Source organism: Podarcis vaucheri, assembly GCF_965113315.1.
Source record: "Podarcis vaucheri genome assembly, chromosome: 9".
Taxonomy (NCBI): Eukaryota; Metazoa; Chordata; class Lepidosauria; order Squamata; family Lacertidae; genus Podarcis; species Podarcis vaucheri.
In genome coordinates, this window is record NC_138767.1 from 54,789,401 (window position 1) to 54,850,348 (window position 60,948).

General features: G+C 42.9%; 2 protein-coding genes across 8 annotated transcripts in view; both read left to right on the plus strand.

Annotated features, from left to right (window-relative positions):
- FRG1 (FSHD region gene 1) overlaps positions 1-7,217 on the plus strand; it is a 9,339-nt gene extending 2,122 nt beyond the window's left edge. The window contains exons 3-9 of one of the 2 annotated variants that reach the window (XM_082238294.1): positions 696-818; positions 1,433-1,487; positions 2,483-2,597; positions 3,078-3,182; positions 3,906-3,997; positions 5,128-5,238; positions 7,075-7,217. In XM_082238294.1, the coding sequence (XP_082094420.1) occupies positions 696-818; positions 1,433-1,487; positions 2,483-2,597; positions 3,078-3,182; positions 3,906-3,997; positions 5,128-5,238; positions 7,075-7,111 (638 nt within the window). In that variant the 3' untranslated portion in view covers positions 7,112-7,217. Of the gene's footprint in view, positions 1-695; positions 819-1,432; positions 1,488-2,482; positions 2,598-3,077; positions 3,183-3,905; positions 3,998-5,127; positions 5,312-7,074 lie in introns of those variants that run through there. The other variant, XM_082238293.1, reaches the window with a different exon arrangement.
- A 3,103-nt stretch (positions 7,218-10,320) lies between these two features.
- SPATA18 (spermatogenesis associated 18) lies at positions 10,321-36,478 on the plus strand. Of its 6 annotated transcripts, XM_082238214.1 has the most exons (14): positions 10,321-10,438; positions 10,976-11,068; positions 13,383-13,488; positions 13,616-13,716; positions 14,690-14,808; positions 17,587-17,682; positions 20,711-20,845; positions 21,692-21,929; positions 23,180-23,338; positions 24,271-24,446; positions 26,139-26,262; positions 28,120-28,218; positions 31,416-31,461; positions 32,378-36,478. In XM_082238214.1, the coding sequence occupies exons 2-14, from the start codon at positions 10,982-10,984 to the stop codon at positions 32,383-32,385; spliced, it is 1,494 nt and encodes a 497-aa protein (XP_082094340.1). In that variant the 5' UTR covers positions 10,321-10,438; positions 10,976-10,981; the 3' UTR covers positions 32,386-36,478. The 6 variants fall into 6 exon arrangements, with proteins under 6 accessions (XP_082094340.1, XP_082094344.1, XP_082094339.1 ...); XM_082238218.1 differs by lacking the exon at positions 28,120-28,218; XM_082238213.1 differs by lacking the exon at positions 32,378-36,478 and having other exon boundaries at positions 31,416-31,539.
- Positions 36,479-60,948: the final 24,470 nt, after the last annotated feature.

Sequence of the window (60,948 nt, forward strand, 5' to 3'; positions counted from 1 at the left end):
TAGGTCCATGGTGTCATATATAGTTCTTTTATCCTCACAGCAACATTGTAAGGAAGGTTGGCTGAGAGACAGTGCCTGGCCCAAAGTTCATAACAGGCTTCATGGCTGAGTGGGGATTTGAACCCGGGTGTCTCCAATCCGGGTCAAAGTCTCTAGCCACTGCATCATGCTTTCATAATGACTCTCAGTTGTTCCCTTATAAAAATTGAAAGACATGGACTATTCATTACAAGATATGCTCTAAGCAGCCTCTGATCTTCAGAGGAGCATGAAGGAAGTAGATGGAAGCATCCAGAATGTCATATTTGTACTTATTTGAATTGCCATATCTGTATTGTATTCAACATTCCTAGTGTGATTTTGATGTCCAAACTATGAGGGCTTGCATTATGATCAAATAAGGAGTCATGCAGCTTTCTTGTATGCCTAGCCAGAAGTATTTGTTCTTAGTAGCTTTCAAGACTGCAGAACTTGTTTCATCCCAAACCAAAGATTATAAAAAGATCTTTTCAGCTATTTAATGGTTTCTTGTCACTAACAGTTTTTAAGTTTATTAAGTAAACTGTCATTGTGCATTATGCTTGGTTAAGATGGAAAAGTTGCTTTGTTGCTTGGTCTCTTCAAAACATTCCCAGCAAGCAATTGTGAAGAAAACAAATGTGTTCTTGTTTCTTTTTTGTTTCCTCTCTTATTAGAAGGGTGGTGGACTGTTTCAAATTTTGGTGAAATCACAGGAACCGTAGCGATAGAGATGGGTCTTGGAACCTATATCAGTGCTCTTGACAATGGCCTTTTTACCCTTGGAGCACCACATAAAGGTTGGTATGGGCAAAAGTGGAGGGAAATTTTCTCCCTCCCTATCTCATTTTTGGCATGGATAAGTAAGCCTCACTTATTTTAATGATTCTGTATTGCCCTGTGGCACCAACTGTACTATGACCCAGCTTTCCAAATAAGTCCAAAAGAGTTTCCAGACTGTGCACCTTCCCACACATATCTAAGTTATTTATTTATAGTAATGAACTTTTGGTAAATTATGCTGACCACATTATTTAGCTGCCAGTTTTTGAAAATGGACCAGTGTAGCCTTTATCCTGTACAAATTTGCCTCTTGTGCTCTAGTAGCTGAGTGCAAAATGTTTATCAGAAAACCAACCTATTGCTATATAAGTGGATTGTTATTTATTTCAGTATGGAAAACAGAGAAGTGTGTGCATTGAGAATGGGAAAACAAAATAACTTGCAGTAGAACCATTAATATTTTTGCCCTTAAATTAGTCACATGCAGTCATTTAAATGGGTCTGTTCTGAGTATGGCTAAAATTGGATACAACACAACATCCCCAGCGCCTTTGGTATCTTCTCTTGCATAAGCAGTTCATAACAGGATTCTCTGGCCTGTGTGTGTCTAATTTCTTTTTAATGCTTCCAGATGAAGGGCCATACCCTCCTGAACAATTTACTGCTGTCAAGCTTTCAGATTCAAGGTAGGTACTCACCTTGGCTTTATATTAACCATTAAGTTAACCAGGCTTTCTTAGGTTACTGGACACAAGAGTGTTTGAAACTGCCTTTCCTTAGATTTACTTTCTAATCCTAGCTTAGAAACAGTGTTTTGCCCCTTTGATAAACTAGATGTGAGACCTAAATAAAGGAATGTGGTAGAGTACATCTTGTGCATGTCCATGGATGCATGGATTAAAAATTTCTGACTCAGAGTTGGGTCGTGACACCCCTGCAGTTGCTAAAGCATGCATTTGTGATCTATAGATTATTAGGCAGAATTGTTCTCTGCAGAGGAAAATAAAGTTGTTCCAAGGTTGCTCTAATTCTCTAACTTGCCTAAAGTAAGCTTATTTGTGTTGTTTGTTCTTATTTTGGGTAATTAGTTCTGTTTCTGGTAGAGTTGAGGGTGGGGACAATAGACCTATGTGGCTATCTGAAATCTTATTCAATACTCCTGGCTTCTGAGATTTCAGTAAGCGCTGCTCTTATGATTACAAGCTTTCACCATTCAAGGAGGTGTGTCAAACAAAATTAATGGACTATGCTGAAATGGCAAAACTTAATGGAAGAATAAACCAAGAAGAATAAACTTTTAATAAAGAAAGGGCAAAATACGTGGACTATCTGAAAAACTATTGTAAACAATTGAATTCATTAGCAGGATTAACTCAACAAGCAGATAAGCATATTTGTCAAAGAAATATTAGGGATTAAATAATAATTGGAATTAATTTGAAGATGCAGCAAGCAAACTATAATATAAGAAACCACAGAAAGGAGAGAGTCAAATGGTGTATTTTATTGGAAAGTTTGTTAATTTTCATGATTGTTATAAAACTGAAATTTGGAAAATGAAAGTTATTAAAACAAACAAACTTTCAAAAGATCCTGGAACATAATTTGAAAACCATAGCCCTTGATAATGAACTAATCAATTTCCAGTGTCATAACTTGCTTATTTGTTTCTTTTTCTAAGAATTGCATTGAAATCTGGCTATGGTAAATACCTTGGCATTAACTCAGATGGGCTGGTTATTGGACGTTCTGATGCAATAGGTTCGAGGGAGCAGTGGGAGCCAGTGTTTCAAGAGGCAAGTGTCAGCAGTCATTCTTAATACATAATGTCTTAATACATAATCCAATGGTTTTAGATTATAGCTGCTTTTATTGATATCAGATGCCAGTGATGCAACATTAACTAAGAGGCCATATCAAAATTTTAGAAGTGGCTGTTTCATTCTATCATACTGAAATAGTTTTATGGCCTTGAAAATAATGTTTAGCTTGGCAAATGCAGCATTGAAACTGATCCACAAATACCAAGTTTGAATTCTAAATTGCATTCTCAAATGCCAATGTTGTAATTGTCATAAAATGACAAGAAGGCTAATTATGAGTTTTAAAATCAACATGCGAAATGAGTTTAAGTTTTAAATTGAAATGAATGGGTTTTGAATGAAGTGGATTGTTACAGTGCTATTGAAGTAATATCGGATAAAATTGTGAGACGTTCTTGTAGAAATATAATAAGAGTCTTCCTAATTTGTTTTGATTTTATTTTTTCCCTTCAGGGGAAAATGGCGCTGTTAGCAGCAAACAGCTGCTTTATCAGCTGTAATGAAGAAGGCGATATTGTAGCCAAAAGTAAAACTGCAGATAACGAGGAAATGATTAAGGTAATTCAAATGGCCTGTATGTGCAGTTCTTATATTTGTCTGTGTGACTGCTTAAAGGAAAAATGCAGAAACGGGCAGAACATTTCAGTGTGGAACTTCTTCAGTGGCTGTCACAGGCAAAATAATTGTTTAACCCAAGCGTATGTTGCCTGGTCAGATGACTTGGAGCATCCATTTTAACTGGAATGCATCTCTGTTCTGAACTTTTTCTCTCTCTTTTTATTTTACTGGAAGGGAGGAGTCTCACTGATTTTAGCTGAAAGAGCTGGTGAGGAGTCAAACTGGGTTTTGGACTGCATTGCTTCAGAAGGTAGATAGGGCTTCAATTTGCATAGCAGAGTGCTCTACCCTGCCCAGGGGAAACTAGACATGTGCTCTAACCTAGCTGCATACTCGATTAATTCCTGCTCCCCCAGTAGTCCTTGCAGTATGCACACCCTGTCTCCCCATATTGACCACTGTTGCTAATGTGATATGTCAATATGATATTTCTTCAGTTTGCATATATGTGTAAATGCATTTGCAGAGGCATTACAAGAAGATTTTGTCAGAGAAGCTCCTTTGCATACTGGTGTGTGACTGTTGCATTCAGTGTCCAGTGAAACTGGAAAGCTAATCAGGAAAGAATAATATCAAGAGAGAGGAGAGGATATTTTGGGCTTTGAACTTTTTCAGTTAAACCAACTGTAAAATAGCACTGTCTCTCCCCATGCTTCTTTTTAGATCAGGACGTGTGCTGAAAAGGAAGCCAAGCAAAAGGATGACATTCCGGAAGAAGACCAAGGAAATGTTAAGCAATGTGAAATCAATTACGTGTACGTAACAAGGGTTTCTTGGCTAAAAATAAAACAAAAGCAAGTTGTATTGGAATGCAAATAACCCCTAGTTTCCTTGATCGAAAACCTTTGGGTCCCGAGCCTTGTGTAAACATGTTAAAAGCTGAAGAAAGTTTATCATCATGAGGATCTGGTGGGTTTTGTTCTAAGGACCAACTTTATTTCACAAGACAAGGAGATGTGCTTTTGTTTTCAGATGCAAGCCTGATACATTGCACCACTTGTCTTTCTGTTTATCCCTAGTATAATCCATAAATGGAACTTTATTACTTTTATGAATTTTTTGGATATTTGTTTTATAACAAATGCAACGCCCTTTCTTCCCCAACCCACAATACCTCTTTAATTCCTTAGTGGGGCTTTTAAATGCATGGTATAAGCTTATTGGGACGCGGGTGGCACTGTGGGTTAAACCACAGAGCCTAGGACTTGCCGATCAGAAGGTCGGCGGTTTGAATCCCCGCAATGGGGTGAGCTCCCGTTGTTCGGTCCCAGCTCCTGCCCACCTAGCAGTTCAAAAACACGTCAAAGTGCAAGTAGATAACTGGGTACCACTCCAGCGGGAAGGTAAATGGCATTTCCGTGTGCTGCTCTGATTCACCAGAAGTGGCTTACTCATGCTGGCCACATGACCCGGAAGCTGTATGCTGGCTCCCTCAGGCAATAAAGCGAGATGAGCCCTGCAATCCCAGAGTCGGCCGTGACTGGACCTAATGGTCAGGTTGTCCCTTTACCTTACTATAGGCTTATTAATGTTTGCAAGTGTGATTTGCAACAACCTGCTGAAGGTTATCCTCACCCCTAACAGGAATGTGTCGTCCTCCAAGTGGAAGGATCTCAAAGCAGACCAATTCACTGCCCTACCCCACCACACCCAACAGTTTTCCAGCTGGCATTCCACATTATGTGGTTCTTGGAAGCAACTGGGCATGCTCAGTCCCCAAGGCTCTCTCCATTACTTTGTATACCTCTTAGATCCCTTGGAGTTCACTGATACCCTGCATTTTTTTATTTCTCCGTGGGCTTGTTTTGGCTGCAGTCCTATCGACACTCGGCCACTGTATTTCGTACAGGCTGAAGATATTTACCTTCTGCATTTTTCTTTCCAGGAAGAAGTTTCAGAGTTTTCAAGACCGTAAACTAAAAGTAAGCCAAGAAGACAGTAAAGCTCTGAAAAAAGCTAGGAAAGAAGGCACCTTTCACGAGGCACTGTTGGACAGGTACTCTTTCTGTTGCAATGGGATGGCAGTTGTCAGACGTGCTGAGCAGCTGTGCTAGCAAACACAACAAACATGCAAACACAGTATTATAAGAGCTGTTTTGCAAAAATGCCCTGTACACCAAAAATGAGCTTATCAGGAAGTATGGCTTGCCCTCTCTGTTTCGTGCTACTTTTCTACATGTTGTTGTTGTTGTTTAGTCATTTAGTCATGTCCGACTCTTCGTGACCCCATGGACCAGAGCATGCCAGGCACTCCTGTCTTCCACTGCCTCCCGCAGTTTGGTCAAACTCATGCTGGTAGCTTTGACAACACTGTCCAACCATCTCGTCCTCTGTCGTCCCCTTCTCCTTGTGCCCTCCATCTTTCCCAACATCAGGGTCTTTTCCAGGGAGTCTTTTCTTCTCATGAGGGGGCCAAAGTATTGGAGCCTCAGCTTCAGGATCTGTCCTTCCAGTGAGCACTCAGGGCTGATTTCCTTAAGAATGGATAGGTTTGATCTTCTTGCAGTCCATGGGACTCTCAAGAGTCTCCTCCAGCACCATAACTCAAAAGCATCAATTCTTTGGCGATCAGCCCTCTTTATGGTCCAGCTCTCACTTCCATACATCGCTACTGGGAAAACCATAGCTTTAACTATATGGACTTTGTTGTCAAGGTGATGTCTCTGCTTTTTAGGATGCTGTCTAGGTTTGTCATTGCTTTTCTCCCAAGAAGCAGGCGTCTTTTAATTTCGCGGCTGCTGTCACCATCTGCAGTGATCATGGAGCCCAAGAAAGTAAAATCTCTCACTGCCTCCATTTCTTCCCCTTCTATTTGCCAGGAGGTGATGGGACCAGTGGCCATGATCTTCTTTTTTTTGATGTTGAGCTTCAAACCATATTTTGCACTCTCCTCTTTCTACATGAGGTGTTCCTAATTTCCCATAGGGGAGTGTTCATGTGTGCAGCTGATGCTGCTTTCACTGTGAAGCAATGCAACAGTTCAACCATTTAACTGGATGTTGTGTAGACAAGGGCTCAGCTGAATGTAAAGCGTTGATATTGGATGGTGGCCTCCAGTGATGGAAAAGCTCTAGATTGTTTTGAGCTCTGGCTGCTTCACATGTGCGCATCCATCCCTTGACGTTGCAGTTGTCAGATGGTGGGCATGTGGATATGAACTTGTCCTTAGTCTGCCGTATTCTACAAAATGTGCTAATGTATACTGGCAGATTTCATGCAGCTATACTTACATGCAGCTGCTACTCAAAGCTCTTCCAAGAGGGATTTTAAAAAACATTTTGTTGAGTGCCTTTGAGCATTACAACCCATGGCTGATTGCCTTCTTAAAAGTAAATTCTTATCATGAGTGGTGCCTGTGTATGATGAACTTCAATACTGAAATGTACATACTCATCGCTGTTTTTATTCTTTGTCCATATCTGGTGCAATCTCGATAATGGCGTTATCAGACTTCAGGTGACTGTTAACAGAGCTGTTTAGCACTGTAGAAAGAATGTGCTTCAGTCTTTGATTAACTTTAATCATGCTTTCCATGATGGTAAGCTAACTGGACTGTAGCTTTGTATAAGTTCTGTGCGAAGGTGTGAGTTGGCCACATCCACTTTTGGCATCACGTACTGATGGCATGCAGCCCCTGGAGAATTGGCCAAGGGGGAATATGGTCCTTGAGCCAAAATAAATTTGTCACTCCTGCCCTAAATAGAAATTAATAATGAACCACCTCTGGCTTTTAAAAGTGTGCCAGTACTAATTCTACTTTATTGACAGTTGTATTACTTTGATATACCAATTATTTTACCTTGCCTTTCCCCTACCCCACTTTGTCTTGCAGGAGATCAAAATTGAAAGCTGACAGATACTGCAAATAGTCAGAACAGAAGCTGGTCTTCCGTATATTTTCACTTCCTTTATTCAGTGTGTTAATTCTTTTCTTTTTAATAAAACTTTTGCTGTTGTTGTTAAAGTAGATTTTAATTACACTGACTTTGTCTCTTCTTTTGGAAGTAAAGTGTTCATGTTAAAATGGAGACTAGATCATGCTTTTATATGGTGCCATATTGTCAGCGGGCTAGGGACAAAGGTGAGAGCTGTTTCCTAGTTCTGCTGGATCTCTCAGCGGCCTTTGACACCATCGACCATAACATCCTTCTGGACCGTCTAGAGGGACTGGGAGCTGGGGGCACTGTCATGCAGTGGTTCCTCTCCTTCCTCCTGGGCCGTGTCCAGAAAGTGGTGGGGGGGATGAGTGTTCAGACCCCTGGGCCCTCACTTGTGGGGTGCCTCAGGGTTCTGTCCTCTCCCCCATGTTTTTTAATATCTATATGAAGTCGCTGGGAGAGATCATCAGGGGGTTTGGGCTGGGTGTTCAGCAGTATGCAGATGACACCTAGCTCTACCTCTGTTTTAAAGCAGAACCAGTGAAGGCGGTGAATGTCCTGTGTGAGTGCCTGGAGGCAGTTGGAGGAAGGATGGCGGCTAACAGATTGAGGGTGAATCCTGACAAGACAGAAGTACTGTTTTGGGGGGACCGGGCGGGCAGGTATGGGGGACTCCCTGGTCCTGAATGGGGTAACTGCCTCTGAAGGACCAGGTGCGCAGCCTGGGAGTCATTTTGGACTGACAGCTGTCCATGGAGGCGCAGGTTAATTCTGTGTCCAGGGCAGCTGTCTACCAGCTCTATCTGGTACGCAGGCTGAGACCCTACCTGCCCACGGGCTGTCTTGCCAGAGTGGTGCATTCTCTAGTTATCTCCCGCTTGGACTACTGCAATGCACTCTACATGGGGCTAGCTTTGAAGGTGACCCGGAAACTGCAATAAATCCAGAATGTGGCAGCTAGACTGGTGACTGGGAGTGGCTGCCAGGACCACATAACACCGGTCCTGAGAGATCTGCATTGGCTCCCAGTACATTTCCGAGCACAGTTCAAAGTGTTGGTGCTGACCTTTAAAGCCCTAAACGGCCTCAGTCCTGTATACCTGAAGGAGCGTCTCCACCCCCATCGTTCAGCCCGGACACTGAGATCCAGCGCCGAGGGCATTCTGGCAGTTCCCTCATTGCGAGAAGTGAGGTTACAGGGAACCAGACAGAGGGCCTTCTCGGTAGTGGCGCCCGCCCTGTGGAACGCCCTCCCATCAAATGTGAAGGAAATAAACAACTATCCTATTTTTAAAAGACATATGAAGGCAGCCCTGTTTAGGGAAGTTTTTAATATTTAATGCTATATTGTTTTTAACACTCAATTGCCCAGAGTGGCTGGGGAAACTCAGCCAGATGGGTGGGATATAAATAAATTATTACTATTATTATTATTATTATTATTATTATTATTATTATTATTACATGCAAATCTTTACTCAGAAGTTGGGAGTGACGTCACACATTTTGGTCCCGTGCAAGTAACCTACAATCAACAAAAAATTACATTGGGTGGAACATGTGAAATAAACAAGTAAAAGACATATTTTCCCCTCAATATGAAATTCTTTCTTACAAATTGTAGTGGCCAAAGCTGAGAGTGGGAGCCTGGCATTCAAACTCCCCCCCCCCAAAAAAAAAATACGTTCTAAAACCCTTTAAGGAAATCTCGGGGAGGGGTGTTTTCACAAAAGACATTTGTCATGCGCGTGAAGGGAAATTTATGGCAGCGTGGGGGAATGTATGAATACTTGTCTATAACAGGTTTTACTCAGAAATTAATATATCTCGTATTGCCTTGTGCCTAATGTATCTGTTGGCTCAATAATGTATATTTAAAATAAATACAGTATCTGAAGATCAAGTGGGCACATACTGCATTGTGCCACCAAAGGGCCCCATTCTCTTTAGACTGAGTCAGTCAACATAGGGGGAAAGGTGGGAAAAGCTGGTATATACTGTAATACACTGCTGAAACTGGCTGCTGGAAGTTGCATCATTTTTTAAAAAAACTCCATGTCTTTGAAACTCCCTGAAAATGGAAAACCAGCATAGCAGAGCTAAGAAACTTCTGCCTGTTGGTGGAAGCTTTCTGTTTGTGGAGAGGTTTTTAAATCAGCATTCAAAAGAGCTTAAACTCATAACACAAGCACAAAGTCTAAAGTGGGGCAGCCCCCCTGTCACTTAAAGTTCTCTCTTTAGATAGAAGTCCCCTTCGAGACTGAAACTTAGCAGTGTTGTGTAACTGGTTACACAAAGTTCCACCACCCCTCCACAAGTTGTGCAAAAGTCTCTTTATTCTGCCAAACCAGTTTCAAACGAACATTTAAAACAAAAATGTTTTTCTTGAGCAGTAGCGCATTGTGGCACATGGCCAAGTATTTGTGGCGTCAAGGAAATCCAATCTTCCAAGTCAGCCACATGGAAAGCCTTATTATTCCATTTCACGGGGATTTGGATTGGGAAAAGGCTTAAACCCACCCCGTCCCCACCCCAAAAATTGGGGCGTGAGTGTAGACCTACCCAAGGTTGCATTTTGCTAGTGAAGTGACTGGCTTTTGTTTTTAAAAGTTAGCATATTGATACAGTTGACACTGGATTTTTTCATGAGTATACCACACGAACTGTGCTCTACTTTCCCGTCTCTGTTGAGGTTCAGCAGCAAAACTACGCTTTGCCTCATCTGAATGTAACCGCAAGCTATATTTTGCTGCTAAATCTGACGTGGGAGGTGAAATCGAGAGTGGAGAAGATGAAGGAGCGCATGAGCAACTAGGTTTGGTTCATTTAGTGCCTAAATGTGACCTAGCATTATTTTTTAACTACTCCATGTGCGACCCATCGAGGGAGGGCAAAGCGGCTACCAAGCTCTTCACTCTTCACGACCTGCTTTCTTGCACGCGTGGAGATTCCCAAGAGACGGGACAGTCCTTGGAGGGAGGGGTCGTGGGCGTGGTCTCTTTCCCAGTGGCGGAGTTATACTGGTCTTTTAAATGCCCATTACGCAAAGCCATAGCTGTCAACGTTTCCCTTTTTTAAGGGAAATTCCCTTATTCCGAATAGGATTCCTCGCAAGAAAAGGGGAAAGTTGACAGCTATGCGCAAAGCCCTCGCGGGGTTGATTTCTTCCCCCATTATTATGGGGAGCGTAATAAAGGCCGTTTTGTGGCCTCGCTGTGCCTCACACGCGAGTTGCAAGCTTGGCGAGAGGTGGCCGGCAAGCCAGGAAGAGAAGAGGCGGCCGCGGAGACGAAGACCATGTGGGGGGTCTCCTGATGCGTAAGGAAACCCCCCTCGAACTCGGGCCATTTGATTTCGCGGAGGGAGACCCACACAAACACGCGCGCTCCTTTTCCTAGGATTTCCCCTCTTGGCTTCCAGCAGAGACCCAGCGGGATCATTTCCCTCGGCTCCTCGAGTTCAGACCCGGAGGACCGGGAGGGCAGGGCCGAGGAGGGAGGTGGGGTTCTCGGCGTTGCTACAACCAAAAGGCTCGCTTCGCGCAGCCGCCGCGTCCCTGGCACCCGAGCAAAGCAAACGTCAGTTTGTTTAACAATCGCCGAGTATAAAATGCTCCAATCATAGAGGAGACTCGCGGAGGGGGGAAATAAGGCTGAGGTCAGCGCAAAGCCAACAAGCAGCAGCAGATCTCCCTTCGCCGATCTTCCCACCTTTGATACTCTAGGGCAGCTAAAAAGAAAATACCCGGGAAGCAGGCACGTCGATGCTAGCTGTTTTGTAGGAAGGGAAGCCTCTTTCCCCCAAAGCTTCTAGATCCATCCTCCATTCATCCCTGATCTCTCTCACCTTTGAAAGGGAGCCATGGCTGATAGCCTGAGAAGACTGATCAACAACGAGACCTGCAGGATTTTACAGGAGAAGTTGGAGAACTGGTATAAAGATTATCACGTGAGTGTGCGCGAACGCGTGTTTTGGAAATCGGCGCGCTGACTAATAACGATGGGGAGGCAGCTAGATGCATCTGCGATGTTGTCCCCTTTGAATCTGTACCTGGCAAAATATTAACTCATCTTCCCACCCACCCACCCCGCCCTTGCTAAAACCGGAGCTGGCGAGGTGAAAACTGCAGGAAACGGCGAGGTCGTTTCAGAAACTAACCTTAACTACAATGATATGAACATCTTTAGGAAAGATGGAGACGATTAGCATTGCAACCAAACGCAGCTTTGTGAGTTTGAGCTTGTTGCGCGCGGAGAGGTCACTTTATCGCGGGAGATTAGGGCAGAGCTGGTGGTGTGTTGGAAACCTCCAGCCATTTCCCGGGAAAGTAGTAACTAAGGACGCCGGTTTTCAGCGCCAAGCAGACACTGTTGTGGTTGCCATGGTTATAGAACGCCACGATACTCTACCCGGGAAACGTAGTAAGAACAGCAATGATTTGCAACGAGGGATTGCTCAAGTCTCTTTCCCTCCTCCTCCTCCTCCTCCTCTGCTGAGCTGTGATTGAGTCTTTTGATTCGGTTACATTTAATCACAGCTCCCCCTCGCCCGAACACGTTATTTTTCCTTTACACATTTAACACCCTTAACTGTTTGTTTTAAGATTGGAACTACGGTACTTCTCTACATTTAATTTTTAATCCTCCTATTACTTCCAAGCAGCTCAGGCCAGCGTAAATGGTGATTCCCATTTTATCCTGACAACAACCCTGTGAGATAGGTCAAACTGAGGAACAGCAACTTCCCACGGTCACCCAGTGGATTTAATAGCTGAGGTTTGAACCCTGATCTTTCCAGGCAAAGGCTGGAACTAAAATGATAGTGGTCCACATGCAGCCCTTGCCAAAAACAGCAGCCCAGTACTGGTTCTCCCTGTAACTTCAATTTACATCACCATGGTGCATTTCCCTGCTTTCTCACCAGTAGAAACCAATGATTATTACCAGCACCTTCAAGCCTACATTCCTCTACTGGCTTTTTCTCCTCCAACTTCTGTGTCCACATTTTGTGTTCCAGAGTAGTGGCTTTTGGACTCATGATGTGTCCAGCACAGTGTTTGACTTTATATGTGTTGGATCTAACAGGAGTTTCTGAGATGGTTTGCCTGTGCATGTATGCCACCTGATTACCATGGATGGCAGACAGCAGAATATGTGAACTGGTTCAAGGGAAAAAAGCATTGTGCTATATGATGTGATATTTCAGTTCTGTTTCTGGTGGTGTACCCATGGCGGTCTGTTTACATATGCAGATTATCACCTGATGCCATAAGTCATGAAGGAACTAGCATGTGTGTGTGAATAAAGGCTGGCATAAGATTGTATAGATCACATGCTTTCCAAAAGCTATCTATCAATGCAAAATGCTGCACCTGGTAAGATTTTCAACCAAAACACAAACATGCCTGGCAGTAGGACTTTTTCTATTGTACTACACAGGAATTAGAAAAATTAAATGTAAGCATATAAAATAAGGTTTAAACTATGAACAGCTTCCTCTGCTAAGGATCTGTGTGGCATATTAAGTAAGTGTACATTCAGACCAGTTTTTCCCCCTTCCACTGTGGTCACTTCAAACCGTAACCCCTGAGCTGTGGTGGCTAATGCTATTATTCCTTGAGTTCTCATGCAAGACATGGTAGTTCAGTAAAGGAGTCAAAAACCATCCCATGATTTGTCTGGACAGAAGTGTGTTTAGAGTTTCTTTCCAAAAAAAAATATTGGCTGCAACAAGACAGCTCTGAACCTGATTTTATTCTTGAGAGAAGTCACACTAGAAGTAAAGTGAGCATGAGTGTCCACATAATGAATGTCCACGTTAGGCATGGACATTTGCCGGGGTAAAGCATGTTAGTATAGATCTGTAGGCACATAGCAAAGGTGCTAAGAATTCTCTGTTACAGAAAAAGGTTTCTGTGCTGTCCTGAGTGCCACATCCAGATCTAAACCGAATGTGATCTTCACTGTGATTGACAATCAAACAGGAATAGTACGTAGAAATACTGGGGTTGTGGTGGGGAGCATAGCTGTCAACTTTTCCCTTTTTTAAAGGGAAATCCCCTTTACTTTCTGCTGTGGGATTTAATATTCCATGACATTTTGGCCTCTGATCTATTGGTTAGTATGCAATATTATTATCTTGTTGATCACAGGGAATGCGATGCATTATAGCTTTTATTGAACTGAGTTCCGTTGGTGGAAGGAATAATGAAGGTGTGATATATTGGCAGAATTGGAGTAACCAAAGTAATTCTAATTTTCAGATTAACTCATGTGATCAGAATCTGACCCGATGCTGTGAAATCATGGAACTGAACTCCATGATTCAGGGGCAGCTCTTCACAATCCTGAATAAAACAAGCCAAGAAGGTGAGGTTGTTCCAAGCTCTGCATGTATGGTTTATGTGCATATATTTATTACAGGTGATGGTTAGCTTGTGCCCAGATATTTATCAATATTTATTGCCCTTCCTTTCTCTTTCGCTCACTGACCCAGGTGGACATTATGCCGGTGTGGATACAATAAAGTCTCGTCTGTTGCCATGGCTGGGGACTTGTTTTTCTAGCCACACTTGTGGAAGCTCTTCTCACTTGCAGGTACAATAAACTTGTAATTCCCCCCCTTTTTTTCTAGAATGGGTAAACCATAAGATAGAAAGGCTTTGATTCCAGTCTTGCGCTTATCTCTTTCTTTCCCTTGAGAAGAGGGGCTGAGTTGATGTTCATGCTTCAAATGAAGGATTATGTTTTAGAGATATACTGCATATCCAGATTTATTGTGATAAAAGCCACATTCAAGGCAGATAAGACGTTGTGTTACAATAGGTTGGATGCAGATATGCACCCATAGGAAGGTGGAAGGTGACTTTCCTCTAATGCATTATTGTTACTTTTCTAATCTATAGCTGCGTTGTGGAAGTCTTCCATAGTTGAGAACTGTGGCTGTTTTATATTTTTGTATAATGGAAATATTAGCCTAATAATATTTATACCCCACTCATCTGGCTGGGTTTCCCCAGCCACTCTGGGTGGCTCCCAACCGAATAAAAAAGTGATAAAACATGAAACATTAAAAACTTCCCTAAACAGGGCTGCCTTCAAGTGTCTTGCAAAAGTCAAGTAGTTGTTGATTTCCTTGACATCTGATGGGAGGGCATTCCACAGGGCAGGTGCCACTACTGAGAAGGCCCTCTGCCTGCTTCGCTGCAACTTTACTTCTCGCAGTGAAGGAACCACCAGAAGGCCCTCGGAGCTGGACCTCAGTGTCTGGACTGAACGATGGGGGTGGAGATCAGGCATGCTTCGGAGGTGAAATTTCTTATTGGTGAGGGGCTTGTCTCCACATTCAAGTAGACTTTGCTGTGTAACAAACATTGTTGATAGAAGTTAATTTCTCCCGAGGCTTGTGTTTCCTTTTACTGAATAAAATGCAAGGACTTTATTTAAAATCAGTTTAAGATACATGGAAGATATATCACAATATTTCTGAAACATTAACAGAACTCCCTGCCCGCCCCCAGACATACATTCATTTCTAGCTTTTACACACTGTATTTCTACTTCACTGTAGGAATCACGTGAAAAAGACAGATGGATGAAGGAATTGGCCTGCACCCGGGACCAGGAAATCCATCAGCTGGAGAAAGAGCTGAACAGCACTCGTTTACAGCTCAGTTTTGTACAACAAGAGTAGGACAATTAACTATTTTCCATTCATACATTTTTCGTGCACTAAGGTGTGAAACTATAAGGATAAGTAGAATTGCAGATTTGTGGCTGTAGTGAAAGCCTTTTAAGCCACCACATGGTGGTGAAAAGCTGCTGCTAATAATAATAATAATAATAATAATAATAATAATAATAATATCCACAATGACATTTTCAACCCACCTTTTCCTAACTGGACTTTGTTAATTGCATCTTTATCTAAGTACAGTAGTACCTTGGTTCACGAACGCCTTGCGACTTGAATGTTTTGGCTCCCGAATACCACAAACCCAGAAGTGAGCGTTCCAGTTTGCAAACGTTCTTTGAAACCCGAACATCTGATGGAGTTTCTGTGGCTTCCGATTGGCTGCAGGAGCTTCCTGCAGCCAATCAGAAGTCGCGCCTTGGTTTCCAAACATTGGTTTCCGGAGAGCGCTATCCTTTTTCCTTTGAAATTTCAGCTTCTAAATTACAACCCATGAGTAAGATTGCCTAAAATTGGGAGATCAAAGGTATGGCTTGCCTTTGACCGACGTAACAAACTGAATTTGACTCTGAAGCGGGAAGATGTAAAAAGGAAGTCCGTCTTCCGGTTTTGTAGATAAGATTAAAGCAAAGACTTTTGAAGCTAGAGCTGGAGAAGTAGAATAAGAGGACTTTAAATTTCACTGTCAGACACAAGAACCCCCTCTTAAAGTGAGGGGGAGAAAGGAATTTTTTTGGACTTGAGGAAGAAGTGAGGAAAAGACCACTGCCTAATCCCTGCTATTGGTCTGCCAGAGACAATAAGAAAGTGTTGCACCGTTTATGGATACTTATAACTGTTTGTGAATACTCTGCATGTGAGCTGGAAACTGTTGCCTTATGTTGAACTGTTGCCTTTACACGAAAAGTGAAAGCTAAAAAGGCAGGACTGTTTTTGGAAAAGTTGCTTGGAAAGTACCATTGTTGCTAAGGTGCTCCCCTAGAGGAGGCCTGGGATATTGCTGGGGTTTTTCCATTACAGCTGGTTTGAAAGTTTTGGAAGTTGAATGGACTTCCGGAACGGATTCTGTTCGACTTCTGAGGTACCACTGTAATGGCTGTGATGATTCCACAGATGTAGAATAGAAGCATGCCTGTAAACTGCTTATGTGGGTGGACCACATGAACTTATAAAGCATACTGGACCCCCCAACAGTTCACATTTATAGGGTAATTCAACCGGTCCAGTCCCCTTCTGTCAATGCAGCTCAGAAGGTTGTTTCTGGGTCCAGGATCAGTTGGTGCTATGTGGACAGGTTCCTGTTTTTGGCGCAGAAGTTTCCCAGAGGAAAGGGTACTTCTTTATTTTTTGTACTTCCAGTTACAAGCTATAATGTTGACTCAAGAGCTTGAATAGTATTGTGTGAGCATGCCTTAGATCAAAAGGCATACGACCAAGTCTTTTACTTCATAATATACCAGTAATGTGCTCTTCAGTGACATTTTAGCTAATCTCAGGTGAATAACACAATATATCTGTTATACATTTATAGCATTCTTTTTTAAAAGCTGAATGGAATTCGCTTCTTTCACAACACTGGAAATGAGTCCCCTAAAGCTTATTTTCACTGTTGCAGCCAGTCAGTTTCTGAAAGTTCATCTATATAGACAGCTTTTCAGTTTAATCTATTGACACACATTCAGAATGAACTTCAATATAGGGAGTGAAATTGCAGTTGCTTTTAGATGTGCAATCTGTTTCTTGATAGTGTGACGTGTTCAGATCAATTATTTCAACAACCTTTGTTGTATCTCTGTCCTTTCACCTTTGTTCTAATAATCATGCACAGTGCTTTTTTTTCTTAAAAAAATGTTTAGGGGTACTCTCGTTTTCCTGCTCATATTGAAATACTGCCCCTCCATGAGGTCAAACTTAGATTCAGAAAATGTTTAGGAGTATGCATCCCCCTGGGAAAAAGCACTGATCACACACAAAACAACAACAATGGTTTATCACGGCTGTGTGAAAGAATTGGTTCCCTTTCTCTGTACAGCCTGTGTATGAAAGAAGACATGAGGAATTGATACAGAGATAATCTATTGAATTGGGTTTTGAGGAGGGAGTGTGTATATGATTGTTTTTGTGTGTGTGTGTGGACAGCAGAATGAATAAGCAGTGTTGTTAGATGGTGTTTGCCAATCTGTGAGAAGATTTAATGATCAATTCATATCCTAGGATGAATCCAGAGCCTATGCTTTGTTCTGTATAGATGGTCAAATGTTCACTTTCCAGCCATCTCCAGTTAAAGGATCTCGGGGATCAAACCTGGGGAAGATTGCTCCTGGAGTCAATGGGCCAATGGCGTAAGACAGGTTTAAATGCTGTTTTTTGAGAGAAGTGACCTGAAATACATGCTTGCAGCAGGTGTACAAATTTTGCTTTTGTAAGCAAAATTCGTGTAAGTAGGCCTATAAAGGATTTGGCTTTCGCAGTTTGTGTTTGGCTGCCCCATCTGTCTATGCCATTCATAAATGCTTGTATATATTTTGAACTTTGAAATAGGGTACTGGGCATAAAAAATTGCCCTGAGTTTGGAATTGGTGTTTGTTGATGTTTAATGCTGCAGTTGTTATAGCTGATGTGCTTTTATGTTGAAGGACTGGCTCTGCAGTGTACTTGTTTTTCCAAATGCAAATACCCTTCTAAGATTTTATTTCCTGTTTTGTTGAATGTGTTAGCAGAATTTGTGCCATTTGTATTAAAGGCATATCTCTGGGTGTTGATTTCTCTTGCAGTTTAGCAGAAGCCCAGGTGGCTCTTGAAGACACAAAGGCCAAATCCGCCACCACTCTTTTGGCAGCAGAGGATGAAATTGTTCAGCTAAAAGCAGAGTAAGGAAAACACGGTGGTTGGCAAAGTTGGTTTTGGATTATGTTTGTGTGGTTGGTCATAGTGGTTGCATTTGTAACATCACAGCAATGGATTGCTGTGAAATGAACATGGCTTGTTGTTGCATCTGAACAAGGAATAAGGCACAGTTTATTTAAACAAGCCGGCTTCATAACCCAAGATTTGAAGTTGGCTTGTTTTGAAACTTACTGTAGTTAGGAATAAACAGCAACCCTGAGTTTGGATGAAGTCATAAGCCAAATTCAATGGAAACTGAAAGAGTGGGGGGGAAAGGCTTCCAAATTCTTCCTCCTGGCTGTGCAGGAGAAAGAAGAGTTTGGAAGAAGAGTTTGGATTTGATATCCCGCCTTTCACTCCCCTTCAGGAGTCTCAAAGCGGCTAACAATCTCCTTTCCCTTCCTCCCCCACAACAAACACTCTGTGAGGTGAGTGGGGCTGAGAGACTTCACAGAAGTGTGACTGGCCCAAGGTCACCCAGCAGCTGCATGTGGAGGAGCGGAGACCATGGGAGCCCAGGGCTCGCTCAGGCTTGTTGCGACTTGTGCATGTTGTGCTAAATCATGGTTTAGTGGGATGTACAAACACAGCCATTGTGTAATGTTGATTCCCACTGCCCCATTTTCTGTTGCTCAAGGCCAGGGTTTCCCAAACTTGGGTCTCCAGCTGCTTTTGGACATCATCCCTAGCTAGCAGGACCAGTGGTAAGGGGTGGTGGGAATTGTAGTCCAAAAACAGCTGAAGAACTGAGATTGCTTTAGGCAAATGCTGATGAATCTTCCTCCCAGTACCAATCTCTGAAAAGAAGAGCTTTGGTTATAATGTGAGCAAAATATAATCATGTGTGGCTGGCTATTTTTAGTTGGTTTACAGTAAGGGGGCTAACTTGTTGCCCTCTGGAAATCATTGAACCCCAACTTCCATCAGCCCTGGCCTGCTTGGCCAGTTGTCAGGGATTATGGGACTTACAACAACATTTGGAGGGCCACAGGTTAGCCACATGTGGTTAACAATATATGTTGACACTGCAACTTTCAATTTGTTGAGCTGCCATAGTTTTTCTCATTGAATATCGGCCATAACTTCTCAGTACAAATCTGCAATTCTCTGAATTCTTCTTAAACTATTTCATGGGTGGTGTAGATGTGCCCCCACGGTCTTTAAGCACATCAAGCATTTATACATAGTTTCCTCTGGTTTTCAGCATATCTTTGCCTGGCAAATTGCAGCTTAGGCACATCTTTTATATTTGCAGTAATCTGTGTAGAGAAAACTCAAGCCTATGATGCATTTTGTTTCTGTTCTTCCTGAAGCATGAATGTCCCCATCTAAGAAATCTGAGGCTGTTTGAGGTCAGATGCATGACTCTTTGGTTGTGGTGCCAATGTGCGTAGAAAATCAATTAGCCATGCCTTGTGTACTGAATGGTTTGGGTCTTGTTACTCCTCAAATCCAAATGAAAGTCTGTTCAAGTTACTTTCATTGATGATCTTAAATTAGCTTATCTAAGCTATGTCGCTAGATTCTTCCTGACAAACACACAACACTGTTCTTGTGATTTAGGTGAGCCTGTTTTTCTATAATTATAACTTGTTGAAACTGTTGCCTGTTCTCTAATATCAGTCTTCAGAGTTGGTTTCCCCCTTTACAGGGGAGACATCAAGTGTAGAATACAGTGGTACCTCGGGTTAAGTACTTAATTCGTTCCGTAGGTCTGTACTTAACCTGAAACTGTTCTTAACCTGAAGCACCACTTTAGCTAATGGGGGCCTCCTGCTGCCGCCGCGCCGCCGGAGCACAATTTCTGTTCTTATCCTGAAGCAAAGTTCTTAACCTGAAGCACTATTTCTGGGTTAGCAGAGTCTGTAGCCTGAAGTGTATGTAACCCGAGGTACCACTGTAATTGAATGATGATAGATCATGTGATATAAATGTATTACATTTGTACATATGCAGCACATGTTTTTGCCATACACTGACTACACAAAATGTATAACTTTGTGTTTTGATATTTGTGTGTGTGTGTGTGTGTGTGTGTTTGAAAACTGTCTCTTGCTAAAGGATTATTTATTTACTTTATTTTTTTAAAGCCTGCCCTTCATAAATATATTGCCATAAAAAGTTAAAAATACAATATCATAAAATAAGATCACACAAGCTCAGATTATTGGTGATCACTCAGTCCCCCCGCTGCACCCAGACAACAGTCCCACTTGTGCACAGCCTCCCCTGACTCCAGTGGCGTAGCGTGGGTTGTCGGCAAGTAATTTGCGCCCCCTAACCTGTGGATTTGCGCCCCCTAACCCTAACCCCCAGATGTTGCGCCCGGTGCGGCCGGCCCCCCCTGCACCCCCCACGCTACGCCACTGCCTGACTCAGATGTCTTAGAATTAGTGCATACAGTGGCTTAGAATTTGTCTTAGAATTAGTGCATACAGTGGCTTCTCATAGGTGTTAAACAGCATTGGGGGCAAGGTTATTCCACAGCACAAAGATCATGGAGCTGAAACACAGTCTTCCAGTGCTACTATCTGAGTATGACTTTCTAGGTAGGAATGGAACCATTGTAAAACAGTCCCCTAAATACCCATAACCCAGAGCTGGTCTAGAAAAATGCCATGGTCTCTGGTATCAAACCCCAAAGAGAGATTGAGAAGCAGAAGGAGGCAGGATGAGGAGGTTCTTGGCTTGTAACATATATACCCTAAGCAACTATACTACATAATTACCGGTACATCCCTAAACCTATTTTTCTGGCATTACAACTTGAAAAGTGATTTGAGAAATTTTGCATTGCTTTTGGTGGGCAAAAATGGTTGGTTTATATCTAAAATGTACATACGACAAACTTCATTTTGCACTCCCCTTGCTGCATAGTGATCACTCTGAAATTCTTCATGGTTTTATAAGCTCTTTCAAATAGATTACTTGGTATAGTTTAAAAGCAGGATATTGATTGCTGTAGAAACACCTATTTTGATCGGAATTATTTTTTGTGTGTATGTGCTAAAGGCTAAAGGCTTCTCGGGTAAAAGAAGAGTGTGCTTTGAAAAATCTGGACCGGATGAGTGATTATGAGCAGCAGCTTCAAACACTGAAGGATGAGATTGCCATCCTTGGTGCTCAAAAATCTCTTCTCCAAAACAGGTAAGGGTTTTCATCTGATTTAAGTAGCCACTAAAACACTAAAACCAACAGAGTAGTACCATTTGCACAAGGAGATGAACTTCCCTCCCTCTCCTCATGCACCTTCTGTGCGCCTTCTAAATCTGTTTTTGGGGTTTCCCCCAGCCCTCCAGAGCAAATTTGGGGAGGGCATGGGCCCCTTGAGGAGAGAAGGAAGAGGACAAGTTTCATGTGTGAAAAGAACTGCTTTGTTGTCTATCGTTCTATTATGGTTTGGCTCCAGAGATGCTATGCTTCAAGTTATCTAAGGGGGACTTTCGATATCTCAACTCTATTGATTAAACTGAAAGAAATTGTAGCTCAGAGCAGTGGATTATTTCATGATGATGGCATCAGTTTACACAATGCTTTATAGAGTAACGTAAGCAAAGAAAAATACAGGTCTCTCTCCAGGCAAAACAACAATAATCTTTAATGAATAAACTGGTTTTGAAAGTTCTCTTTCTTTAAATTCTGCTTCTTGAGATAATAGGCTAAACCAGAGACGCAGAACCTATGGCCCTCTAGTTATTGCTGGGCTACAACTTCCCTTATCCCTGACCATAGGCCATGCTTTCTGGGGCTGATGGGAGAGGCCCACGGGTTCCTTACCCTTGGTCTAGAACAGCCTTTCTCAATCTGTGGGTCCCCAGATGTTGTTGAACTACAACTCCCATCACCCCTAGCTAGCAAGGCCAGAGCTCAGGGATGATGGGAGTTGCAGTCCAACAACATCTGGGGACCCACAGGTTGAAAACCGCTGGTCTAGAACATACATTTGTAAGGATAAAGATCTTCCATTAATGCGATTTTTAAATTTTGTTACAGACTTGCACTAAGCCGATCTCCTTCCCCGAGATCTATCCGAAGCAGATCACCTAGCCCGCTTCCCAAGAGAAGTTCCTCACCCGGACGAGCGAGACTTACAAACGCCTCCCGACATGCTCGCCTTGTGGAACGCTTCAGTGACATTTATGCTCAGGAGCGCTTGGATGCTCAAAGCCTCCTGAGAAGTTATGTCGATGATCTGGAGATGGTTCAGAGAATAATCTATACTGCAGTTGTGGTAGGAAGTGTAACAATATTTCTTTTCAGAATCACTCACTCACATAACCCAGCAATAGACAAACCTTATTCTTACATCAGCTGGAGTCGACAACAATCAGTTGGCAATCCTAAACACACTTAACCTGGGAGTGAGCTCTGTTTAACTCGCTGCAGTCTGAGCAGACATATACAGGGTTTCACTGTCGGCTCATTAGCTTCTCTTTCATTGCTGGAGTTTCTGGCGCCTGGTCTCACTGCTGCAATGGAAAGTTATTGTAAACCTCTAATATGGCAAGCAGTCTCATTTTAAAAACTTGTACTGGTATAGAGGAGCTTAGGACTGAATGGGATCACATTTGAAAATAAAACAGAGTGGAATTGTAGCTCAAGGCTGGTAGAATGCTTGCACCTACATTCTTCCAAACTGGTTTTAAAAAGCTTTCTTTATAGCCACATCCGAGAAGTTGACCAACCAACTCTGGGTTCTCAGAGGGGAAGCAGACCCAACTCACTTTGTGGCTGTCTGTGTTTTTTTTGTAATTTATTTAAGAACCCAACAGACACATGGATAGCAAATTCCATCCAAATATGATTTTGTCTGGTGCTGTTTTTGATTTTAGGAGTTTTTGATCTGCTGCTTATGCCTTGTCTTGGAATATTGCTGAATTGCCTCTTTTGTACAAGTTCCTTTCATCTTTTTTATATATTTCATCTCCTTACCTGACCATGTTCGGTTTTCTTTCTTTCTTCTTTGAAGTGGTAGAATACTTTGTTAGTTTTGCTATAGATTTAATTTTTTTTAAGACCCCTGGAGCGGAAGTGATAAGTTGCCATCACGGAAGGATATGGTGGGATAACTTTGTGTTGCAAGGACTCAAGGGCTATTATTGGATGTCCAGATGCAAGCTTTGGAGCTGGAGCAGGGTTACTTTACAAGATGAATTATCGCATTGAGGAGCACTTACTCTCCCTGTGAAGTTAGGATTCAGAAAATTCGGACATTGGCCCGAATATAAGCCTCACTTTTTTCCAAATTCCAACCATGAAAAGTTAAAGTGTGGCTTATATTCGCAACCTTACACCACCAGCAAAGCAGAGCGGCTCCCCCCCCCCAAAGCAGCCCAGGTGCTGTCTTTTTTCCTTTTTGAACCCCCTTCAATTTTAAAGGTGCGGCTTATTTGCGGGTGCGGCTTATATTCAGGCCAATACGGCAAATGGCCTCTGTTTTCTTGGGCTTTTAGATGTAACTAACTATTTTATCATTTGCAGGAGTCTTTCCGTGCCGCAAAGTTGGCCTTCAGGCAGTTCAAAATGCGTGTTCGAAAGACCCTGTCCCTAAGTTACTCAGGGCCTGAATCGCTTGAAGACATGGTCATGGACTACATTGTTCGCCAGGAGGATCTGTATGATGTTCAAGCCAGCGTCTGCGTAAGTCTGTGAGAACATTCTATCCCTTTGCCCATGATATGACTATTTTCCACCTTCCCATTTCATCTCTCTGGCACCCTATCTGCATAACCTAGCAATTCTAAAATATAGACACACTTTTACTCTCGCAAGATTGAATGTATTGGCCTCGGCTGTACTTGAGGGACTATTCCAACAGATTCCACATGAAAAACGCTTATGTCCCTGTGGAGATGGCAGTACTAAATCGGTGGCGCATGTCCTTCTGGCTTGCACTCTTTATAGAGACTTGAGGAATGAGGTTATCACCTCTTTTATTGTCCATTCTGGGTCGCCCAGCCACTGCCACAGTGTCCTTTCTCTTGGCAGATCAAGATGAGCAGATGACAGAAAAGGTTGCAAGGTTTTTAGCTGGGGCAATCAGTATAAGATCCACTGTTTGACTATTGATTCAAAACCCTAAAAAGTATTTTATATAACTGACTTTTTATTTCTATTCTTTGTATATTGTTTTGTTGTTTTATTGCTATGGCCAATGGCTGATGCAAATAAAGATTCATTCATTCAAAACATTCTATCCTACCAATGCTCTGCTTAGGTTAATGAAACTTGAGAAATGTGTAGATGATACCTTCCTGCCCCCCTGCTCCCAAGAAACCACCACTGAACACCATGTACATATGACAACTTGCATGAGTAGGGCAATTGACACTTTGGATATATCAATTGTATTCTCTCTCGCTTACAAAAATTTCCGTCGGTTCAGTTTTGTGTATTTTCTAGAAATAATAATAATAATAATTTTCTTATTTATTTCTACCCCGCCCATCTGGCTGGGTTTCCCCAGCCACTCTGGGCGGTTTCCAACAGAATATTAAAATACAATAGTCAGTTAAACATTAAAAGCTTCCCTAAATGAAGAAAATGAACCATTTCTGTTCCTTTCTTTTCAGGAGGTCATTCGTGCAATGAATATCAACCCCAAAATTTCCTTCCCACCAGAAACCGATTTTATCATGATCAGCGGCTTAATACGCGAGTTGTGTCGCGTCGCCTTTTCAATGCAGACTTTGGATCCTCCGCTTGACATTTCTTTTGGTACGGATGGAGAACTTTTCAGCGAGTACAAGTGAGTGGAATGAAAGTATGGGGTCTTGTGTTTCCAGTGGGGAAAATAAAGTGTACCAAAGTCATGGCAGCGTATAAGGATAGAAGAAGAGCCTGCGAGATCAGCCCAGTGGCCCATCGACTTGCACATCCTGTTCTCACAGTGGCCAGCCAGATCCCTATGGGAAACCCCCAAACATTTTGAAAAGTAATTGTGATGATCAGATTAGTTTTGTAGGGTTGCAGGAAGTTTTCTCAGGGGAATAATTTGAATTGTTGCACTATTGGATGAAAAGGAAGATGTTAGTTAAGATAATTAAAGGCAATATGAATGTAAGAAATGCAGAAGAAATCATAAAAATGGGAGATCATCAGAGGTGCTGATTGAAGTCCAAAAGATTGTATAAGATGTGAAATTTTGTGGAATGTATGACAATTAATGTTTAAAAATTATATATATATAAAGAAGAAATATGCTTTTGGTTTCCAAAAGCATATTCAAAGCTTACTGCCTCCAATCATATGTCAATTCTGTTTGCACATGCTGAATTAGAGCTAATTTTAATAATAATAATAGTAATAATAATAATTAATAACTTTATTATTTACATCCCACCCATCTGGTTGGGTTTCCCTAGCCACTCTGGGCAGCTTACAGCATATATAAAAACATAGTAGAACATCAGACCTTAAAAACTTCCCGCGACAGGGCTGCCTTCAGGTGTCTTCTAAAAGTTGTGCAGCTCTTTATCTCCTTGATATCTGAAGGGAAGGCGATCCACAGGGAGGGCACCACTACCAAGAAGGCCTTTTGCCTGGTTATTGTGAATGTTATTTAATACAGTCATGCCTTGGAAGTCAAACAGCTTAGTTCCCGAACATTTTGGCTCCTGAACGTTGCAAACCTGGAAGTGAGTGTTCCAGTTTTTGAACTATTTTTGGAAGTCGAATGTCCAGCGGGGCTTCCGATTGGCTGCAGGAGCTTCCTGCAGCCAATGAGAAGCCGCTCTGTGGTTTCCGAACGTTTTGGAAGTCGAACGGACTTCAGGAATGGATTCTGTTTGAGTTCCAAGGTATGACTGTAGTTATAATAAGTAATTAGAAACTTGGCAAGGTGCATTCTATTGTTAGTCACTTTGTACACATATGATCAGAAGTGGCCTGTGCCACATTGTGTACGTACATTGCTGCTCAGGACCACAATGCCTCAAGGACCGCCTCTCTCCATACAAACTGACCCAGACCCTGAGATCATCATCTGAGGTCCTTCTTCATGGGTCTCCTCTGCAAGAGGTCTGGAGGGTGGCAACATGAGAATGGGACAGGCCTTTTCTGCAGTGGCTCCCTGTTTGTGGAATGTCAGCTCTTTTCTGTGAACCTCTCTGAGACCTCCAGGTATAGGGTGGTATATAAATTCAGTAAATAGTAATAATAATAAAATTACATATCCTTAGGTTCCAGGCAAAAAAAATTTCTTTATAACCAGGCCTTTGGCTGATTTAACATTCTATGGCCTTTTAAATGCGTTTGTAGGAGAGAGTGTTATTATTTTTGTTTTATTGTGTATTCACCTGATTTTTTAAAAAAGTTAATTGGTATAGCTCCATGTGCCCTTGTTCTGAATTACTTGAAAGAAGATGGAATAAAGTAACTGCAAGAGGAGCATGTGGACTGCTAACTCTGTTGTAAGCTAAACCTCTTTGCACCTCACCAGATATCGTCGCAGCTACGACTCTGAATTTACAGCTCCCTTGGTGGCCTATCATGTATGGCCTGCTCTTATGGAAGAAGATACTGTCCTGGTGAAAGGAGAGGCAGTCACAAGAAGAGGCGCTGTGGTAAGTATTCTTCATTACTCTGGTTAAGATTTAAACTGATAGACTTGGATCCTAAGTTGCTTCCCAGTAATGAGGTGGTGATTACTGCCAACTCCTCTTTCATCTACAGGCCCCTGCGACATATCCCAAGCCATTCCCAAAGGCCTCTGACCTCCAGGAGTAGATTTGGGGCAAGGCACAGGGCTCTGTAGAGGGGAGAGGGAGGCTGAAAAAGCCCTGCTCTGTGAACATAGCTTTGCTTTATTTACAGAAGCAAAGTTTGGGTCCAGGTCATAGATTCCATCCCAGAAATGTCTGAATGAAGCAATTCACAAACTGGCTGGTATTCTGGAGCACCAGCTCCTTCCCATGAGTAGTATTCTTGCCCCTATGCAACACCCTTCTGTGTGGTGGACAGAAGGGCGAATCCATGAGCAGAGATCTGTTTCTGTTTCTGTTCAGCCACCGAGTTTGGCCGATTTATGTTGGAGACGTCTTTATTTATTTAAGGCATTTGAGGCATTTATATACCACCTAGTTACAGTCGTACCTTGGAAGTCGAACAGAATCCGTTCCGGAAGTCCATTCGACTTTCAAATCATTCGGAAACCAAAGCACGGCTTCTGATTGGCTGCAGGAAGCTCCTGCAGCCTATCGGAAGCCCCGTTGGACGTTCAGGTTCCAAAGAATGTTCGCAAACTGGAACACTCACTTCTGGGTTTGCAGCGTTCAGGAGCCAAAACACCCGAGTACCAAGGCGTTCAGGATCCAAGGTCTGACTATATTTGCATTTCTAGTTGTGTACATAAAAAACATCCACAGAAAGCAAGGAGGGGGCCTGATTAATGTCAGTTGGGATAGAGTTCCACAGGCTTGGCGCCTCTACACCAAACACATTGTTTCTAGTAGTTACAAGCCGTGCATCTAAGCTGTGGAGAACCATCAGCAGAGCCTTCCTCAAAGATCTGAGTGATTGGGCTGGGGTATAAGGTAGTCTCTAAGATACCCTTCAACTTGTAAGTTAATACAAGAACCGTGAACCTTACCCATTAACATATGGGCAACCTATGGCCCTCCAGCTGTTAATTGAACTCCCAGCACCCATCAACCCAGCATGTTGTGAATTACACCAACAGTGCTTTAGATTATGACACTGACATTGATAGGTTTCTTATTAGTCAGTCCCTTTCATGACTGAGCTGAGAATATGCTTGGAGCAGTTATCAAGAAGGAGTGTGGTGGAGTCTCCTACTTTGGAGGTCTTTAAGCAGAGGCTTGACAACCATATGTCAGGAGTGCTCTGATGGTGTTTCCTGCTTGGCAGGGGGTTGGACTCGATGGCCCTTGTGGTCTCTTCCAACTCTATGATTCTATGATTCTATGATTCTAAGTAGTCCCTTCCACCAATGTAGGCTGTTATACTGCTTTGCACAACCTGTAGTTCCAGTGGCGTTTCCAGGAGGAGCTGAGATTCCAAAGGGGCTTGTGTATAGGACAACTCCCAAGAATATAATTTATTTATACCACGCCCATCTGGCTGGGTTTCCCCAGCCTCTCTGGGCAGCTCCCAACAAAATATTAAAAATACAATAAAGCACCAAACATTAAAAACTTCCCTAAACAGGGCTTCCTTCAGATGTCTTCTAAAAGTCAGATAGTTGTTTATTCCTTGACATCTGATGGGAGGACATTCCACAGGGTGGGTGCCACTACTGAGAAGGCCCTCTGCCCGCACATGAGGCTTTAACTGGGAAGCACATTAGAGTTATGCGAATCCAGCCTATTCTTTCGGAGAGCAGCCTTCCTCTCACATAATGTAACCACAGTGACTGCTGCTTGCTTAATATACCTTTTCTCATATTCTATATTTTGTTTCAGTGGTCTCAAAGGGGTAGAAGCAGAAGCCGCAGCCGAAGCCGCAGCCGCAGCTGTAGCTTGAGGCCCCTCTCTCCTAGTGCAGGCCACTCCCGACATTTGGTAAAGTAGAATAGCCTGATCAACGTAATAATCCAAGATAAAAACAAAGCCAGTGGTAAATGAGAGGTATTGCAAAAAAGAAAGGGGGCTGAGGGGGGGCGCTTATGCCCCTTTGTAATTTGAGCATTGAACGATGAGGGCAGGTTCAGCATGGTAAAAGCTTGGAGATTTACTTGTGAAGGAGGGCAGTATAGACAGATGTGTTTACCAATCTATACAGGATGAGCACAAGCCTATCCCTTAACATCTGTCTGCGAATGCATGAGAATATCTTTTTGGACTAGGTGGTGACTCAGTTTCGGGTATATTTGGAGGAAACTAGACCAATTTCAGTCCAATTTCAAGCATGGTCATAGTACCAAATCTGCCTTGTTTATTCTGGCTGACGACATGTGTCTGGAAAGAGAGAGGGGAGTACAGGCCTTTATGTTCTCCATTATCTTTCTATGGCTTTTGATATCATTGGACCAGTATCCTTTTGCAGCACCTCTGGGAGGTGTGGTTTGTGGGAAGTACTGTATTACAGTGGTCCCACACCTTCTTTTGGGGGCTGTTTCCATAAAATAATTATGGAGGCCCATTTTTTGGTGCCATGGGAGTAGCCCTGTGGGGTTCCATCTTGCTCCCCACATCATTTCACATCTGTTTGAAACAGATGGGGGTTCACATCGTGAGTGAGGTTTCCTCAATATGTGAGTGATGCCCAGCTCTGTCTCTCCATTCCACCTGTAATCAGGAAATGTGGTTCAGTTGCTAGACTGGTCCTAGGATGCTTGCATGGGCTGGATGTGAGCCAATGAAATGAAACTGAATCCTGATAAGAAAGTTCTGAGTTCTTAGGTCCAAGGGATGGGGAGATTTCTTGTTCCAGGCAGGGTTTCACTCTTCTGGAAGAAGCAGATAACATAGCTTGGGATTGCTACTGGATTCAACATTGCACAGGTGTCCTCAGTGGTTAGGAGTGCTTGTTTCCAGTTATGGCTGGTTCACTAGCTTTTGGATACAGATTAATTGGTCACTGTACTCCATGCTCTGGTGACCTCCAGACTAGATGTTTTAACAGAGCTGCAATAGTTACCTGTTTGTTTCCAGGCCCAATTCAAGCTGCTCTCATTAGTGACTTAAGACTAAAATATCTGAAAGACCCCCCCCCCTTTCCTACAGATCCTCTCAGGTGTTAGTTTGGAAGAGGGGGTCCTTTTGGTAGTTCTGCCCTCAAAGGTTCAGGTGGGTGAGGGCATCCTCTGTAGCAGCCCCTATGCTGTGGAATTCTCTCCCCACAGAAGGTCATCTGAAACCATCCTTGTATAGCTTTTGTCATATGCTGAAGATGCATATTTTTGCTGTGGTTTTTTGGCCCGTGAGAGAGAGATTTTTTAGGACCCACCCTATTCTTCTAGTTGCAAATTGTTTTAACTGATTTTATTATTGTGTTGCAATATTCTTGTAACTTGTTCTGGCACCATCTAGTGAAGGGCGGGTAAGAAAAGTATGAAAATAAATAAGTAAAAGATCAGCATTCGTGAATTAATCCATGAATAAAAACACTGGGTGTGTTCACAGCATGCGTTTCAACCTCATGGCTGTTTAGGTTAATGGATTTGCCATTCTGTAATTTACCATTGATGTTGTGCATACTATATGCACATATGAAATAGGGAGCCCTCTATTCCTTCAGAAGCTTCTCAGTACTCTCTGAATTAAATTTTAACAGTATAGAGTATGTATAAATAGCGCATTGCTAAATCCTTGTGACTCAATCACCGCTATTAACAGGCTGAATGTACTTGTCTGTGGCGATGAAGGCACAATGTGAGGGAATAAAAAATGGATATTCTTCAGCAACGTTAATCTATGGCCTGGTTTAACCAGTCATATCCTGGTTTAATAAACCAGAATATGTACAATCTCTGTGCACCCGCCCACAACCTCTTTACCCCTTTGTTCCCACAAGTGGGGGAATTAACTGGGAAGCTGCAATTAGCCATCATTTTTTCTTATGTGTGAACTGGGGTCTATGGTTATTGACTTCCAAACAATCCAGGATTCACATGCCATCTTCTTTAAATCATGGCTTCATATCCTGGTTTGTTTGGAAGCCATTATCCATAGTTCCTAATCTATACATAACAGGAAGTTATGCTTATCTTCCTGGGTTGTTTTCCTGCTTCAGTAAAGGGAGGAGCAAATGAGTTATATACAGGTTTGTGGACCTTGTAGATATCCCATCTTCTTAAGTAATAAAGCCACATTAGCATGGAACCCAAAAACAAACCAGTTTAGCAGGATTCAAGCCGATTTGTTGTTCTCCTTAATTTGTAAATTGGATTACCTCTCATTTTAAGTAATGTTAATCTGGTCATTTCTCTTACTATATATGAGTTGTCATTTATTTAATCTGTGTTCCTCCCTTCACTTTTTCCATGGCAGGCTTGGCAGGAAAGTGAGCACAGCTAAGCCTCTCTTCCCCACCCCTTTTGTGGGGAGGCAAGGACAGCAGGAAAAACTAGCATGTTTACTTACAGTTCAGGTTTCCCTTGTGAGACCCATGCCTGAAGGCGGCTTCATGTGCAGGAGCACCATTCTAGTTTTTGGCCTGCAAGCCAAAATAAGGGACCATATAAGGGGAATATTGGTTGTTACACGTATCATAAAGTGAAGGAGAATTGCACAAAATTTTAAGTAAGTGGAGGCCATTTTTGAGTCTTGCCCAATCAGTGGCGTAGCGTGGGTTGTCAGCACCCGGGGCAAGGCAAGTAATTTGCGCCCCCTAACCCGTGGATTTGCGCCCCCTAACCCTAACCCCCAGATGCTGCGCCCGGTGCGGCCAGCCCCCCCCTGCACCCCCCCCGCTACGCCACTGTGCCCAATTAAAAAATGGCCTCCATGCCATCTTTGAAGCTGCAGCTCATAATCCCTCATCCGGTCCAGATTTTTCAAAGCACACTCTTCTTTTACCGAGTAATGTTGCTCTGGGAAAGAACTGCAGTATGTATAGAGATTTTCTCCTCCTTCAATGTGACCAAACAGGTCCCAGATTACCCTTCAGACGTGGGAAGGAGCCACACTGCAGTATAAGAAGAGTCTAAGTTCCCCAGTGGTAATAGCTGTATTTAGCTTCTACGACATAATGCCTCTTTAGAATGAGTTGGGAGGAATCAGACTATGTTAATTTTCCTGTTTTGTGTGTCTTTTAGCGATCCCGAAGTCGCAGCTCTTCCCCATTAAGGAGCGGGAGCCCAAGTAAGTGGGCCTGTGCAGAACTTAGACGATCCTGGCTTTGAAATGCTTGAGCAATCAAGTAAAGAGATAATGTAACAATCTGCAGGGTGTTCTTTTACATATATACATATATAAAAAAAACAGAACACATTGGTCTTCATTTATGGGATTTTCATTTTTTTGTTGATGTTGTAGACAGACTTCTGGTCTTTGTTTATATAATTCACATTTCATCCAAATTGTCCCAAACCATGACGCCTTCTTCGTATTTGTTGTAATTATACAAAATCTCTGGTGGTGTCTTTTAGAGCTGCCTTATCTAAACACAGAACTAAACAACACTTAATATCATACTTAATATAATTGGCTCAACCTCTAGGATAAAAGCCAGTTCCATTGCCATTACTACTGCTGCTAGCCCTTTGATTGATCACAGATTAACCCAAAGTGCTTGTGTTCATGCACACACCATGTGTACATAGATGTAGAGAGGAGCCAATCCACATTCATAGGCCTGCTAGGGTTGGGTAAATTTCTCCACCCCGAAACAGTTTTTCTTTACTGTTGTCTGCCAGATTGACACCAATGGAGTGGAGGGAGAGGGAAATATGTATGCTTGGGGTCCAATCACATTCCATAGCTGTGTTGGGGAAGCAAGAGAGCTTTTAATCCAACAGATACAAGGCTCTCCCAACACAATCTGTTTGCTGCTAATCGCTGTAGGCCTGCAGGGCTTTTTGTGTGCGCATCTGGATTTCTGGGGTGGACATGCTTGCCCTGTTGGCCGAGCTGCCACTCTCAAAGAGAGGGGGTTATTGGATCAACTTACACAAAGAATGTCTGGATTGCCGATACAGTCCTATCTTGAAGTCCTTCGATTGCAGAAGTTTACCCCCCAAAAAAGTTACATACTGAAATATGTATTTTTCTCCAATAGGAATTTAGGTTAACTGGATATGATTTTTTGATTCTGTACATCTGGATCAATCTGCTTCTGTGGTGCCGCTTCCAGTTCCGAGAGTACCTCAAACCTCACTTAAAATAATGTGAACATCAGCTTTGAATCACTCCAAAAGGGGAGTGAATGGGGACTGGTGATTATTAGTATGGGTGGTTTTGTTTTTTGTGTTGGTTTTTTTGTAACCCTTTTTTGAAGGGAATGAATGCAACAAATCTGATTAAAACTTGCATAGGCGTTTTAAAAAATTTGTTTGATTTTTAAAACTTGTTTACACCATTCTTCTAGCAACGCTTTCAGGAAAATAGTTACTGTCACAAGGAGTGCAGTGCCAAGATCATCTTTATCTCACAATGATACACTTAACAAGACTGTTAAGTATTCAGTACTATGATACATTGAGATACACTTGAGATACAGTACCTGGTGCTTATTTAGGGCTCAGCTGATGTGAAGTTAAGGTCATTAAAGTCCCAGAAAAATCAATGGGATGTAGACATGCTGGGTCATGCCAATAAAAGCTGTTGGGACAAAGCACAGTCATAAAAGCATAAAATCTGGTTAAAGTGTTTGATTTTGAAATTACAGAAAAAATAACATTTGTATTTTGAAGATTATATTCCGGCTGCTCTGTTGTCCAGTTGTAACATTTGGTGCTGATAACAGTGTTTTTCTTCCAAGAGATTGAGTGTTTTTCTCTTCTGTACCCCAAGTGGAACACAATAACTGTTTGAGTCCTTGACCTTTTACATGTAGCTAAGGTCTGCATGGGTCAGAACATTATTCTAATGAGACCAGTCTTTTATTTCTGATCCCGGACATAGTGCTTGAGCAAAATTGTGGAATTTCCTTTTGTTACTACAAAACGAGTTTTGCATGGTTTTCTTCACTGAAATTATTTTGCCCTCTGGAAATAAAATTATTTAGTCCTCTGGTTTCCATAGGGAGTGTAGGCCTTCCCAGTTTAATGTACTTTGTAATTTTGCTGAGTAGTGCAAAGTTTACAGCAATGTTGCAAATCCCCCATTGCCTGCTTCAAATAAGTGATGGTCATGTAGACCAACTGAAATTCCACCACTGCTTTACATGACCTGGGCAGACCTTTGAAGCTCTCCATCCAATAAAGCTCATTGAAGAAATGAACTGGCAACCAGTCTAAGTGTAAGAAGCACTCGCCCTTGATTATGGCAATGTAAACATTGAAATTTTTACACCAAGATAAATTTAATAGAGAGTTGCAATCATGTTGCATGATATATGTCAGGCATAGGCAAACTTGGCCCTCCACATGTTTTGAGACTACAGTTCCCATCATCCCTGATCACTGGTCCTGTTAGCCAGGGATGATGGGAGTTGTAGTCCCAAAACCTCTGGAGGGCTGAGTTTGCCTATGCCTGATATGTGTTTCGAAGCACTTGTTTGCTTATTCACATATTTTTGACACTTAAATTAGAAAACCTGGGGGAGCTAACCCCCTCCCACCAAAAAATCCACTTTATAAAGGATACTGGATTGGATCAGACCTGTTTCATTACCAATCAAAAGCTCCCACTCCTAGCTTTAAGCTCACCATTGTTCTACACCTGAATGTGGAGAACCATGGTTTAGTTAAAGCAGGCATCCCCAAACTTGGCCCTCCAGCTGTTTTGGGACTACAACTCCCATCATCCCTAGCTAACAGGACCAGTGGTCAGGGATAATGGGAAGTGTATGGTGTAAGAACAAGCCAGGATCTCAAATGGTGATTTCATAGTGTCCTGTTCTCACTAATCATGGCTAAGCAAGCCACAGTTTCCGAATTTGAATGTGTCAGGGAACTGTGGTTTGTTTAACACTGGAAGCGGAAACTTCCTGCCTTTTCCTGTAGCATATAAAAGGGGGAGCAGGGGGGAAGCATGCAGACCCAAGATTTGTCCGTTTTTTTCATGTAGCAAAAAACACTGTTTCCCATTCTACCTGAACTTGACCTTGGTATGAAGTGAAGCTCATCTACATACCAAGGCCAATGCATAGCAGTGTGAATTTTTATTATGTTTCTATCTGAGCTCTGTAAAGAGAATATACTATCTTTCATCACATATCCAAGTGATTAGATTAAAGGAAATCTAACAAACAATTCAATAGGATATACATGAAGGATGGTATTCCAAACATTATACCAAGACATCCAATCAAAATTCTGTTCCAGGTGTTAGTAAGGCATTGTACCTGACACAGGTTCATAATGTTTACTAAAATAATCATTAGGCAGTGGAAATGAATATGATAGCATTGCTAATGCTGTGTGATTTTCCAATACAGTGTTATTTGTGATCGGTGATAATGCTGTTACATTGAGCTACACTCAGAGCAGATGTATGCTCTGCCCAAGCTTATGGAGAATGCAAGTGACGTAAATTTGCTCCTCATGCATACCAATGATTTTGCGTGTGATATGTCGTGGAAAGGTATATAAAAAATGAAAGTTTAAATAGACGCAGTACATTAGAGCTTTCAAAACTAGTGTGGGTGTGTATCTGAAGCAATTTTCACTTCTCCTGGATTAAATGAGGACACATTCAGATTTTACATTCCTGGTTCCTTCCAGGTGGCCGATACCCCACCAATTATGTAGAGATTCTCCATACGAATGCATAAAATCAATGTTCAGCGCTGATCTGAATATGCTCTGTTTTGTGGCCATTCCTACAATAAGGAGTATGACGTTAGGTCCCCTTATTCTCTCCATTGTGCTTTTTGGTAGGCAACCTGTGGTGAATGAGCTTCCTTCCCATGCAAACTTCAGTTTGGAACAGGCAACATTTGCATGTGAATATTGCTCTCCCTGAGCACAGCTCCTTATTAGGATGTTACCAAAGAAGCATGGAAAGAAGCCATAGGAAAGTGGCTCCCAGATCTCTGTGGTACTAATGTATGGAATGGCCTTGTCAGGGATTAGGTTTGAAATGAATAATGGGTCATGTATAACCATGTACAGTGATACCTTGGTTCTCAAACTTAATCCGTTCTGGAAGTCCGTTCCAAAACCAAAGTGTTCCAAAACCAAGGCGCACTTTCCCATAAAAAGTAATGCAAAACAAATTAATCCGTTCCTGACTTTTAAAAGCATCCCCTAAAACAGCAATTTAACATGAATTTTACTATCTAACGAAACCATTGATCCATAAAATGAAAGCAATAATCAATGTACTGTACTATAAAATAAATAAGACAGTATTCTAGCTGAACTGGGTTACACACAGTAACAAACACAAATTAATCGAAAAAGCCTCAAAAACAAAAACACACAAAAAATAGCAAAAACAAAAGCGCCAAACTTAATCAGTTCCGGAAGTCCATTTGACTTCTGAAATGTTCAAAAACCAAGGCACAGCTTCTAATTGGTGCAGGTGCCCTGGAAACAATAGCCGACAGCCGCATCAGATGTTCAGCTTCCAAAAAAACGTTCGAAAACTGGAACACTTCTGGGTTTTTGGAGTTTGAGAACCAAAGCGTTTGAGAACCAAGGCATTTGAGAACCAAGGTACCACTGTAGTAAAATGGCTAAGTGTCAACCCAGAGATCATGCCTGTATTTTTAAAAACCTGGAACAGCCATGAAGATCTTTGGGTGACCATGGGCAAGTCACCAACTCTCAGTCTGGCAGTGTAGTTTCCTAGCTGGTTAGGAAAATTATACATACACTTAATAATAGACATCCATTAATTTGGACCTACTGATCTGAAGATGCCATCACATCAGTCATATTTTAGAAGACTTTTAAATATCTTTCAGAACCACATTGCTGTAAAGTCAGAAATAATCTTGTTTGTCTATTTGCATTTTTTGGTGATCTTTTTGTATGTCATATATTTTGAATTGCTGTTTAACTGCAGAATTTTTTTCTTAATTTGTGTTCATATATGAATTCCACTGGAAAACCAATATTTTGTAGCAAATAACTTACCATACATCATTTGAATACAGTGCTGATGCTGTATGTTTACATTGTACCATGTTTCATGAACTATCGTGTGGATAAGGTGCCTGTACAATGTTTTATAATCAAACGATACTGCAATAAAAGTTTTCAAATATGTAGTGGGACAATACTGAAATAAATTATGAACAGTTAGGGATGAATGGACATGTTCTTGACTTGTGAGAATGCATCATTTGTTGAAGATTAAGTTGTATTGGAGGAAATATGATTTAGAATTGTGAGTTATACAGATTGATAAAGGAAAATTAATGCTTGATTAATTGGGAAAATAGTCAAGTGGATGTTTAAACAGGAATTGAACATGCACAGCTGATGGAAATAAGAATTGATGGGAAAGTATTAGAAATTAAGAAAAGGTATTTTACTGTAAGCAGTGAAGGAGGGAGGGAATAGAAGCATTTTGAAGAGGGGCAGAAAGTCAATTTTTAAATTTGCGTTACATCTGTATTAATTTGTTGTTATTTTGTTTAAAATTAGGAAAGCTAATAAAAATTAATTGGGGGAAAGGGAGGGGGAGAAATAATATTTCCCACTAGATGGCACTCTTGTTTAACACATCAATAAAATGAACTTTCCAACCAATATATAGCCATGTTCAGCTCCCAAAATGTCAGAGGCTAGTAAAACGTTTTTAGATAAAAGTCATAAATGTCAGAGGTTTAAGTGGCTGCAGTCCCATGCCACACACCGATACTGTTCTAACCGCAGTGAAATAAAGGAAAATTAGCTCAGGATTGGCCACTAAAGGGTAAGGCTTTGCAGTGTTTTCAAATGGAAGTAGTGTTGGTGGTAAGGAAAAATAGGTATAAAGGGAGAATTCCTGGATGCCAAGGTCCAGGTTTGGGACAAGTGCTCTTTGGTGAGAATCCCAGCAGAGATTTAAAAATATGACCTTGTGAGTTCCAAAACTCCCCTCTTCTCCCAGCGTAGGAAAAGACCACTTTTGGTAAGTTAAAAATGGATTTACAAACTCTCCAAATCTCAGATTTATGTGCTTTTCCATACATCAGTCAGAAAACACAACAGTAAAACTTGGCTTTGTTACAGTGGTGGAAGTTTGGGAATTATTGGTTCAGGAGTACAAGAAAGGCTTGTTAGAGCCATGGGGTCTGAGCTTTGAGCAACCAGCTCAGACCTCTTTTCATGCTGAGCTTCTTAGGTACACCGAAGGTACACCGAAGGTGAACAATAGGCTTCATTACCTTTCTCCCAAGGTGAGCAGGAGTGACCTAATTAAGGCAGGCAGGACTGCTTACTCTATGATCTTAACCCCTTCATGCGTTAATTAGACTTCAGCACGTAGGTTACATGAGGCTGGTTATCTCACAAGTGGAACATTTGAAAAAGTGGCAAAGCTTTGGAACCGCCATGTTGAATGCTCTCTCCACCCTTTAAAAGGCAGGTCACTTCGTAAATTGTGAAAAAAATGCAAAGTTATGGGAAATGTTGCTGTTTTTCATTGTTAAGGAGCATCACAATTACAGATAATAATTCGCAATCAAGTGTCCCATTAATTTTCGTGCCAGGGTGCCAAATCTATTATCTTCAGATCTGCTTTGAGTCATAGCATACCTGTTCACCATAGATAAGATTCAGTAGCAATTCTTATTTTTACCTGGAAGCAGCCTTGAGTTCTGTCAGGGGGGAAAGGTAGGGAATAATAATAATAATAATAATAATAATAATAATAATAATAATATACTTTCCCCTCATTCCTGCATGAGAAGAAGCACCTATATGCAGCAGGATCCAACTTCTTATATCTCCTGTTGAAATATAATAAATAATAATAAATTTTATTTATACCCCACCCTCCCCAGCCAAGACCAGGCTCAGGGCGGCTAACACCAGGTATAAAAACAATTGATTAAAACACAACTTAAAAACAAGATTAAAATGCAACATTAAAATGCAGCCTCAATTCAGTAGAAACTCAAATCAAAAACTTTTTCGGGGTGAAAATGTCAAATCTTCACCAAGGCCAACAATCCAGAAGGGAAGGGAAAGGAGATTGTTAGCCGCTTTGAGACTCCTGAAGGGGAGTGAAAGGCGGGATATCAAATCCAAACTCTTCTTCTTCTTCTTCCTACATGGGCCAGAAAAAAAGCCAAGGAAGTCCCCAAATAGGAGTTCCATCACAGAAGGAGAAAGGAAAAAGGAAAGGGGGAGGGGATCAGGCTGATTCCAAGCCAAAGGCCAGACAGAACAATTCTGTCTTACAGGCCCTGCAGAAAGAAATCAGATCCTGCAGGGCCCTGGTCTCATGATACAGAGCGTTCCACCAGGCCAGAGCCAGTGTTGAAAAGGCTCTGGTTGACACTAATCTGGCTTCCTTAGGGCCCGGGACCTTGCTATTTATTAACCTTAAGGTCCTCTGCGGGGCATACCGGAAGAGGCAGTCCCGTAGTTACGAGGTCCTAGGCTGTATTCTGAGAGGTAAGCCCCCTGTCCCACCCCACTCTTTTGGAAATATGCACTATGGCCAGATGGTGCTCATCAAGGGATGGTTCAGTCAGTAGAGCATAGAGTTGAAGGGACCCTGAGGCTCATCCAGTCCAGCCCCCTGCAATGCAGCAGGACTGCAGCTGTCCTATATGGAGATAGAACTTGTTGTTGATATCAGGGTCATGGGTTCAAGCCCCACATTAGGCAAGAGATTCCTGCATTGCAGAGGGCTGGACTAGATCACCCTTCCAATCATGGTCCCTTCCAATTCTCTAGTAGAAGTAATGGGGACAGGGAATGGGACACCGATGCATCCCTGTTAATGACATACAGAGCAGAAGGGATAGAGGATATAATAGTCTTCAGCTATGAAGCTTCCTCAAAATATTTGCAATGCGTCAATTAAAGGTAAAGGTAAAGGTACCCCTGCCCGAACGGGCCAGTCTTGACAGACTGTGGGGTTTGTGCGCCCAACTCACATTTATTGGCCGGGGGCCAGCGCTGTCCGGGGACACTTCCGGGTCACGTGGCCAGCGTGACATCGCTGCTCTGGCGAGCCAGAGCCGCACACGGAACGCCGTTTACCTTCCCGCTGGTAAGCGGTACCTATTTATCTACTTGCACCCGGGGGTGCTTTCGAACTGCTAGGTGGGCAGGCGCTGGGACCGAACAGCGGGAGCGCACCCCGCCGCGGGGATTCGAACCGCCGACCTTTCGATCGGCAAGCCCTAGGCGTTGAGGCTTTAGCCCACAGCGCCACCCGCATCCCAATGCGTCAATTACTAGTCTGTTAATAGTTCCTGCATCTAATCAAACAGTGGCTAGCATCAGCCTTTATTCTTAATTATTAGCCTGCCCTCTTGGCACAGCTAGAACACACAGTGCATTTAAACCCTTTGGGGACATAGGAATGAACTGAGGACAGGACATTTTCACAGGCAAGCTTCCTCCCTCAGCTGCTGCCAAATAGGCTTTTCAGAACCAGAATGAATATGTCATTCTCACCCTCTTCTTTAAAGACAACAGCAACCCATGCCCTGCAATTTGATCAAATAAATGAAGAGTTCAGTGAATGGCAAAAGTTGCCTTAGAGAAACAGCCACTGGCATCTGTCCCCTCTAATTAAAATGCACACTGAAAACTCTTCAGCCTGTGAGAATAATTAATAAAATGCCAGCCATAGATAAGCAACAGCTAATTCTTTGTGCTCATTGATTTTGTTCTACAATTAAGAAATGCGAGATCAGCCAAGCTGATTTTGATGTGTGTGTGTGTGTGTGTGTGTGTGTGTGTGTGTGTATTAACGTCATTTATTGCTTTGCCACTGCATTTGCTGAATTGGAAGATGACCATGAAAACAACTGCAATTATTATTATTTATTTCAATTTTTAAATCAAAGATTCTACAAACGGAGGAGTACGTTTCTACAAATGTAAGTGTTCTCATCCCATCTACTTGCTTTGGGTGAGCTTGAAGGTATCTCAATAGCTTCCACTCATCGTTAATCTGGAGGTGCAATAGAGATGGCCATGTTTGTGTGGTACCCTTGCATCTCAGTCCTTAGTTGGGACTGTGATTGTGCACAGATTTCATTGGACACCCACATCCATGTTGCACAAGTCTTGTGCAAAGAAAAAAGAATGTGACCCTAAACCTCTCCCTCCCCCACTCCTTTGGTATGATTGATTGGTCTCAAAACATATCAAGTATATAAACATTGGCAGCTCTGAGAGTCATGTTTCCTTCTGATCTTAATTGAAGCAAGCAGCAGACAGTTTATAGGCTCTCCCAAGTTAACCCACAAGAGCTCATTTGGCATAGTCTGCATTTCTGACAGCTCACTGCAAGCCTAATCAAAACCAGACTTGTTCCAATGTGGAGCAGACTAATGAGCATTTATTAGGCTGCAAAATGACCAGGCTAAACAATGAGCCACTAGCATGGAAACACCACTCATCAGCCCTCTTTACGGTCGTAATTGCACATTGACGTTGCAACAACAAACTCAAGTTTGTTTTGCCTCTGCTGTTCCCTCTTGCTGGAAAAAAAAATGTTTAAATGTTTGGGAGCCAAGCCAGTGTGCTAGTACTGGACTCTCTGACCTTGCTTGGACTTTAGCCAGGAACCTAGATTCTACAATCTAGTGCTGTTTCTGAGAAAGCAATGCCTAGGAAACCAGCGTTCTGTCCACAAGAGCGACTATCAGACCTTTGTGCTGGGGTTAGAAATAATGCTGAGTGCTTTCTAGACCTGTGTTGCTGAGGTAAAAGGTAAAGGGTAAAGGGACCCCTGACCATTAGGTCCAGTCGTGACTGACTCTGGGGTTGCGGCACTCATCTCACTTTATTAGCCAAGGGAGCCGGCGTACAGTTTCCCGGTCATGTTGCCAGCATGACTAAGCCGCTTCTGGCGAACCAGAGCAGCGCACGGAAACGCCGTTTACCTTCCCGCCAGAGTGGTACCTATTTATCTACTTGCACTTTGATGTGCTTTTGAACTGCTAGGTGGGCAGGAGCTGGGACTGAGCAACCGGAGCTCACCCTGTCGCGGGGATTCGAACCGCCGACCTTCTGATCAGCAAGTCCTAGGCTCTGTGGTTTAACCCACAGCACCACCTGCATCCCTGTTGCTGAGGTAGCAGTACCTATTTGCCCCTGAAATACTTTAAAGTTCTCAGCATGTGCAAGGCGTCATGGGAAGATACTGGTTGCCAAGGCCATGCGAAGCCCCAGGCCAGATGGGAAATGTAGCTCCCATTTTGATAATCTTTACCAAGGAGTTCCCCTTTGCCTCTACCAGGGCAACTTGGTGTAGGCCCCCCTCAAAATTGTACACCCCATACCAACTGGCCTACCTCCCCCCCCCCCAGTTCTGACCCTACCATTAGGCACACTGGGGTGATTGCTTTAAGCAGCTGATTTGGGGTGTCATGAAAGAGCAGTAAATTGCTGATTGCTTAATTTATCATCATCACTGTTGTCTTTTCACTGCCAGAGAATGGAAGAGACACTTGTGGGGCTTCCTGTTCTTAACTAACTGGTCTTGGGAACCATCACCTTGATTTGGGGAGAAGGGGGTGCCATTTATTGTTCTGCCTCAGGTAGCAAGATGCTTTAGGCCCACCATCAAGTTTGTTAGATGTTTCTGCTCTCTTACCATACATGCCTTTTGTGTTCGCTCCAAGGCAGGCAGGCATTTATTTTGCATTGCTATAATGCCCTTTTTCCATTTTATGCTCACAGCAGCCCCATGGGTGACTAAACTGAAAAAGAGTAACTGGTCCAGATGTTCTATGATGACAGATGCTCTGTGATGACAGAACATCTTATTGGTTTCCATGAAATATTTCCAAGTAGAGGCATTTATAATCATGCTGATTGGTGTGTGTGTGTGCACGCGCAAATGTGTATACATTTGTATTTAGAGGGGGGCCATCAATGTCAATGGCATTTTGTGGAGTTACTTAAGCAAACAAGGGGATTAGACAAATTCACGGTGGATAAGGCTGTGGCTACTAGCCATAAGAGAGTAATGTGTTGCTTCCAGAGTTGGAGATAGTGTGATTCTGAAGACCAGTTTCTGGGTATCAAAAGTGGGAAGAGTGCTGTTGCACTCAGGTCCTGGGCTTCCCCTTGGCATCTGGTTGGCTACTGTGAGAAATGAATGTTAGACTAGGTGGACCTTTGGCCCTATAAATTGTCACACCAGAAAGAGAGGAGGTGAGGGCATGACACAGTCATAATGTAAACCCTTGGAAAACCTACAGGCTTCAATGGTCAAGAATGGTATACACAATTCCACCACTAAAACCTATGACTTCAAAGCAGAATTGGATAATCTGTGGCCAGATATTGATAAAGTACAATTCCCATAATTACCGTATCAATCATTGGCCATACTGGATGGGGCTCATGGAAGTGATAGTTCAGCCACTTCCTTGGCCATGCCTCTATGACCTATCTAGCTGCCAAGCCACCTTACCAAGTCCTAGAACCACTAGCCACCACTGGGCCTACCTCCTTGAAGAGCTGGCTATGCTGACTGAAGGAGCCTTGCTTGATTCTGCAGGTTCTGACTCTTACTGTGGAAGGGATGGGGATGTCACTGACTGGGGCCTCAACCTCCAAGTCAGAGGAAGGTAGGAGAGCTATGTTCTCAGGCTGGAAGGGCTCAGAGGAAGATACTGAGCTTCCCCAGCCACCCCCTGCACAGAAGAGCACCCTGTATTTCTTCGTCACTTCTATTTCCTCAGGGTAGTACAAAGGGCTGGGTTCAGAAGTCATGACAACTTCTCTTATACACATACACCCAAGAAGGGAGAAGAAGCCATTTCTAGAGAAGTGATCAAGGTAAAACAGGCATGTCCAAAGTCTATTTTGGCCCCTGTGGCAGTTTATTTCCTGGGGTCAAATCCCAAAAAAGCACAACAGCATCAATCCTATAAAAGGTCAACAACTTTGGTTGGCACCCCTGAGGTTAAAGGTAAAGGTAAGATAAAGGACCCCTGGATGGTTAAGTCCAGTCAAAGGCTGGGGTTGCAGCACTCATCTCGCTTTCAGGCTGAGGGAGCCAGTGTTTGTCCACAGGCGGCTTTCTGCGTTATGTGACCAGCATGACTAAACCACTACTGGCGCACGGAGAACCATGATGAGTGCCAGAGTGCACGGAAATGCAGTTTACCTTCCCGCCGCAGCAGTACCTATATATCTACTTGTACTGGCATGCTTTTGAACTGCTAGGTTGGCAGGAGCTGGGACAGAGCAATGGGAGCTCACCCCGTCACGTGGATCCGAAGTGCCGAACTTCTGATCAGCAAGTCCAAGAGGCTCAGTGGTTTAGATCTCAGAAGTGATCAAGAGTGAACCTACAACACCAGAAGGCCACATGATATTAGGCAAGGGAGCTCTGGTTCCCTACCACTAGCATATGCCAAAGCAGTTGTAGCCCTTACAGAAAAACTAATATATTTGCATCTTGAACTCAGTCCATTTTCACTGACATAACTGGGGATTTGAGACTATCCAGTTTCAATAACCAAGTATGAAATTAGAAAAGGACTTTTTCATCTCATATTGTGCTATTCTGGGCAAGAGTAAGAATGTATATATGTATAAATAACTGTGTTACATTCCACAGCGGGCAATAAAAGTGAGAGATCACGATTGTTCTCTACTTTTCCGTTAAACCAAAAGAAAGGCTTCTTGAGCTGAGAAGTAGGTAAAGACCTTCAGGCTGACAAGAGTGGAATTAAAACTGAATCCAGTTTCCATGAATGCACATCATTAACATCTTAATGACTAGATATGCAAGTAGTCACTTTGCATCTGAATGGCTTTGTCTGATGAATCTTAATTGATCAGACAATGTTTCAGAATGCAGACTCCCTTTTGTATTTCTAGTTTCATGAATACCTGGGGGGAAATCCTTTATGCATTGTATGTTGAATGGAAAACAGTTTTCCAGCTGGACCTTAACAAACTGCATCATGCTGGCCCATTAGTGGGGGAAGGTTTGCTTTTCAGAAGTTATGTCCCAAGCATGATGGAAGAAGCATGGTACTCACTGGATTAGGCACCTGATTGTCAAAAGGCCAGGTGGTCGGAGTTATTTACAGCTGCCTGTATACATTTGTATGCAACTGCCTGGTTCTGTTTTGCTCAGGACTTCAATGAGGATGTCTTAGGCATAAATGTGAGTGTTTTGCATGCAGCCACACACAAAAATAGAGGTCACTGCTTAGCAGAGCTTTCAGATGGCCTTACATGTATACTGCCACTGAAATTTTGGCCTAAAACAAAACAAAGTTATTAAGGGTGTTTTCTTGGGAGGGAACATCCGAACCATATATGCTGTTAGAACATAAAAGTACTAGAAAATGTATGTTTGTAAGGGAGACGGGCAGTCGAAAACATTTTTCTGCCTGAGGCAAAATAGCAAATGCTTCCCTCCAACAAACGCATATATAGCAGCCAAGAAAAGACAAAATATTGTGCCATTTGAAAAATCTCACAAGCATAAAATTGCAATAAAAAATAAATAACATTTGCTGGCTGGCCTTTCATGTCGCTCGCAACCACCTGCCTGGGGGGGACCCCTTCCTCTTCCTGACGCTATTGCAGGCTCTGTTTGGGTTTTACAGATCCATAGGTTGCCAGTGCGTTTCACCTAAAGCAAAATTTATTGTGAATTTGAGGGGTCCTACCCTAGCAAAACATTGGAGAGGTTTTGGGGGAAGTCAAGTGAGCTTTGATAGGCTGGGCAAAACTGAGTGGCTTACACAGCATATTCACACCAGAAGCACAATTGCAGTAAAACCAAGAAATAATGGGGGGGGGGGAGAGAGAGAGAGGTTGAAGAAGTGATTATACAAATGAAATAAACTGAAATCACGCTCACACAAAGTTCAGTTTCCCCAGAATAAATGCTGAGTAGGCAATGGTTGGAAATGCATTTTGGGCAGTACAGAAGCTGCTTTTGTCCCATTGACAAGCTACACTTTCAAAATATGGTACAAAGTGAGTTTTCTCAGAAACTAAAAACAGTACTGTAGTGATTTTTAGAGCAATTTCTCTTCAGTTTCAGAGGAGAAACTGCTTGGGCCCCCCATATCAGCTCAGCAACTGTGGTAAAGTGCTGGCTTTTGCCTGGAAAATCTCTAGACATAACCTTATTGACAATTATTTCATTCCTAACATGACTTAAAAAAAAAAAAGTTGTCAGAATTTGAGAGCAGGGTGGTATTTAAATCTATTAGTGGTTAGGGATGAACAACAATAAAACATAGAGTCATGCCCTTTATATCTGTCTTTAAGAAGAAGAAGAAAATACCTCCCTTCAATCTCTTATTATGAAATACTGCTATATTGCAGCATAATTTGAAGAGAGTGGAAGGAATTCCTGCTACTTGCCAGAACATAAATAATGGATTTAGGTTTCATTTATACCGTGCCTCTTGCAAAAGCCAAGTCATCTTTGCCAAAAGAATTAACGGGGGAAGGAGGGGAGGGAAACGTGAGGAAGAAAATTAAAATACTCTGTCTTTCCATTTATTTCTTGCCAAGGCTTTTCAGCTGCAAGACCCAGTAAGCGCCAAAACATTTGAAACTTATTAGAATTGTCATGGCATTCAAGGAGAGTGCATCTGAGATACAGATATGGATGAACACTGCAGCAGTCTCATGCAATGCAAGGCTTTTTCTAAAATCGCCCACCCAGTGCAGTTTTTAAAGGGTAACATCTGTCCATAATGATGGGGCGCCCCATGACTCAATATGGATTTTAAATTTTTACTGGTATTGCAAATTGACATTTTAACACCTTTTCAGCAACTCTTCCAGGGTAGAGTATTTGTGCAATTTATAAATATAGTATTTTATCCACATATTGGACAGGACCAGCCAAAGTGGAACACATTCATGCATCTATTTTTTTCCTGGTATCCTGCTCTTTGTCACAAGAGAGTCCAGGGCAATATACCGTATTTTTCTGTGTATTAGACCATATTTCCCCCCTATTTTTTCAAGCTTCAAATTGAGGGTCGTCTTATACATGGACACAAAAAAAATACGGTATTTGGTTATCTGATGGAAAGGACAAGAAGCGCCTCCCTATTCCAGGTATAGAAGCTGGTTTAACTGCAAGTGTAATCTTATTTCAACACTGGCAACAGAACACACCTCAGGGCCAGAAGTTACCGTATTTTTCGCTTCATAAGACGCACCTGACCATAAGACGCACCTAGTTTTTAGAGGAGGAAAACAAGAAAAAATATTCTGAATGAAAAAGTGGATGTATGATTTTTGGGGTGCATGCTGTAGCCATGGACATGCTATGTGATCTGATGGTGAATTTGGGGTGACCCAATGTAAAAATCCTGAGGATCCATGGGCTTTTACCTCCCCCTTCCCAGGCAGCCTCCGCTAGCGTCCCTTATCTCTCTCCCGATCCCACCGATCAGCTGCTTCCTTTCAACACTCCCTGCCCTCTTGTTTGCCTTAGTGTCTTTTCCTTAGCTGGAACAGTTTTTTGCTCCTCCTTTTCTTCTAATTTCTCTCCTCATGGATTTAGTCTTCCTGTTTCCCCCCTTTGCAAGTTGCTGTCTTTACCTCCCCCCTCCCAGGCCGCCTCCTTTATTGCTAGCATCCCTTATCTCCCTCCCCGATCGCTTGCTGATTAGCGGCTTTGTTTCCACACCCACTTCCCTCTTTTAAAAAAAAAAACACAAAAAAACACAATCTGCTTTTTGCCCCTGGGCAATTCGGCTCCAGGGATCACGCATTCACTCCATAAGGTGCACAGACATTTCCCCTCACTTTTTAGGAAGAAAAAAAGTGTGTCTTATGGAGTGAAAAATACAGTAGCTAATGATAGTTCAAGGCAGATTGAATGGCAGACATCCTCCAGCACAGGGACAGCAAACATGAAGCCCTCCAGATGCTGTTGGGTTCCAGTTCTCATCAGTCCCAGCCAGCATGGCCAATGGTCAGGAATGATGGGAGTTGTAGTCCAGCAACATCAGGATACCACCATGGTGTCTGTCCCAGCTCCGAAATCTCAGAACCTAATTAAAATACAGTTTACTGAGAACTTCCAATCTGTTAGGTATATTTGTTATTAAAAACTCTGAACTTACAATATACCTTCATGAAAAAGAGCTACAGTTGTTTCAGTCGCAGGCTTTCCCTCTGGGCTTTTTGGCGAGACATTAAGAAAAGGTGTTTTTGCAGAACAGGCTGTTACATCAGAGGCGTACTCAAATGGTTAAGACCAAGGCAGAACACAACAGGCAGTTTGTTCCACTGAGCTGTCTCTCTCATTACAGCAACTTCTTTATTTCTCTCTCAATGACGTTAGCTAGAGGCTTTGCCAAAAACAGACATTTGTTTTCCGTTAGCTGCACATTTTCTCTGTTTATGGGCTTATTATGACTTGATATACATTACGGGACATGGCTCTGATTTATGTAAAGGCATCTTTAGATAAGGATAAGAACCTTCACATTCAAAGACATTGCGCTTTCTTGCATTCCCCTGCCCCAAACAGTGTGGAGTAGCCCTTCTCTTTCCCTTCAAGAGGTCTCTGGCCTTCCCAGAGATAGGTGCTGTACTATACCCAGAAAGGCTGGCAGAACATCAAGGTATTGAATGGCACTGAGGCTTCAGGAACCCTAGAACAGTCGCTCTTTGAGCCTCTAACACAATTGTAGTGGCTTTAAAATTCAACCCATCTGTCTTTTTTCCAGCAAGGGAATATATAAATACTCCAAAGAAACTATTTGAAGACCCTGCTGCAGAAGAAAACTGTTTTATCAATTTCTTTTCTTTTTGAACAGTGTTGAAAGTTCAAAACACCACAAAAACTGTTCTATGTGAAATCATCAATTACACATAAAAGCTGCTGTGGTTTTAGTACCTTTTCACAACTGAGTTATTGTTATGTCCAGGTGCTGGAGGGCTGCAAGTGAAACCTGAGCTTTTTCTTCTGTATAATTTCAGTTGCCCTTTACTCAGCCTCTTCTCAAGCCTTCCGGTCCCAACTCCTTCTGTTATACACTGCCTGCCTACTCCCACTGCAATATTCTTGCACTCATCCTTCGAAGGCTTTGTGTACTTTTCTCCTCTCCAGACAACTTCTTGCCACTTTCTGTTTATAGCATTGCTTTAGTTCTGGTTTTGTTATTCTCCCTTTTGCACCCTCTGTCCCCGGGTCTCAACTGCTACATCCATGTCTTGATCTCCTCCTTCTGATCCTTAAATCAAGAGTGCTGGTGTAGATTCCACATGATCGTCAATAGGAAGAACTACAAAACAACCCGCAGCAGACATCACAACTTCGCATGGAGCCTCACCAAGAAGTTGACTCCCATATAGGTAAGAGAATGTGAAGAAAATAGGCCCTATGTCCCATTCTTATCAGCAAATCTGTCCACGCTGGGGGATTGGAGGTCCTGGGCTGCCTAGATGCCAAAACTGTCCCCCTGGCCTTGTTGTTGCAGTCCAAAGGAAAGCAGAGCAATATGTTTGGCACCAGCTTGGCTGCAAGAGTTGCTGGAAGAAGACATACAAGGCGCCATCCAACCATCTTGGGGACTCCATTCTGGATCTGTAGAGGGTATACTCCTTAGACTTTTTTTCTCCTGAAGATGTCCTATTAGGCAGTAGATATGGATTGTTCCTGAAGGTTTACTCCCAACACCTTTCTTACGAATGCAGGAGTTGGGGATAAGAGTTTTCCTTCTCCTAGATGGGCTACCTTCTCAGGTCGATGAGCCCCTCACTTCCTTCTCCAGCACATGAAGAAACTGCCTTCTTGATCACTGACTCACTATTGGTCTCATCCCCTCAATCCATTGGAGCCTGTCTTCACATGCAGGGGAAGTCTCTAACTCACTGAGGGTGTGAGACTCATCAGCTCCCCTTACCTGGTTTAGCTGTCCAGGGTGTGGCCACTGTCACATGCTGACAGCTTCAAGGAGCCACAGGTGAGAGCTGAGTGCAGGGTGGGGACCAAAGGGGGACAAACTAGCCCAGAAGGAGCATGACATGAACTCCTCCAGAGGTACTACCCTTCCCCTAACTCCCCATATACCTCACAAAAGGGGTGGGTCTGGGAAATCTCCTGAATCTGGGGGTATATGAAGTCAATAGCTTCATCCACATATACATTACCTGTATACTAGGTAATATGTCAAATATACGTAAGAACTGAAGGCAATGGAAAAAGTAGAACTAGCTCAGCCTTCCTCAGCCATGCAGGTGGGACTCAGAGAGACTGTAGTCCAAATAGCAACAGGTTCAGGAAGGTTGACTCTGAGCCCAAGACTTGAGTTAGACCTCTGGAATGCAGAAGATGGCCACAGTGACCAGCTTGGACCCTTTGTTTAATGAGGAAGACCTTGTTTAAGAAGTTAGCCAATGGAGTTGGTTTCCTCAGGCACATCCGGTCAAGGCCAATGAAAGAACAACAGAGGCCATTTCACCCCATTTGTGGACAGAGGAGGAGATCACTCAAGTACAAATTCTTAATTGTAAAGAGATGCAAGTGTCCCAACATGAGACCTGAGGACACAGGCATAGATGGAGTCTCGGCAAATACTTGTCATGCAGAAAGTGCATGGAGAGACGTTAATGTGGTCAGCAGCATCCTGTTGCCTTTGGAAGAGGCATTGCTCAGAGCATGGGCAAATTGGCTTTGGGCCAGCCCTTCTAAACTACAGGGTGAGCGCAAAACGAAGGAAATGTGTTGATTGGAGCTGGTGATAATTTTTTATTCCAGCATGAATAGCCCATAGCAAGGAGACCCAAATGACCTTCTTGGTGAAGCATGATCAGAACAGGAGATGTTTACCCAAGGAAGAAATAGCTATAGGGAAGCTACAGTTCGGATTTCATTATTTTGGCTACTGTACACTAGGAAATAATCCCTAGAGAAGGTTCTTAACTATTTTAATATGTATCTCAATAATGCTGCTTGAAGGAGGCCCTGAGTTAACTATTTGATTGCTGCTCTGTAGCAACTACTGGTACTTCTGTACAAACATTCATTCCTGGATTTTTTTTGTATTCTTTGTAACATGCCTGGCATTGAAAAAGTGGTATTCAGTGAAATGAAGCCACAGAGGCTTCATGTGGTACACAGAAGTGGTGGGATGGGAAACATATTCCATATATACTTGGGAGGTGGGACAACTCATACAACTCTCTGCGAGTGGGATTCAAAAGTTCCCTTTCACAGATTGCACCAGAGCAGAAAAGAAAAGGAAAAATTGGAAGTCTGCATCTCTCACACTTTATTCTACCCATAATTCTTTGAGTTGCTGCTCCAATTCACCATTATATGAAATGATTAAATCTAGTATTTCTTGCAAGCATAGGCTCAGCCAGTCATACTGAGGTGACACGGGACGCGGGTGGCACTGTGGTCTAAACCACTGAGCCTCTGGGCTTGCCGATTGGAAGGTCAGCAGTTTGGAGCCATGTGACGGGGTGAGCTCCTGTTGCTCGGTCCCTGCTCCTGCCAACCTAGCAGTTCAAAAGCACGCCAGCGCAAGTAGATGAATAGGTACTGCTCCGTCGGGAAGGTAAACGGTGTTTCCGTGCACTCTAGCTTCATTCACAGTGTCCCATGTGCCAGAAGCAGTTTAGTCATGCTGGTCACATGACCCAGAAAGCCATCTGTGGACAAAAGCTGACTCCCTCGGCCTGAAAGCAAGATGAGCACCTCAACACCACAGTCACCTTTGACTGGACTTAACCATCCACAGGTCCTTTACCTTTACCTTTTTTATCTTTTTTACTGAGGTGACAGCCTCAGCCCCTGCAGGATTAGCACTGTGTTGAGATCTAAATGCTGCAGAAAGGCTGAAGCAAATTTTCGGAAAAAGTAGTATATAAGCATCAGCAAGTTCATCAAGCGGCTTCCCAAGTCAGTAATGTAGCACTAGCTGGTCCAAAAGCAGTCTATAAGATAACAGTAATAGAATAATAATTTATTATTTATTCCCCGCCCATCTGGCTGAGTTTCCCCAGCGACTCTGGGCAGCTCTCAATCAAGTTTTAAAAACAACACAGCATTAAATATTAAAAACTTCCCTAAACAGGGCTGCCTTCAAATGTCTTCTAAATGTCAGGTACCGGTAGTTGTTTATCTCTTTGATATCTGATTGGAGGACATTCCACAGGGTGGGTGCCACTACCAAGAAGGCCCTCTGTCTGGTTCCCTGTAACCTCACTTCTCGCAATGAGGGAACCCCTAGAAGGCCCTCGTTGCTGGATCTCAGTGTCCGGGCTGAACGATAGGGGTGGAGACAGTCCTTCAGGTATACAGGACCGATACTGCTCTTCAACCAGCAAGTGCATGCCCCTCCCGCACGTCAGCAGATGATGGCATGAAACACAGACTCATGCAAAATCAATGAATCACAACGGAATGGAAAATAAGAGCCGCAAGTGTGAATGAGCATTGGAATGGATTGAGGCATGCTCCTACACTACTACACCTGAGAAGTAAGAAATATATCCAACCTGGTATAGGGAGATGAGTTGAAGGGGACCAGCAGCATTGCATCCTGTGCTGGTGCCCACGGTAGGCACAGAGCACAGAGTGGTCATGGGGCTGCGGTTCTCCACCTGTCCACCCACCCACACAAGGGGAGCTGGCCGGCCGATGTGGTCCTTGGAAGGCAGTCCTGCCCCCTAAAGTTGGCCAGGCGGCCATTCAGTGAGGGGGCTAGGGGCACGGCAGCAAAGCCAAGCTAGGTTTTGGTACCCAGAGACCGCAGGCTGCAGGGCGAGCAGGAGGGGGGTCCCTGCATTGAGGCACCTGGTTCACACCCCCTCAAAATCACGCACCCGGGGCCACAACCCCTCTGGCCCTCCCCATGCTATGCCCCTGAAGGGGACTAGAAAACTCGACTGAGGAACAAAATGTAGGCTGTCCATCCCTAATCTTATTTAATTGTTAGTGTTCCACACAAAGTATTTCCTCCCCACCGTGCTACAACTGGTACTATATCCTAAGCACATTTACTCAGATGTAAATTCCACTGAGGATGCTTTCTGGGATTATCGCATAACTACAGTATTGTGTGGCAGGGGCCTTTCTAGGCAATGAACCAACCTCATCTGATGCCCAGTGAAAAATGGAAGCTGAACTGGGAACTGTCTTTAGAGAGGTGAACAGGAGTTTCTACACCGAAACTGATTTGAATAGCTTCTCTGTGAAAATATTGTTTCAGCTGCAGCTTTTTGGACTGAACAGCCAGGAGGGAAGCAATGAATTGAATGTTAGGCTAGCAGGCCGGGGCTGGCAGTTAGGGTCCATAGGCTTCAAAGAAAGATAAATCTTATTAAGCTGATTCTCCAATGACACATTTACGAATAGTCTGCTTTTTGAGCAGGACTTGACACTTTATGGATTTGTAGGAATAGAGAAGGAATAGAGAAGGTAGGTGAACTCTCCCGTACTTTAAGGGAATTGTCTTTACTTGGAAAAATCTAAGTTCTGGAGAAGATGCCACAATTCTGAAAAATCCTCCCTTTCCCCAGTTTATTTCCCTTTGCCAAGACCTCTCTGTGTTTATTCTTCCCTCTTGGTTTTTCCATTCTTGACTCTGCTTGCCTAGCTTTCTTTTCACCAGGTTCACAACAACTGGTTTTGCATGGCTTTATTTGCTCTGCCTCCTAGTCTTCTATTCCAGGCATAGGCAAACTCAGCCCTCCAGATGTTTTAGGACTACAATTCCCATCATCCCTGATCACTGGTCCTATTAGCTAAGGATGATGGGAGGTGTAGTCCAAAAACATCTGAAGGGCCTATGCCTATTCTATTCTGTCACACCCAGGGCTGGCCCAAAACATTTTGGGTATCTGAGGCAAACCACACAATGAAGAGCCTCTCCCAGCTGGGAAGAAGTGGTGATTGAAGATCTGCATCAGGAACAAGTGGGGAATAGAGATCTATGGTACATTGGGATCTGCTGCTCATGTGGATTCTTTCACCCAAGTCAGTTGCCTCAGATTGCCTCATGGGTGAGCCAGCCCTGGTCACACCAATTCAGATATCCATCCTTGCAGTTGTGTGCAAGTGGTTAAGAGTGGTAGTCACGTAATCTGGGTAACCGGGTTCACGTCTCCGCTCCTCCACATGCAGCTGCTGGGTGACCTTGGGCCAGGCACACTTCTTTGAAGTCTCTCAGCCCCACTCACCTCACAGAGTGTTTGTTGTGGGGGAGGAAGGGAAAGGAGATTGTTAGCCGCTTTGAGACTCCTGAAGGGGAGTGAAAGGCGGGATATCAAATCCAAACTCTTCTTCTTCTTCTTACATCCAACCAGGATAGAAGGCAGGGCAGATATATGCAGAAAAGGCCTGACAGAAAAGTACTAGGTATAAGCAGGTTTGTAATAGCCATAGAGGTCATATTGGCTAGCAGCTGGTGGCAGAGGGGAGCTGGCCAGCATATTGACATTGCCCTGGCACTCATGAGACCAGATTGTCAACCCCAAGGTTAGGTTTGCAAGACAGTGACTTGCCCAAGCCCACCTTCCAGTTGATTAAGCAGGTAGTTGAACCCAGGTTTCCCCAGATGAAATCAAGCATCATATTTGCTACTTCTTGGTGACTCTGGTAGAGACTGATATTTTAGAGCACTTCCACATGGCTTTCTTACTATATTTGTAACCAATAAATATTTCTAGATGGACTAGGCAAGAGGAGATTGGCAGTCTAGGCCAAATTGACAGGAGTGTCCATTACATATCATTATCAACATTGTGTGTGCCTGAATTTCGGTATTGGGGATTCCACGGACAAGAGTCTAACGTTGGCTCTGTACTTTTTTATGGGCCTGACCCACATTTCCTCTGTCTGAATAACCATCATCCCCTGGCTGAACGAATGTACAGATTTTGCTTGTAATCCAATTATAGAAAACAAACACAGGCAAAAAACATGAAGGTGCTGGAGGGTAAGCAAAAGGTCACGAGACAGTATTAAATTATACTGTGTCAATAAACAGAAGACTGTTTGTCCTGTAACAATAAAACACTACTCTTAAAAATACTCACGAATGTACAAACTGGGATTAAATTTCCATTGCTATTCTCTTGAATCCTTTCATTTGGTGACGATGAAGTCAGAGAAGTTGGGTGGAGGAGGAGGACAGATGGTACCTGAAATCCTCTCAAACACATTTAGTCTAGCCGAAATTACCCTTGTAATGTTGACAGAGTTGTAAATATTTATGTTGCAAAAAGTGGGTGCCCCAAAATTTAAACAACCCTGAAACATCTGCCTCCCTGATATAGTCATATCACATGGCACTAGCGGAGAGTTGCTAGGAACACAGAGAGCTGGGTTCAAATGCTTTGCTCAGGCTTAGCCTTAGATTTTACTGGGTGACCCTCAGTCAGTCACTGCTCTCTTCTCCATGTAACCGTAAGCCTTAGCATGAGTGTAAGCTTCCAAAGAGGACATGTTGTGTGTTTTGCTCCTCCGCAGTGATTCTGCTGCTGTGCTGACATAACCCATGGTTTGTCCAAGCTTGAGTTTGTGGTTTAGCTCTCCCCAGACAAACCACAAGCTGCAAATCAAGAGCCAGTACTTTGGCTTGTTTGTGCTAAGCCATGGTTTGGATTGCCATTATGTGGGAACTAGGCCACTGACTGCCAAACCTGCCTCACAGGATGTTGTTCCAGCCATCAGGAAGCCCCTGGTTCCAGGCTTACCTAGTGGTAACACCTGGGGTTGGGAAGTCATTCAACATGTTAAATTCCCATCATGCTCAGTCCAAAGCAATGCTATATTGGGTGTTTCAGGGCATTGTGGGACATTAAACATGGCGGGTGGCTTTCCAGATGCAGCTATTGCCGCCAAATAAGCTCATTCCTAGAGCGATGGACAGGGACCCCCATCGTTCTACCCAGACACTGAGGTCCAGCGCCGAGGGCCTTCTGGCAGTTCCCTCACTGCAAGAAGCCAAGTTACAGGGAACCAGGCAGAGGGCCTTCTCGGTAGTGGTGTCCTCCCTGTGGAACGCCCTCCCACCAGATGTCAAAGAGAAAAACAACTACCAGACTTTTAGAAGACATCTGAAGGCAGCCCTGTTTAGAGAAGCTTTTAATGTTTAACAGACTATTGTATTTCAATATTTTGTTGGAAGCCGCCCAGAGTGGGCGGGGTATAAATTATTATTATTATTATTGTTATTATTACTGTTTTGTTATTATTATTGTGTTTTAAGATTGCTATTGTTTGTAAGCCACCCAAAGAACACAGTTAAATATTATTATTTTAAAGAAGAAAGCAATTGGGCTTATTTGCCATTCTTCTTAGTTTTCTTAAGCTGTACAACAGTGCTTAAGTATCTTTTAATGTAAGGGAGCATCAGTGTGTGTAGGTATCAATCATACATTCATCCATCTAAAGTGATCCTGCCTTCCACTGACCCCCTTGACTCTGCAGGGTTTTATCTGCTTATAGCTTCCCACCTCAAAATATTCAGAGACCAGACAATGGAGGAATTTACTAAAGGCAAGATGTTCAGCAGAAGACAGGGCACATGGGAAGTGTCATTTTGAGGTTTTTGGCACTGGTCCTGGATCTCTCATTTCAATCATTGGCTTTTCACAGAACAGGATGCCATGAAGACAATAACCACAATGGGGAGATATTGTTAAGCCTTCCATATCAAACAAGAAAGAGAATATGAATCGTTTGAATTTTACATTGGGGAGAATCAATGGCTGCTATGTTAACGTTAGGCTTGTAAGATTTATTCTCATTGTTGGTCTCGGGTTATTTTGTATCTGTATTATGCCTAGGAATTTTGAACCGACCTGTATTTTCAAAGCCTTAATTGAAAACACTGCTTTGTTCATTCTGGACTGAATCTTGTCACTGTCACTGTGGTAGGGATGTCAGCACAGATTCCCTGAAACTAGCTTATATTTGAACTCCACTGGTCAAACAGGATTCCATATCATGCCCTCACGCTGATGATAGGCTTGCACTGTATGAGTATGTTGGACTTGATTATCACTTCTTAAAATCTCTATTATTGTTGTTGTTGTTATTTCCATTATCATTTTTATGTGACTAATGGCTGTCTGCTAAAACACAATAAACTGATTTGACTTCTTGATGTGACATTTCCATGTGGCATCTTCAAATTCCTCTATAAGCTCCCCCAGACGCCTCTGTTTATTGAGCATTCATTCTCGTTTTCTTGCACAAAGCTTACGCAGAGGTTAGACCAGGGGTAGGCAACCTAAGGTCCTGGGGCCGGATACGGCCCAATCGCCTTCTCAATCCGGCCTGCAGACGGTCCAGGAATCAGCATGTTTTTATATGAGTAGAATGTGTACTTTTATTTAAAATGCATCTCTGGGTTATTTGTGGGGCATAGGAATTCATTCTTTTTTTTCTCTCTTCAAAATATACTCCTGCCCACCACATGGTCTGAAAGACGGTGGACCAGCCCACAACTGAAAAAGGTTGCTGACCCCTGGGTTTGACTATGTCCAATCTTTATTAAGCATTCCTTCTGCTTTCCTTGCGGGGTGGCAATATGACGATGAGCATTTATTCTCATTTGCTTGAAGGGTGTATATACATCTTCCTGTTAATCATTCATTCGTCCCACATTTTTCTGCACACTTTCTCACCATTTTCCTAATTACAAAAGTCATTTTTTTAAAATAAGGGGGTTGTTGCACTAGGACAAAATGCACTTTAATCCCTTTTAATTGTGCAAAAGTAAATTTCCATTGGGCACCTGAATCCCTCCAGCAATATAGTGTCAGTCTGGAGGCAATCTATGTTTTGAATTTGACCCACTAGCAGCGGGTAGTAGTAGTCAGCATCACTGCTTCATTGATTCATGTGAGATTCGGGGTCAAACTTGACATAACGCTAACCACATCTTTGAATCCCGTGCTTGGGATACTTCTCATCTCCGTCCCCCCAACCCCAAGCTAGTAGTTGTTTCAAAGCCACTCAGTCTGGATCAGATTCATGGCCCAGAGGGCATTTTCAACCTTTTACCCCTTTGATGTTTTCTTGCTGAAAATCTCCCAGAGCACCATTGGGGGTAAATCTGTATCACTGTGCTTTCACACAGCTGACTTAAAAAAGAAAAAAAGAAAAAGGAGGATTGTTCCAGGAATGAGATTCAAAGGTGTGGTTAATCTCAGATCTAATTTGACCTAAGGGGAAGCAGCTGCAATTAGGAAAATAAAATAAAGGGGTTATGGTCCCCTGCACAGAGACTTCCTGTACTCAGTTAAGTTTTCAATGTGATCAAAATAACTAACGCTGCATGAGAGCGAAGTGACATGGAAATGGTATGGTGTACATTGTCCCATTTCTTCATAAAAAATATGACCAGAGTGTCACTGAAGAAATTAAGGATCACTTCTGATATAACATTGCCCTCAAATCTACTTTTCTTTTACCCAAATGCTAGCACTAATTATTGTTTCATTGAATGCTTTTAGATTTACTTTCTGTCCCTAGACAGAGATCTGAAGAAAGCTGACAGTTTCCAGAGGCAACTCTGCATTGTGTTGCCCTTGGAATCTGCCCTTTCCTTCTCACTAAGGTAGAATTGATGTATTTAGATGGCAAGCATCGCTGTATTTTGCCTTGTGGCAAATACTGTGGAAACCTCCATGGTTAAAGCAAGGGAACAGACGTTCAGCCTCTTCGTTGCCGCATGATGGCAGTGCTTTACAATATGACAAATATCTGCATACCGGTCCTTTGACATGTAACCAGTCTTCTTTGCTGACGCTGCTATTTTTGCTCTCTCTGCCGTTTCTGCTCTGCTTTCATTTCTGGTTATGCTATGGTGCTTTCAATTATTTCTTTTGTGTGTGTGCGGGTGTACTGCCATTTATGTGACACTGTATTGCTTTTGTCATTTTGTTATTTAATTTCTATACTGCCCTTCATCCAAGTATCATGGGATTTACAATAGAAAAACACAAAAAAATGCACAACACAGTAACAAACAAAAACAACCCCCACAGTTTATTTACTTTTTAATGTTTTATTTAAGCATATTTACAAACAAACAATAAAGTACACACACTTAACCCAAAAAACCAAGAAGAGTAAAGGGAAAGGGTAGGAAAGAAAAAAGGATAAAGTACCACATCCATTGGACTCCCCTCCACCAGCACTCGTCATCTTGGAGTCATTTAAGTTCTTATTCACATTGCATATCTTTTATCACTGTAATTACTTCTTTTATAGTAGTATTATGGTGTAACATCAAGTCACTTGAGGTAATCCCCACAGTTTAAAAGCCTGTAGGTTGTTTAATTAGTCAAAGGCTCCCAGAGCCTGGTAAACAAGGCACATCTATCTATCTATATACCTATATATCTATATATCAATATAAGTGGTACCTCGGGTTAAGTACTTAATTCGTTCCGGAGGTCTGTTCTTAACCTCAAACTGTTCTTAACCTGAAGCACCACTTTAGCTAATGGGGCCTCCTGCTGCTGCGCCGCGCCGCTGGAGCACAATTTCTGTTCTCATTCCTGAAAAAAATCTGGGTTAACGGAGTCTATAACCTGAAGCGTCTGTAACCCGAGGTACCACTGTATATGGAATTAAATGCATGCAGGCCTCTACACAATGAAAACAATCCAGTATTTCCAAGCAATATTTTTTGCAGTGCACTGAAAGCATCACAAAGACCAATAATCTGGAATGACCATATGAAATCTAAACAGGTATCTAAACCAGGCTACAGCAAATCTGCTGAAGAGTTAAAGGAATATGTATGTATGCTAGAAACCTTGTGGAATTCATTAGGAATCTTCAGATTCTTTCCTCCCTAGGAAGTGAATGCACAGAGCTTCAACAGCATGAGGTAATTTGCTGTTCAGAGCTCTTAAAAAAAATCCCTCCTGAATTTTAGAAAAGCAGAATGAGATCATTTGCAGGTGATAAGTGGGGAGGTTGGTTGGTATAATAAAAACAAGGACTTAGACTGTTAACAGAGCACTGCAGTCTAAAGCTATGTACACATTAGCAGCTCAAAACAGAGCAAGTTTGTCTCCCCACTGCATTTCCAGTTACATTTGCACATTGCTGTACACACCAGAGGGGGAGTGAAGATGTCTTAAGGTAAAGGTAAAGGGACCCTGGACTATTAGGTCCAGTCGTGACCGACTCTGGGGTTGCGGCACTCATCTCACTTTATTGGCCGAGGGAGCCGGCGTACAGCTTCCGGGTCATGTGGCCAGCATGACTAAGCCGCTTCTGGCGAACCAGAGCAGCACACGGAAACTCCGTTTACCTTTCCGTCAGAGCGGTACCTATTTATCTACTTGCACTTTGACATGCTTTCGAACTGCTAGGTTGGCAGGAGCAGGGACCGAGCAACGGGAGCTCACCCCGTCGTGGGGATTCGAACTGCCGACCTTCTGATCAGCAAGTCCTAGGCTCTGTGGTTTAACCCACAGTGCCACCTGCGTCCTTTGGAGATGTCTTAACCTGATACATATTAGCTGTTTGGTTTCCCTGCACTGCAATGTGCCCCTCTCCTATTCATGAAGTTGTCATCTGCACGTGTGCCTTGGTTCAAATGTGCACACCTCAGTTTAACTGCAAAGTGAATGTGGTTTGCATCCTGTTTTCAGAGTGGCCTATGGGGAGTCCACAAACAGAAACTGAGCCCAACAGTGCTCTCGATACATGCAATTCCCAGTGACTGGCATTCAGAGGCTACTCCTTCCTAGTATGCTTCTTTATGATCCATGAATCTGTCTAATCCTCTTTTAAAGTCATCCAAGATGGTGGCCGTCCTGATGTCCTGCAGAAGCAAATTCTATCGTTTAACTATGCATTCTGCGAAGAAGTACCGTATTTACTCAAATGCAATGTGCACCTTTTTTGGCCCAACTATGTCACAAAAGGGACACAGGTGGCACTGTGGGTTAAACCACAGAGCCTAGGAATTGCCGATCAGAAGGTCGGCGATTCGAATCCCCGCGATGGGGTGAGCTCCCATTGCTTAGTCTCAGCTCCTCCCAACCTAGCAGTTCAAAAGCACATCAAAGTGCAAGTAGATAAATAGGTACCACTCCAGCAGGAAGGTAAGCAGCATTTCCGTGCGCTGCTCTGGTTTGCCAGAAGCGGCTTAGTCATGCTGGCCACATGACCCGGAAGCTGTACGCCAGCTCCCTCGGCCAATAAAGCAAGATGAGCGCCGCAACCCCAGAGTTGGTCACGACTGGACCTAATGGTCAAGGGTCCCTTTACCTTTACCTTTATGTCACAAAACTAGGGTGCGCATTAGATTCAATGGCGCATTCGATTTGTGTAAATATGGTAGTTCTTTTTGTCTGTCCTGTTCAGATTACTGTTTTATTTTGCATCCAGGGTGCTCCCGCTGCTAGTTTTCTGAAGCTGCATTTACGCAACGTTAACCACAATCCATATCGATCTCGTAGTTTCCTGGCAAGTGCTGCTGTTTGAAGCATTTGTTTTGTCAAACCAGCAATGATCTGGTTTGCGGAGTAAGCAGTCAGTACTGTGGGCATGCCCTGACAGCTGTCTCTCGTGAGCCGATGACAGCTCCATGAATAGTTCATGCGGAGATGGACTGCAGGG

Bases quoted from the DNA above. Each gene is read 5' to 3' on its own strand.
- SPATA18 (XM_082238213.1), top strand. From the start codon at position 10,982: ATGGCTGATAGCCTGAGAAGACTGATCAACAACGAGACCTGCAGGATT. The intron at 13,717-14,689 runs GTACAATAAACT...ACTTCACTGTAG, and splicing joins GAAGCTCTTCTCACTTGCAG to GAATCACGTGAAAAAGACAG. The intron at 24,447-26,138 runs GTGAGTGGAATG...GCACCTCACCAG, and splicing joins GAACTTTTCAGCGAGTACAA to ATATCGTCGCAGCTACGACT.